Source organism: Theropithecus gelada, chromosome 2 (genome assembly GCF_003255815.1).
Source record: "Theropithecus gelada isolate Dixy chromosome 2, Tgel_1.0, whole genome shotgun sequence".
NCBI classification, from domain to species: Eukaryota; Metazoa; Chordata; class Mammalia; order Primates; family Cercopithecidae; genus Theropithecus; species Theropithecus gelada.
In genome coordinates, this window is record NC_037669.1 from 56078133 (window position 1) to 56149012 (window position 70880).

Genomic DNA, 70880 nt, shown 5'->3' on the forward strand with positions numbered 1-70880 from the left:
GATTTGGTTGTATACTTCTCTGCTGTTTGCAAAGCACTCTTCATGTGCATTAAGTTTGGTTTATACACACAGCCTCATGTGATCAGCACCTGGGGAAACTGAGTCTCGGAGAAGTTCAGTACCTTTGCCACGCCGACAGAACGTGGTAAAATCCAGATGCTAGCAAGCACTTACTGCTGCAGATTCAGAGCTCTCTCCAATAGGAAAGGACATTTTTCTCTCTTTCTCCACCCTCCATGGAACACAGGAATGAAAAAAAAGGCTGGGAAGTCCAAAATCACACAGGCTAGAAGGAATCCATGCAAGTTCCACCTATAAGCTGTGGCCGCCTGACACAGCATCCTGGCACGGCCTCAGGAACTTCCCAGGTCAGCCCACATGCCCTGATGTTCCTGCATCTGCACAGAACTATAAATGTAAGAAGGCCAAGTATGCCAGCAGCAGGCTGATTGCTGCAATGTGTTCTCAGTCTTTATGCCTGAGAGCATGTCACTGACCCCCTCCTGGATCTAGAAGCCCAAGCCGAGGCTGAGAAGTTATTTGGGGGCAGGCTACGGAGAGGGGTGATGTTAGGGAGGGAATAGGTTGGATGTGTTTACAACTCATTTCCACTCTGACTATAGAGCAAAGGCCACTTGGGCTTGGATCCCCGTTGAAATAAATGTGCCAGTACTGGAAAATTCCCAAGATGCTAAAACTCAGACCCAGTTCCCAGAGGTAGAAGCGGGTACAGGACAGGTCATTCTCTGGGCAAGATACCTTCCCCAAGATACCTCTCTTAAGGTTCTGCTCTTAAGAGAGGAAAACTGCCCATGGAGATGTTTATTTCTTCCCTCCTTTTCCCCTTCCTTTTATCCTTCTGTATTTAACAAATACCTGAAAGTTGCCTATTCTACAGTGACCTAGGCCTTTCGAAGTACAGGTATAGACAACATTGGCCCCACCTTTAAGATGCTTGGATACAAGAAAAAAACAACCCCATTATAAAGTGGGCAAAGGACATGAACAGATACTTCTCAAAAGAAGACATTTGTGTGGCCAACAAACATATGAAAGAAAGGTCAACATCACTGATCATTAGAGAAATGCAAATAAAAATCACAATAAGATACCATCTCATGCCAGTCAGAATAGTGATTATTAAGAAGCCAAGAAACAACAGGTGCTGTAAAGAATCTGGAGAAATAGGAACATTTTTACATTATTGGTGGGAATGCAAATTAGTTCAACCATTGTGGAAGATAGAGTGGCCATTCCTCAAAGACCTAGAACCAGAAAGACCATTTTACCCAGCAATCTCATGACTGGGTATATACCCAAAGGAATATAAATAATTCTATTGTAAAGATACCTGCACGTGTATGTTCACCATAGCACTATTCACGATAGCAAAGATATGGAATCGACCCATGGAATGCCCATCAATGATAGACTGGATAAAGAAAATATGGTATATATATGCCATGGAATACTATGCAGCCATAAAAAGGAACAAGATCATGTCCTTTGCAGGGACATGGATGGAGCTGGAAGCCATTATCCTCAGCAAACTAACACAGGAACAGAAAACCAAACACCACATGTTCTGACTTACAAGTGGGAGCTGAATGATGAGAACACAGACACAGGGAGGGGAACAACACACACTGGGGCCTGTCATGGGGGTGGAGGGAAGGAGAGCATCAGGAAAAATAGCTAATGTGTGCTGGGCTTAACACCTAGGTGATGGGTTGATAGGTGCAGCAAACCACCATGGCACACATTTACCTATGTAACAAACCCGTACATCCTGTACATGAACTCCAGAACTTAAAATAATAAAAAAAAAAGATGCCTGGATACTCAGATAAGGATATTTGTAAATCAGGAATTGCTGAATCTCTGTCTGCGATGGTTCATTTTATGTGTCAACTTGGCTGAGCCATGGTGCCCAGATATTTGGTCAAATATTCTGGGTGTTTCTGTGGGGGTGTTTTTGGATGAGATTAACATCTGGAGTAAAGATCACCCACCATAACGTTGGTAGGCTTATCCAATCAGTTGAAGGTCTATATGGAACAAAAGACTGACCTCCCTGAGCAAGGAGGAATTCCGCAGCAGAGGACCTTTGGACTTGACCTGCAAAATCAACTCTTCCCTGGGTCTCCAGCTGCCAGCTCACTCTGAAGATTTTGGACTTGCCAGCCTCCATAACACATGAACCAATTCCTTCTCTTTCTCTACATATATACATCCCAATGGTTCTGTTTCTTTGGAAGTTCTGTTCTTCTAATGTCATGTCTTTGGTCCATGCCTACAGCATCTCTTGCCTGGATCTGCAAGGCCTTCATAATGCCAGTATCTCCTTTCCCATCTTCCCTGTGGCTACCAGCATTCTGTCACCAAGTACAGATCTGAGTACGTTGTTTTGCTTGCAGTCCTTCCAGGTGCCCCACCTTCCCCATCAATGCCTTCTAACCTCAGTCATCTTTGCACTAGCACCTTTGCGATTTTTCTTATGTCAGACTTTCTCTTTGCTGACGTCAAAAGGAAAGAAACAGAACTGAGAACTGAATTTCCTCCCTATGTTATTCAGTATCACTGAATATTAAATTCACATTTAACACTATCAGAAAGTATTCTATCCCACATTTTGGGGAATGTTGGGTTACAGAATAAAACCCATTCTCCTTTACTTTACATGACCTTGAAGATCCTTTAGCATCAATAAGTACAGTTATCTCTTGGTATCCATGGGGGATTGGTTCAAGATACACAAATTCCTGATACAAAATGAAGCAGTATTTGCATATAACCTGTGCATATCCTCTCACATACTTTAAGTCATCTCAAGATTACTTGTAATACCTAATGCAATGTCACTCATCACTGCATTTGTGTGCATTCAGTGTTGTAGGTGGCACATGGCAAATTCAATTTTTGCTTTTTGGAACTTTGAGGATTTTTTTTTCCTGAATATTTTCAATCCATGATTGTTTGAATCCACTGAACCCACAGGTACAGGGATATACAGGGCCAACCGTATGTATTAAGTGTTGGCAATGTGCTAGGCACCAAGCAATTCATCTTTAGTCCTTCCTCCAAAACGCCAAAGTGATTCCCCTGTACCATTCTCTGAGAAGTACGCCTTTTTTCTTTGCTTCCTGGAGAACTCATTCTGGAGCTCTGAAATCCAGCTACCTCTTTATAAAATGGTCTCAAAGTATTACCTCAGCCCCCAGCAGTCCTCACTTCTGTAACAGCATTTATTGTTGTCACACTGCAAATATTAGGTTGATGCAAAACTAATTGCAGTTTTTGCCATTATTTTTAACAAAAAGAACCACAATTACTTTTGCACCAACCTAATATGTGTTTTTCTCCTTGGCTGAAGCTCAAAGGTGAAGGAGCATATCTTATTCATTGTTAGGAGTTTTCAAGGGGACCTCTCTGTTTCCTGCCTGATTTCTGCACACAATGAGAAATAAAACAAAAGACAGGAAATGGGGATCACACTATTATGATTTTTTGTTGTTGTTGTTGTTCTTGTTTTTTAGATTAAGACTAAATTAGATAATTTAGCTTTTGCGTGAGACTAAATAGCCCTGTTAGGTGAATCCAGAATTAGGCTGTCTCACCGGCTATGCAAGGACCACACAGGTAGGCAGGCTTCCCTACAAAGGGTAGAAGAGTCTGTCCTTGGCGAAGTGGCTCCGTAAACTTGCTCCCTAGAAAGCAGCTGTCTTCCAGGAGAAAGAAGAGCAGGCTTGGTTCTTCAGCCCAGTGTTTTCCTTCCCACATTTGCCAATCAGGGGCTCATAGGGAAACATCTCCCTTCATCCAGCCATGGGGTGGGGCAGGGGTGTTTTACCTGCTAGGATTAAACTCTTGGAGTGCACAGCTTATACCATTTCAGAAAACCAGAGGGACAGAACCTCAGACATTAGCTATCTTGACCAGTCCTCTCATTTTACATATGAGGAGACTGAGACCCAAAGAGAAGGGACTTGCCCAAGGTCACTTCATTCTCACCTGAGTGATCTGTAACTTTAATCTGTAATTTTCGAGGCAGATAAGTACTATTGAGTAATATTGATTAATATTGCCTGCCACCCCTTGGCAATGCTGCCAAAATTCCCAGCCCCATTCTGGAATGATTACTCAGCTAGAACCCTGGGATCCAGGTGCTGTTAGTTTGGCCCCTGGGATATCCTGGCATGGGCCTGTAATTGTGGATTGAGGAAACCCAGTCCTTGGCTAACTCAATTCTCTCCACATAATGAAAAGAGGGAGAAGTGAAATGTCAGGAGAAAATACACATTTAATGCATTTTAAGGAGCCTTGTTTACTTTTGAATCCTGGCCTTTTTTCTGACTTAATTCTTGGCCACTGTAAATTACTTCAAAAAATGATTTGAGAATAGAGAAGGGGCAGGGAGGCTGAGAAGCTGTCTTTAACATTTTATCTTCCTTTGGCATGATTTAGGATTTTAATTCTGAAGCACGACAAGGAGGAAGAAACGGCTCTTGGCCGCAGACAAGCAAAATCACTTTAAATGAAGATAGAGTGTTATGCTTCAGAATTTCCTCTAAAACTACCTAAAGAATAAAGCCTCTCCCAGCACTGCTTAGAATAGAGGCCATTTCTAATTTCTCATTAACGGGAATAGGAACAAAAGTATTCCAAAGCAAAGACTTACTTGAGTTCACTGCTAAAGCCACTACATCAAACTGGAGGTGTGGGGGGAGAGAAAAGGCTGAAAATTAACATCATTTTTGGAAAATAATCAGTTTAAATGCTTTTGTAACTTCATCACTATCTACCCGGGGAAAAACATTATTATTCAAGCCTCCTATGTGTCTCAGAGTCAGGAGCTTCCAAACCAAGAAAGGAAGAAACGGGCGGGTTATTTACGAGTTCCCTCCCTCTCGCAGTTTTAAACCACTGCAAAATAAACCCGTTTGTTAAGTCTCGGGGACCAACGCTGGGCGAACCAGCCCCGCTCCGCTGGGGTCTGCGCGGCTGGCCTCGTCCGCCCCCTAGCGGACCCGTGCGATAGTGCAGCCTCTGCCCCAGAGCACAGCGCGGCATCCAGACGCTGTCCGCGCGCTCATCCTCGGCGGCGCTCCTCGCTCACCTCCTGTACCCATCCGGCGACCAGCCAGGCTGCAGCGAGGGGATTACAACTGAGGCTCCAGAGTCAGAGACCTCAGCCTAGCATCACATTAGGTGCTGCCGGCAGGCCATCCCAACTCGGGCCGGGAGCGCACGCGTCACTGGGGCCGTCAGTCGCCGTTCAACTTTCCTGGGGGGAGTCAACTTTAGGTTCACCTGCGGACTCGGTGCAGGTAGCTGGGTGCTAAGCAGGGATGGACGGGATGGCTAGGGCCGGTGGAGCCATCGGGACCCGAGTGGAGGTGGTGGGATGCCTCGCACTCCTTGTTCCTGGAGGAGTGCGTGGTGTTCCGAGAGATTGTAAAGTGACTTCTCGGGATTGAGACCCAGAGTCCTTGATTATCTGGGTCCAAAGCGCAGGCCGGGGGTTCCTGAACCTTCGAGGCTGCCGGGCTGGGGAGGAGCTCCGCGGGAAGTGTCTCTGCCAGGGTCTGGGAACAGCGCTTGGGCATCCTGGGCTTTGAGGTAGGGGGTCCCCCAGGAGGGACTGCGGAACCGGGTTTCCACCGAAGCAGGTGCTGTGGAAGTTCAGGTAGTGACGGCTGAGCGTCTCAGAAAGTGGGGTTAGACGGGGATGGCCCTGAGCTGGGGTTTCCCAGGCAAGTGGCTCTTTGGGGATTTCCGGAGGAAGTACTTGAATTAACGTTTACTGGGAGAGGGGCTGGTATGGGGGTCCCGCGGGAGGTGGATATGCTGAGGGTCGGAGCGTGGGGCGGGTAGGTAGTTTGGAGATCCCTCGGGGAGGTGGTTTGGTTTTAGAGTCCCAGTCCCGGAGGAAAGTGGCTGATTTTGACCCTCCCATCTCCCCCAGTGGAAGCCGCTGAACATCCCAAGGAACTGGCACGCTGGGGGCTCTGGGCTTGTGGCTGCTAGAGGATTCCCGCTCATTTGCAGTGGCTCAGAGGAGGTACCTCCAACGGGGATTTCTGGGGTAGCGGCTGAGGAACCCGAGGCCGGCGGTTGTGCCCCGTGTTTCAGATGACTTGGGTTCCTGGGAATGGAACAAACACGCCCTATCCGCGTCGGAAGAGAAACGCGGCGGTCTCCTCACGGCCCTCCCGGTTTGTTTCAGGGTGGACCCAGCAGATCCGTCCGTGGAGTCTCCAGGAGGAGCCCCAGGCGCCCCTACACCCTCCGACACGCCGGATCCGGCCCCGCCGCGCCAAGCCGTAAAGGGCTCGAAGGCCAGGGCGCACCGCGGCCGCCAGGGTCATGGAGGGCGAGCTCGCAGCCAACTGGAGCACCGAGGCAGTCAACTCCAGCGCCGCGCCGCCGGGGGCCGAGGGCAACTGCACCGCCGGACCCCCGCGGCGCAACGAGGCCCTGGCGCGCGTGGAGGTGGCGGTGCTCTGTCTCATCCTGTTTCTGGCGCTGAGCGGGAATGCGTGTGTGCTGCTGGCGCTGCGCACCACGCGCCACAAGCACTCGCGCCTCTTCTTCTTCATGAAGCACCTGAGCATCGCCGACCTGGTGGTGGCAGTCTTCCAGGTGCTGCCGCAGTTGCTGTGGGACATCACCTTCCGCTTCTACGGGCCCGACCTGCTGTGCCGCCTGGTCAAGTACTTGCAGGTGGTGGGCATGTTCGCCTCCACCTACCTGCTGCTACTCATGTCCCTGGACCGCTGCCTGGCCATCTGCCAGCCGCTGCGCTCGCTGCGCCGCCGCACGGACCGCCTGGCAGTGCTCGCCACGTGGCTCGGCTGCCTGGTGGCCAGCGCGCCGCAGGTGCACATCTTCTCTCTGCGCGAGGTGGCTGACGGCGTCTTCGACTGCTGGGCCGTCTTCATCCAGCCCTGGGGACCCAAGGCCTACATCACGTGGATCACGCTAGCTGTCTACATCGTGCCGGTGATCGTGCTCGCTGCCTGCTATGGCCTTATCAGCTTCAAGATCTGGCAGAATTTGCGGCTCAAGACCGCTGCAGCTGCGGCGGCAGAGGCGCCAGAGGGCGCGGCGGCTGGCGATGGGGGGCGCATGGCCCTGGCACGTGTCAGCAGCGTCAAGCTCATCTCCAAGGCCAAGATCCGCACGGTCAAGATGACTTTCATCATCGTGCTGGCCTTCATCGTGTGCTGGACACCTTTCTTCTTCGTGCAGATGTGGAGCGTCTGGGATGCCAACGCGCCCAAGGAAGGTAGCCAGGGCTGGGAGACCCAGGAGGAGGGAGCCTGGTGGCTGGGGGACGCCCTTATCTTGCTGCCTCAGAATGTCCAGGGGTCTGTGGACTTCCTGGGGGGATAAGAGGGTTTGAAATCCCACAGAGTCACTGTTCCATCATCCCTTGGCCAAGTGACTTAGGGCAATTAACCTCCCTGAGCCTCCACTTTCTCATCTGTGAGGTGGCAATAAGGATAAAAGTACCAACTGTCACCAGGCATAGGGGCATGCCATGAGAAAATGCAGTTAAAATCTTTAGCACAGTCCTTGGGCTGCATATGGGCTGTATGGTTTACTGTGGTGGTGGAACAGGTTCAAGGGACTCCATCTGCTTTCCCACGTGGTTAGGAGGAGGTAGTTAGGAGGAGATGGCAGAGGTAAGTTTGGAACCCCTGGCCAGGCTCAAACTCCTTCAAGTTTAAGTTCACATTAAGCTGAACTTCCACTTTAAGTTCAAGAAATCCATTTGAAGCCAAGAAGTCTGGTTTGGACAAGGACAGCCTTGCAGGGGTGGGCGATTTGTCCAGCCAAGCCCCTAGTAGTTGAAGGGGGTGCTGGGGGGCAGAGGATTCCAAGGGAGAGGTGAAGACAAATCCCCGAACCCCTCATCGAGTGGAGGTGATGAGTCTCCATGCAGAGAGGTGAGTACTGCAAGAAGTGGTGGGCAGGCTTAGGGAGGAGAGTGCCCAGGACTGAGACTTCACTTCTACTACTTGGGGAAAAGAGAAGAAAGCCTGGAGGGGGACATTCAAGTTTGAGGGGGAGGCTGGGTGATTTCTGTAGGCGGGGAATGTGCCTTCCAGGTTGGAGGACTGCTGAGAACAAGGCTGAGGGTGGGGCAATTGTCCATTCTTGGCCTGTGCCAGAAAGCTAGGAGGAGGGCGTAGAAGAGGGCGACCTAGGGAGAAAGCTTGGAGGAACAGAGGCACCCTAGGGCTCTGGGGTTTGTGACTGGTGCTGGGTGGCTGTCCCCAAGGCACAGAGCACCAGGCAGCTTCCTATCACTCCCTACCCCACAACCCCTTTCCGGTAGCTCATGTGGAAAGAGCAGGAGGGGTGGTTGCTGGTGGTGAATGATTTATAAGTTTTTGTTTGAAGGTAATTCCATAACGCGTGCTGGATGCTGGGGACTTCAAATGTTTGTAAAGAAAGACCAAAGGATTTGCTTTCACCCTTTTTGCACTCCAGACACGGCAAATGTCCCATTCCTGTGTGCATTCACCACTGCGCCCAATAGTTTCAAACACATGCACCTGGGAAGTTGAAATTTCAGTGCCAGCTGCTTTCATTCAGTTTGGTAACTTTGCTTTGGTCCTTTCTGGAAATCACAGACTCCAGACTTTACGGAACCCTCCCAGTTAGCTCAGTGTTTGCTTTAGTGGCCAAGACACTGGTTATTCAATATTTACTGAACCTGTGTGGCCCCTGGTCACACCTTACAGAGAGGGTTCTAGAGCTCAGAGAGGGGAAGGCACTTGCACCAGGTCACACAGCAAGTCAGAGGAAGAGCTGGCATTTCCTGTGCCAGGATTCTTATGAAGGGCACGTGATGAGGGAGTGGGGTTGGAGGCAAAAGCCAGTAGTAGAAGTCTCTAAGTAAGGCCTTAGGCCACACCTGTTTCCTGGGCTGATCTGAAGAAACCAGATCCAGGTCTTGAGGAGCTCGAGCACCAACTGTCAAGGAAGTGAAACCAGCACCCCTTGGAGTAGATGCTGGAGAGATGTGGGGTCTAGTCCTCCTCCAGCCCTTACCAGCTTTGGGATGTTAGATGAGAGATCCCTTTATTCCCCTTGAGCCTTAGTGTCTTGCTTTTAGAATGAGGACATTTCAGCATTCAGTTAATTGATTCAACAGACATTCCGCTCCTCTCTCCTTGGGGTCCCCTCGCCTCTCCCATTATGTCTCGAGTCGCTGGTGATTTTTCTCCTTCCCTCTCCTCCCAGTTCCCTCCTCTATGGCTTCCTGCTGTTCAGCCCGTCACCTGTACTCCTCTTCTCACCGTGTGTCCTCCCTAAAGAAGGAGAGTGTGTGGGCAACACCCACATCACATGTACCACGAAGCGAAGTTTAGATCTTTTCTACACTTTAAAAGCATGTCAACAATTGATTTCTTTGTCTTAGAAACAAAAGAGAGAGAAAAAAACAGACGCATACAGATCCTGGCCAAAGTGGAGGTTATAGGCCTCTTGAGTGTTTGTGGTCCTCTGAGGATTTTCCTGGGGATGAGACCTTCAGTAGAGATGGGCTCCTGCTCAAGGCCAAGGGGCAGGGAAAGAAGAGGACTTTAAGTATTTCAGGTCCTACTTCCCTTTGCTCCTTTAGGAATTCACGGGGAAGGGTGGGTGTTGCATGAAAACCCCGGGGCTTCTCTTGGTCCTCCTTGGCATTTTGTCCCGGGTGCTGAGAAGAATCCAAACACAGACTGGCAGGGATTCATGACGCTGCTGCAGCTGGGACCTCCCCGCTACCCCAAGTACACAGCCAGGAGCAGGAGCCCAGTCCAGATGTGAGCGCCTCATCAAACACTGAGGTGACGACGTGGACTCTGGCCACCACCAGCCTGGCCACATCATGCCCAGGCCTCAGGGATGCAGGGGTCAGAGTGGCTGTGAGCTCAGTTAAAACACCAGCCTTGTGTCCACTTGGCCTTAATTTGGATAATTGCAAGTAGCAGATGGAAGTGGTGTCTACATCACTTTCGAGATACCTCTCAACCCAGAGGCCACCAGGAAGTGCTAAGGAAGGAATAAAAGAGAACCACACTCGAGCTACCTCGAGAGGTTGTTATCGGAAAAGTGGAATTAATGCACAGCCTCTCTTTCCTCTCCAAGAGGACAGAATTTAGAAGCAGAAATATCTAGACTGGGGCCCTTACTCCACTCGTCACCTGAGGAGCCAGTACTGGAGCCTGTGGCTAACAGTGTGACGTCATGCTTGCGGGTGGAGCAGGCTCACAGGGAGGCAGGAGAGGTGGGGCACACGTGGGTCTGTTCCTGCTTTATCATGAAAACCCCAGGGAGGTAGGGAAGCTTAGTCAATGGCCACCATCAAGGCTGCCAGAGTGGGTGGGATGTCACGCCTCTGGTGGCTGCAGATGTGGTGGCCCGGGGACCCCAAATCCCTCTCTCCTTCAGCGTTTGCTCTCTCTTTTCCATCTCTCCCTTGAGCGACTTCATTCCTTCCTACACCTTCACAAATACCAAGGGCTGCCTTTATGGGTTTAGAGCTCACCTTATTCCAAAAGTAATGTGTGGTGGTGGACAAAAATTTAGGTAACTCAACAAGATAAAAAAGATATGAGGAAACTGGGATAAAGCAGGCGGTAGGGAGAAGAAAAGGAAAATAAAAATATTACAATAATAGTAGCAATAATACTATTAATAATAATAAAGTCTCTCTGTGTATAGACAAGCTCTACACGTGGTTACTTTTTATAAGTACCAAAGAGGAAAACTTTGAGCTTAAATATTTCCGTGATTCGGAAGAAAGAGCCAATGGGAGCATCTGAGTAATTTAATGAGATCCATTTTTCAAAGCAGCCAGATGCTGTTGGGTGCTGACTTGATGAGGCTGGTGAGACTGGATGCCCCATGCAGGGTTTGATGAGCCCTTTATATATCTTCCAGAATTAAATTCCAAAGCCAAAGATTTGGCACCAGCCTTTTCCCTTGAACCCAGTGGCATTTGCTATGCTGCTGGTTGCAGGGGCTCTGACCCTGGGGCAGTTCTGAGGGAGGAGATGAGGATGAGGAGGGAGTTTGGTAGAGTGGGGCTGTTCGTATTTCTAGGGCTGGTTGATGTTGGCTGAGTGTGGTGGACAGGATATGGGGTCTCTGTCTCTAGTCTTCTCCTTCCAGCATCTCCGTGGTAAAATGCCCAGTCTGGTGTCCTTAAGCCAGTTGTTTTACCTGCTCTGAGCCTCTGCCTCCTCCTCCATGTAATAAGGATAGCATGGCTCACTGCGTGGGGTTGTGAGGATTAAATGGTGTTACCCATGGCCCCTTCCTGATAGACAAGGTGGGGATTCTTGCCTTGAGCCTGGGTGGAGGGAATGGGAGTGGACAGCAGGCGCAGGGAGGCTGGGAGGTGGGAGAGAAGCTTGTTAAGGCTGGAGAGGTGGACTGTTCCTTACTTGTTAAGCCCAAATCCAATGTGTGGCTGTTTTATGGCACAACCCCAGGGGATGCCTTTTACTCCAGGGGATGCCTGGTACAAGGCTGCACAGTCACTGATAGCTCAACCAGTGCTTGCCAAATACGTGGAAAATGGGAGCAGGGAGGTGAGTGAGACGGGGCAGGGATGGGCATGAAGAGCTGGACTCAGGAAGAATAGGGACTTTCTAAGTAGCCCTCCAAAACGGAACTGGCAACCTGGGAAAGAAAGGAGCGCCCCATCGCTGGGGGCGACCAAACATCTGTCAGGAGCGCTGGACCGGGAGGAAGGCTGACAGGCACAGGAGGCCTGGTTTGAACCGCTTCCCCATCTGTAGAATGAGCTTCCCAGCCCCTCCCTGTTTCCGTGGGACTGAGGACCATCTGGCATGTCCTGTCCACCTTTCCTTCTGTGAATGCTGTGCCTGAGGTGTGGGGGACCAAGGCCCTTGGAGGGGCTTGTTCTTGAGGTGACCCAGCGATGTGGAGAGCATGGTGGGCCGGCAGGAGGAGCTGGGACAGGATATTCACTCTGGACCATGAACCGTGCACGAGCTCGGCCCTTCTGGGTATAAATCACAGTGAGATGGACAGTTAACTTCAGACTCTTATATGATTCGGTAATTGTGTGTTCTTTTATGTTCTTAGCTAATGTTAATGTTTTCCCTTTGGGTTTCTGCCCTGAGGTGATTTCACTTTCCATTTTTCCTCCAAAGGTTTGATAAATAATAGCTAAAAAGACAAAAAACAAAAACCAAAAAACTCAAAGAAAAACAAACTCCAAACCAGCCTCTTGAGTGAGGCCCTGTTACATCATGTTTCCATTTGATGGCTGTCTGTGTGGGTTTCGGGAGGGGTGAGAAGGGGAAGAGGGGTTGTGGAGGGCCTTGGATCAGGAGGAGATTAGCAGGTGCCCTGGCTGCCTCACGCTGTCTGTGGAGGCTGGATCAGGTCTGTGGCCCGGGGCTGGCATGTCTGAGTGTGATCTGAGGCACTGGCTTACCTGCTGACCTTACCACCTTGCCCTAGCAACTTCTGAAAGCAAAGACAACCCCATGGGGCTCCCTCCCAGGGGCTGAAGCCAGACCGTATACACCAGACCCCACCTGCCAGAGCCCCCAGCCCCGGGAGACAGTGCTGGGAAGTAGCCAGTCCCCTTCTGGGACCTGGTCTTGTTGCCATCTGTGTCATTTGGGGCAATGTCTCTTGATGGCCTCTGGACCTCTGCCATTCCCATCTGAGCAATAGGGATAACAGTTCATGATGGAACTCGATACCCTCTCTGGGCCTCAGCTTTGGTGAAGGGAGGAGTGGGATTAGTTGGTAACAGCAGCCACCACTGACTGAGTGCCCACTCTGAGCAAGGCCTGTGCCCGGGTCATTTCTGCTCCTCACCCTAATGCAGCAAGGCAGGGGCCCATCATGGCTTTTCTACAGATGAAGAAACCGAGGCTTAGAGAGGTGTGACCTGCCCACGATCACCGCTGAGTAAGTGATGGAGCTGGGATTGGAACCCAGTCATCTCACTCTAGAGACTGACACACTGCATGACTACCCCAACTCCCTGCTGCCCTAGGCTAGCAGTTTTCCCGATGATCTACACCTTCACCTTGGGGATCTCCTGGATGCTCGTTAGATCGCTGGACCTGCCCCAGATCCATGGAAGTCGAGCCCTCCCCTGCTATCTGGCCCCAAGGTCCTGACATCTTGGGCTCTTCCTGCAACACCTATACACACACCCACCTAGGTACACATCTGCTGATGGCACTGCCCTCCCAGCACTCTGGGTTCAGTGCCATGCCGCTCGCATCCTCCCTGTGTCCACCAATTCCATCATCTTAGCTGCACCACATGCCTCCTGTGGGCAGTTTGCTTTCTCTTTCCATTATCACCTTCTTGGTTTAGAGTATGATTTTTCAACTTTGGCACTACTGACATTTTAGGCTGGATAATCTTTGGCGTATGTGTATGTGTGTTGGGGAGGAGCTGTTCTGTGCATGGTAGGATATTTAGCAGCATTCCTGTCCTCTATGTGCTACTTGCCACTAGCAACCTCCCTGCCAGCTGTGGCCACCAAAACTGTCTCCAGACATTGCCAAAAGTTCACTCAGGGGCAAAGTTATCCCTGGTTAGGAACTGCTGGCTTAGACCCACTGTTCTGCTTTTTAAACTAATACCCAACAAATGAATACTCTCTTGTTAGCACTGCCCTGGTCTCTGGCCAGCCTGCCTCGTGTACCCCCAGCCAGGCCTGATGATTTTTCACTTTCCACAAGTTCCTGTGGCCTTGCTGCCTTTGCACCTATGCTAATACTGTTCGTGCCATGGGAACACCCACCCCAGTTTCTTCCATGGATTCCCATCCTTTGAAGCCCAAGTCCAGTGTGTGGGCTACCTTGTGGCACAACTCCAGGGGATGCCTTTTACCTCATGGTCTATGAGCAGGGTGTTCCTAGGAACTGTGCAGTGCACAGCCTGAACGAGTGAGCTTGGCAGCCTCATCCAGTGCCCCTTTCAAGAAGCCATCCCTGTTTTCCCACTTTGGAGGAGCTTCTTCCTCTGAATGCTAACTCATTCATTCAAAAAAACAGTTACTGATGCCTTTGCAGGCTCCTGTCCACACAACCTCTGCTTTCATCTGTCAACCCCCAAGTGAAGAGAATTGACAAGGGGCCCTCCCAAGCCCTTGCCCTCCTGTGGCCAGATGCTAGCATGCATAAATGTGGGACAGTCTGGTCAAGGTTGGTCACAGAGTTCTGGGCACACCCACAGACCTCTGGGAGGGACACCCCCAGTTTCTGCGCGGTTAGTGTCAGGTAGAGCGGCAGCCCCACACACTTCAGGTATGGGGCTGAGCCTGCCCACAACTCAGGTTTCTAGGATTCAGAATCTCAGGTTTCCGAAGTTCAGAATAGGGCTTAGGTTGTAGAGAGGGTGGAACATCCTGCTGGTGCAAGCCAGCGCAGCCGATGGAGTGGGAGTTATTTTGGGCACAGGCCTAGCATTTTAGCAAATGGGCTGCAGTTTCAGTTGGCCCATGGTGGCAAGTCTACGGATACTGGGAACAAGAGTATTAAAAGGAAAGGGAAACAACTGTCTCACCTGGAGGAGACCGGAGGGCTGGTGGAAGGTTCTAGCTCTCGTTTAGAGGTACCCTAGACTGGGTCTTGCCTAAGGTATGGGTGGGAGGGAGGTGTAACCAGGTGGTCTCCTGTGTCCCAGCCCCAAGGCCCAAATCCTTACTCCTGATTCCTGCGCTGACGGGCAGCCTCTGCCAGTATCTCCTTTTGTGCTCAGCCGGGAGCTAAGGCTTCCTGCCCTTTAGCCAGATGCTTCGAGACTATGGGCCTCTGCCCTCCCAGCCCATATCTCCCACCCCAACAGCACTCTTGCTCATTCTGTTTCTCTCCCTTTCTCTCCACCTGACCATATCTGAGTGCGAACTTAATTTTCCCAGAGGGAATTGCATTTGCGTCCAGTCACCTTATTGGGAGGCCATATCCTGTGGTTGAGCAGGGAAATTATTTGTAGCCCTTCCAACATACCGGCAGCAGTGGCTGATTTATCAGGACCTCTTGCCTCTAATTTCATGCTTCAGTTCAATTCAGTTCCTTATTGAACTCTTCCTATTTTCTAGTAGCTGTTAGCAGCCTAAGGACAGAGCCACCAATAAGACACAGTCCCTGGCCAAAGAGTATCAAAAAATAATGACAATATGATGGGGTGATGCTGTTATAGAGGTATTTATTTACCAAGTACTGCAAATGCCCTGAGATGGCATTAGTTGATCTGTCTCCCTGGGAAGAAAGTAGGAGGGTTTCAGAGGGGAAGTATCATTTGAAAAGGGTTTTTGAGGGATGAGTAGGAGCTTACCATGCAAAGAAGCAGATGCACATTCCACGCTGAGATCAACAACGACGGACGGTTACTTTATTCATTTCTTCTTTCCTATCTATAAGATTTGAGCCAGTTGGAAGGAAGCTGCTCAAACTTTAATGTGCATTTTGTTAAAATGCAGATTCTGATTCAGTAGGTCTGCAGTGGGGCCCCAAGAGTTTGCAGTTTTGACGAGGAAACAAGTGATGCCTATCAGATGCCCTGTAGCCAGCCACTGGCTACACTTTGAGCAGCAAAGCTTTAATATATTATCTTTTACCAGCACTCACTGTTTGCCTTTACACATGTGGTCCAGTTTGGCTGGAGGGCCTTGTCATTCCTTGAAGGGTAGCGAAGGGCTGGTCGTTTGCAGGAAGGCCCTGGCTTGTCTTCTTCCAGAATGTGGTTATTCTCAGGCCCAGCCCAGTGAGTCCAGCACACCTACCAGATTGGAGCAGTGCTGTGGGAGAAACCCATTTTCAACTCTGTAGCCCGCCCGTTTGGCTCTTCACCCAGACCTTGTGCTACACAGGCTGATCACACATCTGTGATTTTTAGAAAAATCTTTTCTAAGAAGGCACCCTATAGTATATATTGTGACTCAATCTTTCTATAAGCATACATTCAAAAATCATTTTCTTAAGAAAGGGTCTTCCATAGTTTTGTTCCCAGATGCCCACACGGTCCTGTAGGAATAAGAGACTTACGTCTGAATTCCTGGTACTCTGGGGAGGCCCCGTAGCAAATGATTGGTTTCTCAAGTGCAGGCCTTTTGTAAAGTTGATGGGCTTGCTTTGACCCAGCCAATCTCGACTGTACGTCTTTGAGTCATGTGAAACGTGCCAGTAGCCTCAGGAACAGCACAGCCCAGAGAGGCCATGGCCAGCTGCCTCTGACTGTTCTGGGCTAATTTGGGGTTTCAGTGCTGGGGTGGAGAGAGTGCCGGGAAATCCGAACAGGGGAGTTCCTGGGGCTTGAGGAAAGCCAGGCTGGAAAGGATGGAATGTAGACCTCTGCCTCCCACCCCTCCATGAATCATGTTGCCACGTAGAAATGCAGAGTTGATTCTCCCAGGAGCAGAATTGCCCAGCAGGGGATATTGGCGTTTGGTGTGTGGCTGTTTCTGCTCATGTACCACGCTTGGCACATAAGAGACTGCACTTGAAAACCACCCCTAGTCCTCAGCCTTGTGCCCAGCAGCCCCTTCCCCAAATGCTTTACCCCCTGTTTAATATTCTGCTGGTCTTTTCAGTCTCTCTCATCCTGAGTCTGGAAATCACTTGAGGGCAGGGACTGCCCTTAGATCCCAGCACCTACTCAGTGCATTGCATGGAGTGGAGGCAGAATGAAAGGATGGATGTCTGACCTCTTCCTCCTCCGAGAAATGCCATAAGCATGAGACCAGCAGCCCCCGGGGAGTCCGGCTGCACAGCACCTCCTCTTCATCCTCCCTTCCCAGCAAGGATGGGAGAGAGGAAGTTTGCAGTCCTGGCATACTCAGGGCTCGATCGTGGGGCTAGATGTGATTTTTATGGCAGGCAAGTGGGAGAGACATGATTAGAACTGGCTCTTCCATCGAAGACCCTGAGATCCTGCTCCTGCCCACAGTTACAGCAACCTTCCCTTTTGGATTTCTAGGTCACTGGTAGAATAAGTTTTTCCAAAATTGACTGTTAGAGTTCCTTTCTTGTCAAGTAATTCAATCCGAGGGCTCTGGGGTTTGATTTTTTTTTTTTTTTTTTTTTTAGCTTTTGAGCAGTGTAGGGAAAATGGGCTGAGGATGATTTCTCTAATTGTTCTGGGATTGGGAGTCTCCAGGCTTGGATTGTAAAGAATTGCTGTAGTTGGTCATAGCTCACAAGCATTAATACTAATATTAATAACAATTACTTGAAAAAACACTTTGCCAGTCACAACGCCCTTTTACACTATCTTTAATTTTTTTTTTCATTTTCTCAATAGCCTTATGATTACTGCCTCCATACTACAGATAAGGAAACTGAGGCTCAGGCAGTAGATGTAGTTCAGAGAGTGATTAGGTGGGAGGGGGATCCAGGCCCCAGGGCTTTGTGTGCAGATCCTGAGTTCCTGGGTTCTCCTCCCTGCCTCTCAGCCAGTGTTTCTGTGGGCCAGGGGCTCCCACTGTGAACAGCTTCCTTTCCTGAGGGACCCCGGAGAAGGGTCAGGCCCATGAGGACTTGTAAGTCCTCCTCTCTGCGCTGACTTCATTGTGGTTGCTTTGTGCGGAAATGGGGAGGGAAGCCAGTCTCCCCGGTAGCTTGGGAGCGGCCATGGCCCTTCAGAGAAGCCCAGATGAAGGCATGGATCCTGGCCTTTGCACATTTGCACTAAGCAGTCATTGGGTGTGGCAGCTCCTTTTGGCCAAAGGCAATGCCCAGAGAGGAGCTCAGCTGTGAGCATTTGGCCGGCAGCTCTTGGGCAGCTGGAGGAATGGGTGCCCAGGGGGGACCACAGCATCCACAGCATCAAAAATGGGGAATGGGCAGTGCTTACTCTCAGTGGTGGACCACATTTGTTTTGGGAACAGGGAGGTTGCTCTCTGTCCCTCAAATGATAGCATTAGGCAAACTGCCTAACCACCTTCTATCTTGGCTTTGGGACAGACAGGATTCACTAACTGGAACCAACCTGGCCTGTGAGGATGCTAACCTGTTTTTAAAAGTAATCAGTCTTCATTAATGTGTGAACACAGGGTGACTTGCTGTGTGCCCTTGGGGAAGTGACTCTCCTTCTCTAAGTTTCACTTTCCTCATCTATAAAATGAGGGTAAGGCTACTTTGAAAACTGTACTCTTCTGGGCAGGCTCGAGCAGTGATTATGAGGGTCAACATTGTCACATCCTCACATGGAAAATGTGAAATGTAAGGACAATGTTTTCCATGCTTTGTTCTGTTCCAAGTCGTCTGTAATCCTGTGAAGCCTTTCTTGCCACCAGAAAGAGGAATGCTATGGCCTAAACAAGATAGAGTAAGTGCAGAAAGCAGGTTGAAGTGGAATCCGTAGTCACTCACCTGCTCAGTAACCATCAATGGCTCCCTATTGCCCATGCAGTCAAGTGGGCAGACTCTGCCTGGATTTAAGATCCTCCTGTCTGGTTCCAAACCATCTTTCCAACCTCTTCTCTTGTGAAACTCCCCCTTTCCCTTCTTGCCTCCTGGGAAGTCCCTGAATGATCTTGGCTGTTCTCAACCATGGGCCTTTATTCCTGCTGCCTCGCCCCTTTGAAATATGCTCCATAGTCCCTGCTTTGTGTTCCTAAATAGATCTCCCCGTGATAGTAGAGCTTTGAAGTGCTGTTCCTGGAAACTTAACGACTTGGGATGACTAGGATATTGACAAATTAAGAACAGCCAAATGTTCTTAGTGTTGGTGACTTGACATGAGCAGGTTCAGCTTAGAGAGGGCCCTTCATCCCCTGAGGACCCACTCGACGTCACTCGTGTCTGTGGCCACCAGGTGGGATCAGAGTTGCTGGTTAGATTTCTCCCACCCACACCGGCCTCTTGGAGGCAGAAGGATTGGTGGCTACTTAGGAATTCATTAACTCTTTTCTTCTTTGTTGTTGATGTTTCTGTAGTTTTTTAAAAAAACAGTAGGTTAAAAAATTGGAAAGATCCAAAGAGTAAAGAGTGAGACCAATGGCTTACATGAACAGGTAAGATTGTGCCAAATAACTGTGTCCAACTAGGCAAAACACGGTGTCTTTCTGTTAACTTCATTCCTGATGTTTCCTTCTATATCATTGCAAAGCTTTATATACCTATGTCCTTCCCTTTGTGGTTGGTAGTTTGTAAATGTTGACTTTTGCATGTTGCATGTTGATTTTTGCCTCTTTCATTATTTCTAAGACATTCTGTTTTTAGTCTTGTGGGTGAATTTTAATATTGTTGGTGAAATATTGCACCAGAGTTTCTAACTTAAATTCATCTTCTTATCCATCCAAATCAAAGCAAATTTCTTAACAAAATATTTTTTGTTAAAAGCAAGGAATTTAGTAATATTGGTCATTTTTCTTTCACTTTTCCTCTTTTCTATTCTTTATTATTCTAGTACTAAGAGTTAAATTTCCATTCTTTGCTTTCTAAAAACTCTCTTTTGCAAGAATTTTGTTTTCTGTCTGTCGTAGCTTGCTTTTGTTCCAACAGGTGCACCAATTAATTAGACCAGTGGTTCTTAACCTTGAGGGCGCATTAGAATTACAACATTCCTGAGCCCTACCTCCAGAGGGTAGTTCTGGGGTGGGGCCTGAGAATGTGCAGTTCCAGCAAGTTCCCATGTGATGTGTCGCTCTGGGTGGGGGAGCCCACTTTGAGAGCCACTCATGTAGACTTACCAACAACCAACCACCTTTCTTTCCTTGGTGCTTGAAGACTTTGCTGATAAACATCTCTGTTCTCTTCATCAGCGGCCACATCTAGATTTTGCACCTCTCTAGCATCCCCAGTGAAGAGTCCTTCCCTGGATTTAGCTCTTGAACTCTAGAGTTATTTGTCGAAAAATTTTGCAGAGCAGACAGAAAGAAGACTAGTGGATTTTCCGCACCTTCTTGCAGTTGCCTTCACACACAAGGAGGTGGCTGAACAGAATTCCTAGCTGTTTTCCTTGTAGGTTTCTGGAGATGTTGCCTGGCCTTGTCTGTCATCAGGAGATGTCTGATTGTTCAGATTTAAGGCCATTGAAAGAAGCCAGATTTTTATCCCTGTGCTCGGAAGTACCTAGAATTAGGAATTTTTTCTTCCTCCTTGAAGTTTCGGTTTGTGACAGGCAATGTTTTGAAGCTGATTTCTGATCATTAATTTCGACTGCAACTCCATGAGTCCTCAGTATAATAGCCTTTACAGAGTGCTTCAGATAATTTTCATGTCACTTTCTTTTTCCTGCATGAGTCTTATTGTCATGCTGAAGTAGTGCTCTTAGGCATAGCTTCATGGAGATGCTTTGATCATCTCCACAGTTGATCAGCTGTGAAGATGTCATACACTTTCTCGCTGCCACGCCTTTGCTGGTGCCATTCCTTCTGCCTGGAGCACATTTCTTCCCTGCTCTGCCTGGAAAAACCATAGGCATCTTCGGGAATCAGCTCACATGCCCCGTTTGTGGGGCCGGCTATGACTCTCACAGCGGCACCCGCTTCCTATGACTACCTAACTCACAAGATGTCCACATCATGGTGTTTCTCATTTTATTTGATTGATTTGTCCGGCCGATGGTCATGATAGCAGCCATCATTTATTTGGCACTCACTGTGTATCAGGCACTCTTTAATCCTAGCAGCAGTCCTCAGAGGTTTGGGCACTGTCCTTATGCCCACTTAAAGATTAGGAAACCGAAGCTTCTTAGGGACTTCAAGTAACTAGGCGCTGGTGAGGCTAGCATGAAAACTGGGTGTTGCAGCTTCTGGGTGCTGTGCTTGTAGACGCTGGAAGTTGTAGGCACTCAACACTGGTTGGGTGAGTGATGCATGAAAAGGTGGCTGTGATAGATAGAGGGAGGTAGGCAGTGGGAAAGCTGCTGGTGAGAGAAAGGCAGGGACAGTTTCAAGCCTGGGCTGAGCCTGGTGGGGAGGGTTTGGAGGACAGCCTGAGAGCATGTCCAGCACAAGGAGGAAGAAGGAAGACAAACTTTGCCTCTTTAGTACCTCATCTTGTGATTCGGGATGTAGTACTTGGACAAGCCTGCCACTCAGGAAATGGTGTTTAAGTCAGATAGGTCTGGAAGTGTCTCCAGTGTTAATTAATGCCCTGTTCTCCTTTCTCCTGCCCCCGCCCCCTCAGCCTCGGCCTTCATCATCGTCATGCTCCTGGCCAGCCTCAACAGCTGCTGCAACCCCTGGATCTACATGCTGTTCACGGGTCACCTCTTCCACGAACTCGTGCAGCGCTTCCTGTGCTGCTCCGCCAGCTACCTAAAGGGCAACCGCCTAGGAGAGACAAGTACCAGCAAAAAGAGCAACTCGTCTTCCTTTGTCCTGAGCCATCGCAGCTCCAGCCAGAGGAGCTGCTCCCAACCATCCACGGCGTGACCTACCAGCCTGGGCCAGGGCTGCCTCCTGAGGTTCGGGCTGTGCTGGCATAAGTGGTCTGCCCCTAGGTGATGGCGTATGTTTGTGTGTAAGGTATACCTATCAGTTTGTATCCCTCCACTCCTTGGGGTGGCTTCAGTGGGGTAGAGAGTGGTCTCCATGATGGGAGATGATAGGGGACTCAGCCATCAGGCAACCCCCTCACCTCCTACACGTACTTCTGCCACCCTGAACCCACTGCTACCCTGGGCAGTGGGTGGCTTATTTTTTCTCCTGGACTTGCAATTTCACGCCAGTATCTTTTTACTTCTTTATTCCAGGCTATTGTGAAAAGCAGGAAATATAGGATTGGTGACCAATTGGGTCAGGAAGTCCAGTGTTCTGGACTTGGGGTAAGGAGTGGGGTTGGGACTTCAGATGGGGAGGGTGGTGTTAAGATCCTCCTGACCTCAAAGTGTATTTGCCTTTAAGCGAACAAATGCTGGGGTCCTTGGGGACCAACTTGTCAGAGGGTAGCACTAGAAGGGGATTACCTTGTAAGACCATCTGGCACAGCGGACCAATTAGAACTTGGGTTAAAAATGTTTAAGAAGCTAATGTTTAAGAAGCGTTTGGGAAAGAAAAAGAAATAAATGCATCCAGATTGGAAAAGAAGAAGTAAAACTATTTGCAGATGACACCGTTTTGTATATAGAAAATCCTAGGAATTCACACACACACACACACACACACACACACACACAAACACACAGCTTATTAGAACTAATAAGCAAGTTCCTCACGGTTTCAAGATACAAGATCAATATACAAAAATGAATTGTATTTCTTTATACTAGCAACAAACAATATGAAAACAAAGTTAAATAATTCCATTTATAATAGCATCAGAAAGAAAAAAATAGGAATCAACTTAACAAAACAAGTGCAAGACTGAAAACTACAAAATTTGGAAGAAATTAAAGAAGGCTTAAATAAATGGAAAGACATCCTGTGTTCACGGATCAGACTTAGTATTGTTAAGATGGCAATATTATCCTAATGGACATACAGATTCAGTGCAATCCTTATGAAAATCATAGCTGGCTCTTTGCAGAAATTGATAAGCTAGTCCCAAAATTCATAAAGAAATGCAAGGGACCCAGAATAGCCAAATAAGCCTTGAAAAAGAACAAAGTTGGTGGAATCACACTTTCTGATTTCATAATTTATGATAAAGGCACAGTAATCAGCTCAGTGTGTTACTGGTTTAAGGATAGACATACAGAGTAGAATAAAGAGTACAGATATGAACACTTATACTTATGGTCAATTGATTTTTGACAAGGTTCCCAAGACAATTCAATAGAGAAAGAAGAGTTTTTTCAACAAATGGCACTGAGACAATGATATGCATGTGCCAAAGAATGAGGTTGGACCTTTACTCACACCATGTGCAAAAATCAACTCAAAATGCATCCAAGATCTAAATATAAGAACTGAAACTAGACAATCTTAGAAAGAAACATAGACTTAGATCTTAGTAACCTTGAATTAGGCAGTGGTTTCTTACATATGACACCAAAGACACAAGCAACCAATGGAAAAATAGGTAAATTGGACTTAATCAAGATTTGAAGCTTTTGTGATTCAAAAGGCCCTATCAAGAAAGTGAAAAGATAACCTGCAGAATGGTAGAAAATATTTGCAAGTCATATATATGATAAGGGACTTGTATCTGGAATATAGAAATAACTCTTATAACACAACAATGAGAAAAATAAATCAATTTTAAAAATGGGCTAATGATTTCAATAGACATTTCTCCAAAAAGATATGCAAATGGTTAATAAACACATGAAAAAATACTCAACATTATTATTCATTAGGGATATGCAAGTCAAAACCACAATGAGATTCCAGTTTACAATCACTAGGATGGCTACAATAAAAAGATGGACAACAACAAGTGTTGGTGAGGATGTAGAGAAACTGGTAGAAATTTAAATTGTTGGTGGGAACATAAATGGTGCACCTGCTTTGGAAAACAGTTTGGCAGTACCTCACAAAATTAAACATAGAGTGACCACATGACCCAGAAATGCCACTCCTAGGTATTTGCCCGAGAGAAATGAAAACACACATACACACAAAAACTTGTACACCAATGTTCATAGCAACATTATTTGTAATAGCCAAAAACTGGAAACAACCCAAATGTCTATCAGCTGATGAATGGGAAATAAAATGTGGTCTATCCATACAATGGAACATTATTAAACTCTAAAAAGAAATGAAGTACTGACACATGCCACAACGTGGATGAACCTTGAAAACATTATGCTAAGTGAAAGAAGCCAGTTGCAAAAGACCACATGTTGTCTGATTGCATTGAAATGCAATGTCTAAAATGGACAAATTTTTATGGACGAATATTTATATAGAGAGAATATAGATTAGTGTTTGCCAGGGCCTGGAGGCTGTGGGAGATGAGGCGTGACTACTAAGGGTTTGGGGTTTCTTTTTTGGGTGATGAAAATGTTCTGAAATTAGTGGTGATGGTGCACGATTTTGAAAATATACTAAAAGCCAATGAACTTTAAAAAAATAAAAATAAACAAAAAAATGTTCAGCAGATGAATTCAGAGAAGGCCAGCTTGACAGATGAATTCCTTGGAATCTCTTGCCTCTCGAGCTTTCATTTCTCTATGTGGCTCATGGCTTGAGAGGGATCTCGTGGTTTTCTCACTCGATTTTGCTGCAAGAGATGATGTCTCTATTTGGCAAAAAGTAACAGCAATGATAATATCCCTACTTTGTAAAGGCACAAGTGATGCCTTGTAGCTACAGGTTGTTATGTTTTATATAAAATAGAAATTCACTAGGGGTGTCAGAGGTTTTTCTTACTTAGTGAACATGTTCTCAAATGTCCTCTCAGCCTTGAGGTTAGGACATGAACACGTCTAAGAAATACTTTGTCACTAAATACAGGACACTATTGATCAGAGGTTTACTGTCAGGGACTGGCCAGCTCAGTGCATGGTGGGGCGCCTTTTAAGTTTCCAGACACATTGTTGTACTTACTGGGATACAGCAGGAGCACTCTCAAAGGCCACAGATCCATTCTCTCTCTTTATAACACTCTTCTTCCTCCATGCTGCAGTAGCCACATAGCCACACACATGCGCATACACACACAATAGAATGAGCTAGCATTGTCTAAATGTTCTGGGAGAAGAGAGACATGCACTGAAATGTCCATGTTCAAAGTCTAAGGATTTAGCACAAGGTCTTCAGTATTACCTGGAGATTGAAGATAGTATCATCTTTGAACTGCAAGGCACTGTTCAGTGTTGCTGGGACATGCATGAAGAGCGTCAGCACCAGCCAGTCCTTGCTCTTTGGGAAGCTAACAGGATGCTGTTCTGGGGCCTCTGTGCCCATGTACTGGAACACTCGTGTGCTCTGGGTACAAATGCAGCAGTAGTGGTGTCTGTTAGCATCCATGCCTCTTTGCCCACCAGCCAGAGATACCCGAGGTCTCTGCTGGTCCCAGGGAAGTTGCCATCCTAGGAGCCAACAGGGCCACTAGGTATAGACAGCAACTCACAGTAGATTTTCTGACCAGGAGCACAGCCTTCCTAGAAACCCTGGAGTTATGAGATTATAGGACATCAGAACCAAGTGGGATGCTTTGTCATTCTCTTCATGTGAAAGCTCTGGTGGGTACGCTGGGTCTCATTATGCACAGGAGTCTCTTTTATGGCAAATAAGTGACATTCAATTTCAGTAGTCCCATTGGATCTCCTTGAGAGCATTTTCACCATTTCTTAGTCTTTCCCCAAATAAAGCCTAGAAAAATAAGCACAGGGGTTCTGAACGCTACCTCAGGCTCAGTTGTTTTTGGCCTCCTCCCCAGACCTCATGCCTGAGGTCTCCCAGCCACCTTTCCCTACAGTTTCAGACTTGTTTACAACCATATGCATGGCTGGGGTTGCCAGGAAGTGGGAGCTGCAGATTGTCTTCTGCAATGTTTCATGGCTCTGATCATCAAAAGTGAATGTGGAAACTCTGAGTCTTATTTCTTTAGGCGCTGAAAAAAAAACCTGACACATACTTTGGTCCCCTTTTGGGTTGAGTCTATGTTTTGCCACTTCAGGAAATGTAAAGGGACAATGCAGGCTGTCTTTTAAGAAAATCCTGGTTTCAAAGTGTTTAACCCTTTTTGTATTCAATAGCAATGAAAAGCCACTTAAGGCAAAATGTGAACACCTTGATTTTGTTCTACTGTGGTGACCTGCTCTGGCACTTCTCTGTAACTGTGCCAGTTGGTGAATGGCATGGCTGATCATAAGGTGTCTGCTTCATTAGCTGCTTGATAGAGACTGCACTTAATAAACATTTGTTTCCATACATTGCTTTGTCCCCGTTCTTCCTCCCAAGAACGGCGACTGGAACACGTGGCTTGTAGAACCCAGATCCCTGCAGGACTTCAGAGCTATTGGCCTGATTATGGCACAGGTGCATGGACTGTGGCAGGGTGTGGAAGGGGACCCTGGTCCCATTCTCTGGAATCACAGGTGCACTCACTTGTCAGAGTTCTATGGGAAGATGCCCTAAGATTCAGGAACAAACATTTGTATGTTGTCCCCGAACCTGCTCTGAACCACAGTTGAACTCTGGGGATAATAGGATTCTAGACTGTTACCTTGAAGGAACACTAACACATATTTCTTAAAAGTGGATTTGGGAGCGATCTGCAGCATCACAAATGAGTTTGTGTTAAAATGCAGATTCCTGGGCCCCACTACTGAATCAAACTCTGGAGCTAGAGCTTTGGAACCTGCATTTTAAACAGGAGTCCCTGGTGGTCCCTATGTATCTTATGAGAGGGAATTCCATCCTCCTGCCTCAGGCCCGTTCTCATCATACCCTCAATGTGATTTTCTGCCTGCTACTTCTCAAGAGGATTCCTGCAGGGAGAAGAACTCCTTGGACACCCATGCATCTCAGATGTGTGTCCTGCCTCCAGTTCTGTGAACTTCGTGGGTAATTAAGCACCGACCATAGTCTGCCCTTAGAGAAAGAGAGTGAGCTTGAAAAATTGGAGTCATCGTCAAATCCAGTTATAACAAATACCAAGATGGCAAATTCTCTACATAACCCAAGATTCCAAGGCTGAAACGGATGGCCTCATGATTTCAAGACACATTTGAAAGGGCAGGCCCTTTGAGGAAGACATAAGTAACATCAGCCTTAATCCTTTTCAGCGGGGGGAGCCTAGGCCTGCTGAGCCCCCGACAATGTGGAAGAGCCCCAAGGGAGAGCAGAGGCGGCAGGCTGGAGCCACAGCGATAATGCTGGCTAGGTGGGCGCTTTTTGGCAAGGTTGCTGACTTCTCTGGACTGTAACTTTCTCATCTGCAGAAACAAGGGATGAATGATGAAGTGTTTGGGGGTGAAATATACTGATCTCTGCAACATATTTAAACATGCATAAAGACGAGATTTGTGGGATGGAGAGGGGTGGATAGATGGATAGGGACGTGAGAAAGTTGGCGTAGAAAAATGTTAATGGTACAGCCTAGATGGGTAGGTAGCTGTTCAACTTTTCTCTGTGTTTGAAATTTACATAAGATGTTAGGAGAAAACCAAAATAGGGTAAAATTTTGGAGCCAAAATGCACATTAGAGATCATTTTGTGGATGATGAATTGAGGCGGAGAAGGCAACCAGGAGCAGAAGCAGGACTGGAACCAAGGCTGCCTGCATCCTAGTTCCCAAGCTGTGTGCGGTCCACTTCACCACACCACCTCCCAAGACCACTGGGCTCATGGCCAGGCATGAATAATGTCTCCGAAAACCTGACAAGTGCTGTGGAACCTTAATTATATGAGACTTAAATGGGCGTTACATGAAAAGAAAAAAAAAAGGTCAGATAGAATTAGGGGATACTAGTCTAAAAAGACTTGCAGTAGCTGCCTCTTAGCAAATGATCTTCCCTCACGCCCGGGCATGGGGGCATCGTGGTGGGGTTGGGGGAGAGCGAAGGGCCACTGTGCTCCGTGGCTGGGCTGTCTTTTCTTTCTGGCTTCCTTACACTGTGTGCTCTACTGCAGGACTTGTCAGAGCCTTTAATGTGCCAATGCCTATTGAAAATCTGTGAGAGAAATATACATTTCCAAAAGAACTGGACCACAGATGCTAATACCCGTCCCCATCTTTTCTTTTTTAATGGTTAAGTTCTGTTCTGGATAGCATACTTGGAAAAGACAGCCCTAAAGAAGATAAGAGCAGTGTGTGTGTGTGTGTGTGTGTGTGTGTGTGTGTGTGTGTGTGTTTGAGGAGGAAGGAAGCGATACATGCTCTTTCTATTGCATTTTATTTCCACAGTGAGTCCACACACGCACAAATTAGACCTTGTGACTTTTTCACATCTCTTGAGGCCGAAGGTACTTTCATGTCAAATGGCAGTGCTGTGCACTTCAGGGGCTCAGTTAGCCAAAGGGGAGGTTCAGGGAGGCTTGAACCCAGGCCCTGCCCTCAGTGGTACCCTGGGAGGGCCACTGCCCCTGCCAGCCCAAGGGCCATTTTCCTCCATTGGTGCCTGTTATTGGGTTCAGGCAACAGGAGTCACTTGAACATGATCTCCCAAGGAACATGTACAATCCCAGCAAACAATAGAATCCGAAGAAGAAAAAGACTCTGTTCTGTTCCTTGGATTTGGCCAAGTGAAGAGACACCAACTTTCCCTGTATCTGTTTTTCAGGGCAGTGAAGTATATTTTTGGAGCTGGTCAGGACACAGACCAATCTTACAGGCATGAACAAAATGCAGCATTCCCCAAATGCAGCCAAAATCCTTTATTGGAGCCACCCTCCTAATGCCAGTGGTCACTGGTCACTTTCCTGAGTGCGCGTGGACAGGTTGGCCCCCGGTGGGAACCGCGTGCTGGTTTATGTTGTTACAGTACAAGTGAACGCAAAGACTTGCAGTAGCTGCCTCTTAGCAAATGATCTTCCCTCACGCCCAGGCATGGGGGCATCGTGGTGGGGCTGGGGGAGAGCGAAGGGCCACTGTGCTTCCGTGGCTGGGCTGTCTTTTCTTTCTGGCTTCCCTACACGGTGTGCTCCATCATGGGGTATAGAGCAGTCCCTAAAGAGAAAGAGCTCGCCAGCAGCCCCTGTGAAGAAGTTCCCCGGAGACCAGCCTGGCCCAACGCCCCTTGCCCTGCCACCCTCGTTGCCCCACCTGGCTTTAGACCTCCTTCCGCAGCACCACCTTGATGCTGCTGCAGACCTGGCCCAGGGCCACGAAGAGTGGGTTGCAGAAGGTGCGGATGCAGAGTGAGTAGATGTGGCTGATGCACTGGATCTCAATCAGGTAGCTCTTAATGCACGGCACCACCGCCCAGATGTGGCAGAAGGAGATGCAGGCGAACAGGAAGCCCCAGAGCAGGGCCAGCGGGACACCCAGCAGCGTGGACAACAGGCGGTAGCACCAGTACTTGGAGACGGTGAAGGTGGTGTAGCTCACCTTCCACACGCCGTCAAAGCTGTAGGTGCCCACAGGCTCTGCAATCACATCTTCGAAATCCACCTGCAGGGGCAGCAAGGGGAAGCCTCAACTCACAGAAGCCACTCGCTTCTCAAGCTTTTGGGTGTGTGCGTGCATATGTCAGAATCCCCTAGAGGTCAGGTTAACCTTGGCAGCTGGACCCTACCTGTATTAGGCTATTCTTGCGTTGCTCTAAAGACATAACTGAGGCTGGGTAATTGATAAAGAAAGGAGGTCTAATTGGCCCATGGGTCATGATCTGTGCCAGAAGCATGGTGCTGGCATCTGCTTAGCTTCTGGTGAGGCCTCACGGAGTTTTCAATCATGGCAAAAGAAGGGAGAGCAGGCGTCTCCCATGGTGAGAGTCGGAGCAAGAGAGAGAGCTGGGCGGGATGGAGGAGTACCACAGTTTGCAACAGCCAGATCTTACAAGAATTCTCTCACCATTGTGAGGACAACAGTAAGCCACGAGGGATCTGCCTCTGTGAGCCAATCACTTCCCACCCAGCACCACCTCCAACATTGGAGATTATGTTTCAACATGAGGTTTAGAGGGGACACAGATCCAGACCATATCATCACCCCAGGATTCTGACTCCCCAAGTCTGGAGTGGGGCCTAAGGCTCTGTATTTCTAACAAGCTCCCTGTTGAGCCCAAGCTGCTGTTGTTCCTGGGCACCACTGACCAACACAGCATGCTCGTTCAACCCCCTCAAGGTGAGTGACTTGCTTAAAGCCAACAGTGACTCAGTGGCAGTGCTACAGCCGCAGCTCTCAAATTCTATTGTTTTATGGTTTGAAGGGTGTCGGACAGTTGTATGCATCCTGCAGCGATTTACTGGCACCTGTGGATTGGACGGTGAACAGGCAGAGGTTCCTCACATCACTTACCTAACCTCTCTCGAGCCCTGCTGTGCATGAAGCACCTTCCTAGCTGCCTACGCATGGGTGATGTCACTTAGCATCACTAAGCCTGAGCTGTCTTGTCTGTAAGATGGAGTCAATGACAATCTTCCAGTGGTATCATGAGGGTGAAAGGATGTGAGGCTGTAAAATCCACTGGTCCATGGTGAAACCCCGTCTCTACTAAAAATACAAAAAAAAAAAAAAAAAAAATTAGCTGGGCGTGGTGGCGGGCACCTGTAGTCCCAGTTACTCAGGAGACTGAGGCAGGAGGATGGTGTCAACTCGGGAAGCAGAGCTTGCAGTGAGTTGAGATTGTGTCACTGCACTCCAGCCTGGGCAACAGAGATTCTGTCTGAAAAAAAACAAAACAAAACAAAAAAACTCCACTGGGCAATTAAACAGCAGTGAACCACCTTAGCTGCTCCATGGTTGTTACCAGTACAGCCTGCCAAGTGGGAGGTTGCAGAGATGTTTGCTAATGCCTGTAACTGTTCTGAGATGTTTTCTTTCTAGCAGTGCTCCTGGGCTATTTAAATAAAAAGGGAGTGAATGGAGGTACCGACTAATCAGATCAACAGGAGGGGCCTGTGTGGGGGTCTGCAGCCGAGGATCCAGCTTCAATCTTCCCCGCTAGTCCCTTTCCCACTTTGGTTATGGGGAGGGGATCCTCTCCTCTATTGCATCGCCATTATTAAAATTACTTTCATTATTAAAAAAATGGCCACATCACAGAGAATTAATAGAATAGAAAAAAGAAAAGAGTCTTGGGTTTGTATTTCTCTAATACTAAAGATATGATTGTTTGGGTATTTCTTTCCAGTACAATGTTTTCTGGGGAAGGGAGTGACTAGAATCATGTTGCTCAGACAGTGTTGGGCCCCCTTTTCTCATGTGACTTTAGCTTCTGAGCTCCTGCACCCCACCTCAGGTCCCTCATTCCCTGTGCTCTGAGGCTGGGGATCCCTGAGGATGAGGCCTCACTTGGGATGGTGTGTTAGCAGGCAGCACAGTTTACAGGGTGAGACTCTGGGCTGCAGGAGATATGAAAAAGCTGACCTGAGTTAGTAGGACCTCCCAAGACCTTCCTTGTATAATTCGGCCCCCAGATTTCTCTGCTGCAGGTTTCATCAGAGATGACTTAATCTGTTATGCAAGCCTGTGGATGGGAGGAGAGGAAGAAAATGGGCCTCATCTTCTCAGGAAGGATGTCAATTCTTCTTGGAGGGCTTCCAGGAGATGGTGGCTGGCTGGGAATTTGGGGGACTGAGGGATTGGAACAGGGATGGAAAAGTCATATTCACTCCCCATGCCTATGGAGGTTCTAGTCAAACCCCCAGGGCCTTGATCCTGCTGATTGAGATCATTTTTCTTCCATGTATTCATCCATACATCCATGCCCCACTGAGATGGTTTGGATGTTTGTCCCCTCCAAATCTCATGTTGAAATGTGATCCCTGGTGTTGAAGGTGGGGCCTGGTGGGAGGTGTTTGGGTCATGGGGGCGGACCCTTCACCATGGCTTGGTGCCCTCCCTGTGGTCATGAGTGAGTTCTTGCTGTGCTGGTTCACATGAGAGCTGGTTGTTTGAAAGAGCCCGGCATCTCTCTTGCTCCCTGTCTCTCCATGTGATACGCCAGCTCCCTCTTTGCCTTCTGTTATGATTGGAAGCTTCCTTAGGCCTCACCAGATGCAGATGCCTGCACCATGCTTCTTATACAGCCTGCAGAACCGTGAACAAAAATGAATCTCTTTTCTTTATAAATTACCCAGTCTTAGGTATTCCTTTATAGCAATGCGAAATGGACTGACACCCACCATCTATCCATCCACTCATTCATCTATCCATGTAGCCACCTATCGACCTGCTCATCTATCTTCCATCCATCCATCCATCCGTCCACATCCATCTATTCATCCGCCTACCTACACATCCAAATAAATACTGATTGATTCCCACTTCACCTAGGCACACTACCTCTTGAGCAGTGCTTAGCACAATACTTGGCACGTGGTGCTATTGTGATGGTAATATTGCTCAATGATGGTAATTATTCCTTCAGGTGCTCTGAAGTTTCCTTCGAAAATACATCTCAGAAATTCTTTTGACATCCTGGATTATTCTCCAGCCTAACTAGTTATAAATGTGTGTGTGTGTGTGTGTGTGTGTGTGTGTCTCAGTTCTGTGCTGATAAGACGGATGGAGTCCTCCTTTCCTTACAGTAATAGTTACAGTACTTACAGTAATAATCCTACTGCCAATGGCCTCTGTATGTGTCTTTTAATTATCTTTCTTCTTCTTCTTTTTTTGGTGTTTGCAGAAGCCATTGGTGCTAACATTTGAATTATTGCCAGGGATTGCCTTTGGGGGCTGTGTGTGGGGCAAGTGCTCTATTTTCTGTGAATCTCAGAAAACGTGCTCTCAGAGGGCTGGGCTGGGCTTGGAGGAGGCAGCTGTTCCCCTAGCTCAGATTTGAGCATTGAGAGAGCTTTGGCCACAGCATGCTAGTTTGGGGAGATATTTATAAGGCCCGGCTCAGGCAGCTCTAGGCAGTCGTGCCAGTGTAGCACAAGCACACAGTGACTTCATTTCTTAATTCCTTTCCAGAAGCAGAGAGGAGATGGCTTTTTCTTGGAGGGTGGTGGGCTGGGAGCCTGCATCTGCGGGCTGAGGCTCAGGACACTGTGTGCATTTGGAGAGAGGGGCTGGAGGGTGAGGAAGGGGGAACGATGATGCACATTCTGTCGGTGTCCCCTTCTCTGGCATATTTATTTTTGGAACAGCAAGAGACCCAGTTGATTAATTGAAACCAGCCAGTGCTCCGCAGTCTCTGAGAGGGCGGGGAAGTGCAGGATAGCAGGGCGGGGGATTGCTTGAGGATGCGGGGGAGGACAGCAATCACCCACGGTCAAAAATACCTCCCCCAGAGTCCTGCATGACTCAGTCCGTAGGCATCCAGGGCCTTGGACAATTCAAACAGGATATCTGTGGCTGGGGAAATAGCTCTTAGCAGGGGGATAGGTATATGGTCCCAGTATCCACTGGCCACTGAGTTACTGTGTGAGTTGGGGCATGGTATTTCCCTCTCTGAGATGCTAGGTTTTTTGTTTGTTTGCTTTCTTTTTTCAACTCTACACAGAGACGATTGGGCCAAGATCTGTAGTGACACGGAGTTAGCTTCAGAGTCAGCAAACCCAAGCGAGGGGCTTAGCTTTTGCCAGGTCCCAGCTTCCTCCCCTATTACCTTGTTACTTAAAAGGCATTTCACAATCAGTGTGCCCTGTCTCCCAACAAGGTAATTATAGAAGTTGAGAGTGCTTAGAAATATTCATAGAAATTTGATGCAGTAATTTTGTGTTTATTGAATCTAACAATACAAATTGGTGCTTATAACTGCACGGCTGTTTTCTTTTCACTTTTCCAGTGATTAATTTTTGTTATATTTTGCAAAAGTAGAGCTGTACAATGGATTAGAATAATAATATTAAAACTGGTCCTTCACTCAGTTTTAGAGGCACTGGCCTATAAAATAGGAAGTAAAATGAGGTGATAGCAGCAAAAACTGTAAAAATGACGAAGCTCTGCATCTTTTGTTATAATTGGTAGTAACAAAATAATAGAATTCTGTACAACCTGGGATAACCATGGTAACACACACAATGTATTTGGCCCTTTATGCATGCCAGTTTGGGGTCACATATCTTACATGTGTTATTTCACATGGCATATAAGGGACTGGCAGAGTGATGCTCAGGTCAGCCTGACAGCAGGGTCATTGAAGGGGCCAGATACCCCAGCAGGGCCTGAGGCACAGAACACAGCACAGGCTGGCTCTGATGGGAGGAAGAGGTGGCCAGGCATCATCTGGAACTTGCAGTCGAGAATATCTCTGACTCATCCTTCAAGAGGATGCTCTTGGAGTTGAGAGCGTCCTAGGTAGGACCATATACCTACCCCCATCCTAGTGCCCTCCAGCCCTTCTCTTCAGCTCCAGGTCTACCTTAGGGGACCTAGGGCACCTGGGCTGGGGTGCAACAGGACTTGGGTTTATGTAAAGGAGCTGGGAAGAGACTGAGATAACAGAGGGCTGCAAAGAGAGAGAGAAAGAGAAGAACCTGCCAGAAGAAGCTCCTCAGCAATCCACTAAGCCCTGATCTTTGCCTCACTGCCTGTCCCTTCCCATCCATTCTTCTGCCCTCTCAGTCTCTGCCTTTAAGAAATTTGGTGCATATTGGAATGGGGAACAATAGAAGCACCTTGGGTGGAGCTCTAGGCTTGGCTGTGCACGAGCTTTCAGTGGGTGGTTTGCTGGTCTCCAAAGATGGCCCTCCATTAGTCATGCTTCTCAGTGTTTGTCCTCAGGTAGTCTCAACCCATCTTGAGTCTGGGCTTGCCCTGTGACTCACTTTAACCACAAGAATGTGGCAGAAAAGATGTTGTGCCAGTTCTAGAACTAATCCTTCAGAAAGACCAGCAGCTTCTGCTTTTAGGAGCTTTGAGCCCCCATGTTAGAAGTCCACTTTTATACTTTGCTCCGGAGACTGGTAGAATTAGAAACGCACTGCTGAATGCTGCTTGAAAGACTAATGGAGAGGCCATGTGAATGAGGAGGCCTGAAACTACACAGAGATAGAGGGCCAGCCACCCCAGCACCACAGCTGAGCTGTGCCTCCCAGCCATCTCTGCCAGTATTCCAGGGCTATGAGTGAACCATCTTGGATGTTCCAGCTTGGTGGAGCCCCCAGGTGATTGCAGCCTCAGCCACCATCTGACTGTGGCTGCATGAGAGGCCCCCAGTGAGACCAGCAAGACTGCCAGACTGAGCCCTGCCAACCCACAGAACTGTGAGAAATCAAAAAATGGTTGTTTCCTTAAGCCATTGAGTTTTGGAATGATTTGTTACTCAGCAATTGATAACTGATACTGTCTGTCTTTAAGGAAAACAAGGGATAACTCTGGGCCCCAGGGGTCTTCTGTAGGATGAATGGGACTTGGTTGCTGACAAGCTGACAAGTTTGAGCATGAAACTCTTCTTTTTTTTTGAGAAGGAGTTTTGCTCTTGCTGTCCAGACTGGAATGCAGTGGTATGATCTCGACTCATGGCAACCTCCGCCTCCTGGGTTCAAGCAATTCTCTTGCCTCAGCCTCCTGAGTAGCTGGGATTACAGGTGCCCACCACTACATCTGGCTATTGGTTTGTATTTTTAGTAGAGATGGGTTTTCATCATGTTGGCCAGGTCAGGTTTTGAACTCCTGACCTCAGGTGATCCACCTGCTTTGGCCCCCTAAAGTGCTGAGATTACAGGCATGAACCACCGTGCCTGGCCTGAGCATGAAACTTTTATGCTCAAACATGAAATGCAAACATTCACCAGCTCAGCTGAATAACTTCTGGGGGCAAGGCCAAGGAATCTGCATTTTAATAAGTGCTCCCACCAGTGGACCCTGGGAAAGTGGATTGCATTTTGAAAAACTCTAGATCAGTTGATACCCAGGAGTACTCATAACACTAAGTTGTAATACCTCAGTGTGAATTAGTCTGATGTAGCCTTTCTTAGAGGTCATTGACAGAGGGCAAGACATTTCCAAAAGGAAGGAATTGCCAATATGGAATGACAGGTGGATTGGATGACCCTCCATTATTTAGTTTCAACCTGCCCTTCCTGCCTTCTCTCCCACAAATTCCCTTTCAGATGCTCTGTCCTAATCCTCTTCGATAGTTCATTATTCTCCTGCAGACAGAGCAGCGGTGAAGTGTTATCTGTTGTACCCACTATGACTAGCTGATGGTTCATGGCTTCCATGGAGCCGTGCTGTGATCCATTAGTCATGTCTGCCATGAACACTGGAAGGGGCAGTGGTAATGACAGTCTCTCACATTTGCCGACTCTGCCCAACATTCTTCCCAGTGTTGGGAAAGGCATTGCTTATTCCATTTCTTCATGGAAAACTTTGTTCCTCCATTTCACATTTTTAATTTTTCTCATTTTTATAATGCACCATGGATACCACCTCTCCACAAAGCTGGCTTCTGATTTTTCCCGATGAAAGTAATTCTTCCTCTCCTAACCTCCCATGACACTTAACCTGGCACTCATTTATAGTGTTCAGCACCTTCTCCTGTATGTTCTCATCTCATCTTCTCCCCAGGGCTGGATTCCTCTCCAGGAGAGGTACCAGGTCAGTTTCATCTTTGTGCGACAGGGTGTCCCTGATGGGCACAAATCTGGAACAAGAGTTTGTAGGGCTGGTGGGCATCTGGTTCCTCTGGGTGTTGTGTAGCCTGAGCCGAGGGGGCAAATGGGAGTTTGTTTTTCTGAAGAAGGCAGGCATTCTGTGGCAGATGTTGGTGGGGGGGGGGGTGGGGAGTAGTATCATGGAGGAGCTGGGATCCTGTCTATCTCCTTCCCCTGCTTGAAGGGCAACTTGGGAGAAGCTCGAGAGGGAGGAGTTGACTACAGAAGCTAGGGGACGTGCATGACTCTCAGGTTCAAGCATCACTGCTTTAGGACCCCGGGGGGCCTATGTGTGAGTCAAGAAAGGGAGATAGAGAGAGAAGAGAGAGAGGAGAGAAAGAAAGAGAGAGAAGAGAGAGGAGAGAGAGAGAGAGAGTGTTGTCAGTGAGGTGGCCCTAAGCCTTCTCAGAAATAACTTGGGGACGGCGTGGGGTGGCTCTGAGGTCCTGAGGTATACCTGTACTGGGGCTAGAACCTTTCCAACCTGGCTCTGAAGGTTGAGGCATCCTTGGGTGTACGCACTGGTGAGCTGAGAACCCTGAGGACCTTTGGCAGCATTCCCTTCCCCGCAGCCTGGAGGGCTTGCGTGCAGTGAGCCTGTCCTGCTCATCACCATGTCCTCTGGGATAGCACAGTGACTGTGCTGAGCAGGCATTCAGTAGCGATTTGTGGAATCAGTGTTGGTGAGGAGGCAAGTGGCAACAGGAATGGGGGTGTGCTCCCCCCAGTTCCTCAGCTCCAAAATCCATGACCTTCTACACTGCCCTGGGCCCCCAGCCTTGGAGACCACAATTGAAGTCTGTTGGGGTGTACGGGGCTTTTCCTCTGTCCTTGGCTGCCTGGGTTTAAGGGCAGGGCCAAAAAGGGGTGCCTCCCCTCTACTGGGGGTCAAATCCATGGATGTAGTATGTCTATCTCCTACTCTTCCTCCTTGGCTTTTTAAAATGTGAAACAGAAGTGGCTGGTGGCACCAGGGACTTGGGCCCAGAGAGAGCAAAGGTTTTCCTCAGAGTCACACAGCAAGTTACTGTCAGGTCTTGGACCAGAACTCGAGTCTCTGTAGCCAGGTCCTATTCCAGCCTTCTTTCTGTGTCACTCATCTTAGCCCATGAGGAACCTGCTACCACCTGTGAGGCCACCCTGCCACCTGCCACCTGGGGCACTGCCAGGGCCTCCTGCACCCTCCTCTCAGCCTCTGTCCGGTTTCTCCATCTCTCTCTGTCTTCCTCATTCCCTTTTCCTTCCCATCTCTCTTTTCCTCCATCAATGGCGAAATCCTGGCAATTGAGAGGCTGAACAGTCTGGCTTTATCCCTCCTAGCCACAGTCCCCTCTCTCCTTCTTTCTTTTCTTTATTCTTTAACAGATTGTAACATAGACCTGAAATCTATCTAAATCTGATATATATCTGAGTCTGCTTTATGATCCTTGTTCTGCAGTAAACTTTTTTCATTTCTCAGTCACTAAAAATAAAAGAAAGAAAAAGTCAAATAAATCCCTAAAGCAGAGAATGTCCAAAACATACCAAATAACCACCTCCTCTGGACAAAATTATGTGTGGCACCCTTGTTTAGCCTTTGCTATTTTTTCTAGGGCTCAGGGCCTCCAGGAGACGACAGCTCTCAGCCCCAGGAAGGCTGCGTAAAGCCGCTGCATCTGTGCTGCCGCCCCCGCTGCTCCCTCTGTGTCATAATCCAGGCCTGCGGCTTGCAGCTGGCTCCCTCCAGGGCTCCCTCTGTACTTACCACTCATTGTGGGTGTCCTTTAGAAACCATGTTCCCCCCTGGGGTCCTCTTTCCCATCCCCCTGCAGCCCACCAGGGTGTACCAGATGGTTACCTGGGCGTGACACAGGCTCCCGGCTTAGTTCTCTTGCGTCTAGATTGCAAGCTCTTTGAGACCCTTCTTTGACTCACACTGTCACATCCTTGCTGGGTGCCAGGGACTGTGTTAGACACTTTCAAACCCTTCATCTCATTCAATCCTCACATTATATTGTACAGTGCTGCTTTGAGATTCGTTTACCTGGTGGAGGTAAATGATATTATTCCTATTTTACAGGGGAAACTGAGGCTCAGAAAACCTGGTTGGCTTGTCCAGTGTTATCATTTTTAGGTAAAACGGACTGGATTTGAAATCAAGTCTATTAAAGTCAAATCCAGGACTATTCCTGCTAGATCACACTGATGGAAACCATAACTAATAATATTTTACATGTGCAATTTTATTTACATGTATACAGTGCTTTACGGTTTGTAAAATTTGTTTCCTAATTTTCCTTATTGCAACTTTCACACAGAGCTATATTATGTACTCTATCTCTATCACTCATAATGTATAGAAATATAATATCCAGTGTAATAAGAGCTGTTGTGGAGGAATGCCCTGAGTGAAGCAGGGGGACAGAAGTGGGAGCAACTAATTGCCTGGAGGAGTCAGGGAAGGCTTCCTGGAGGAGGTCGCATTGGAGTTGGGCCTTGAAGGCTGAGTGAGGCATTCACCACCTGGAAAAGAGGGGACATGCACTTCTGGCAATGGCACAGGAAGGTACTCTGGTGGGTGGGCTGGCAGGTGGGAGCAAACTAGGCAGAAGAAGCAGGTTGGGGCCAGATTGTGTTGGGTTTGGACAGCCACATGGACAGGCTAGGCTTCTCCAGCATGGGGGGTGCCCCACTGAAAGACCGCAATACAGGCCTGTGCTTTAGAACAAGTCCTCAGCCACATAGTCTGATCCAGTGACCAGGAGCTTTGAACACTTGAAATGTGGCTAGCGAAACTGACGAATTCTATATTTTGTTTAACTTTAATTAAAATGTAAACCCTGATTTCATTACTGAAACATTTTTACAGAATGTTTGAAACAGTACAGGCATGTGAATTGATTTTCACATGTACATTTTATGAAATGTAAATGCAGAACAAGCATGTTGGATGAAAATGTGAAGTCTGAACTGAAATACTCTATGGATGTTGGAAGCACACTGGATTTTAAACTTGAAGACTGTATAATAGTTCATTGATAATTGTTTTATATTGCTTATATGTTGAAATAATACTATTTTAAATATATAGGGTTAAGTAAGAAATATCATGAACATTAATTTCACCTGTTTGCTTTTGCATTTTAAAATGTGGCTGCTAGAAAATTTAAAATTCCTTGTGGTAACAGTATCCGTATTGGACAGCCCCGGCCTGAGATTCCAACACTTTCAGTAGAATCTGAGAGGCCCCAGACACTGGCCCTCTTAACAGCCCCTCCAGTGACCCTGATGCTGGTGGCCGGGGACCCTTCTTGGAGGAATTCTGCTTTAGAAAGTTCCCTCTGAGCCAGGTGCGGAGGCTTGTGCCTGTAATCCCAGCACTTTGGGAGGCAGGAGGATCACTTGAGCCCAAGAGTTTGATACCAGCTTGGTCAACATAATGAAACCCGGTCTCTACTAAAAATACAAAAATTAGCCGGGCATGGTGGCACTTGCCTGTGGTCCCAGCTACTCAGGAGGCTGAGGAGGGAGAATCGCTTGAGCTTGGGAGGTTGAGGCTGCAGTGAGCCGTGAGTGTGTGACTGCACTCCAGCCTAGGGGACAGAGCGAGACTGTCCCAAAAAGAAAAAAAGAAAGATCCCTCTGGGTACTGGGTGGAAGTTGGATTGAAGGTGTGGGCCTGGAGGCAGCAGGTCTGTTAGTGTCACCGGGAGGCGAGGAAAGAGGCCCAACTTCAGACATTGGAAGACTCCCTGAGGGCTGGACAACTCTGAGCATTCCTTTCCAGGGTCCCAGGTGCCCTCTGCCCTGTCCTGGCCACTAGACCTGGGGTGAGGAGGGAGCTGGGGGAGGGCTGGGCATGGCCCCCAGCCTTAGGGATAGATGTTGGGCAGTGCTCTGGGGGAGTGAGTGCACCTTGAGGGGCTGCCGGCCCTGCTGGAAGCTGTCCTCTGGGGATTAACCCTGCACCCACTAGAGAGACCGCAGAAATGCCCCCTGGCATGGAAAGGAGCCCAACTTGGCCGCCCGTTCCTATTCCTCCCAGGATGAGGGCCAGGAGTGAGTGGCAGGAGCGTCACAGTAGTAAGGAGGGATTTTCTTTGTGACTCGCTTCTCCCGCCCTGATTAGCACTTAGGTCATGGAGATGAGGCTAATTTTTTGGCTCTTGATTTTGCTAAAGGTCCTTGGGCGATTTACAAGCCTTTTTTGGGGGGCGGGGTGGAGTGGGGTGGGGTGATACAGAGACAACAGAGCAACAAGTCTCTTTTCAGGGAAGCTGTGTCTGCAGCAGAAACCCTCCCCTGCCAAGCGCCCACCTCTCACAAGCCTGACACCCTCTGCCCGCCGAGGCAGGCCCGCAGAGCCTACCTTGACTATGTCCTCGTTAATGTTTTTGGGGTCTCGGTTCACCAGGTCAATCTCCTTGCAGTGGATATCCTTGACGATCTGGGCCTCGAGGTCTGTGTGCTCTTCTGCCATCATCGCGGAGCTGGGGGGATCCACAGGAGGAGATCCGCACCGTGTGGCCGGCTGGGGCTGAAAATCCTTGGGGCAGAGAGACCAATTCAGTGTCCCCAGACTTATGTCCCTGCCAGCTAAATAGGCCCCACCCAGCATGCCGGCTGACAGCTGTCCCACATAACTTCAGCCTGCCTCTCGCTAAAGCCTCCTGTGGCAGGCCTCCAAGCTAAAATTAAGACTGGAGCTCTTCTGGAAGGCCGATCACTCCTTAAAGGGGGCTGCCTTGGGGCACTGGGCCTCAAGAGAGGGTGCAGAGGGCCTGGCATTTCCTATGCGTTGTGTGGCTGTGGCCAACTTGGCTGTCGCTCTGGGGCCCCTGGAATTTGCCCCACTGCTATCAGCATTTGGGCTCCTTTGGGGTGCACTGCCCATGGAGGGAAGAGGAGTTAGTCCCTCCTCTGCCTCTGGCTGGCTGTGTGACCTTTGGCACACTTCACCTCTCTGGGTCACTCTGTCCCCATCTATAAAATGGGGACAAGATAATAACAGTTAGGGCTCTCCTACCCTAGGAATGGCTTCAGGAGCTGGAAATGCGATGTCGTGGGGCTTCTCGTTGGATTGCCAGTGCCTGGCCCTGCTGCTTGGTGACCTGGAGCAGGTCTAAGCTTTGTGGGTTTCTGAGGTTTTCACCTGGAGCAGGAGTTGATGGACTGTGGTGTGGGGCCAGGCTGGGGATGAAACAGGGAGAGGAAGCTGCTGTGGGACTGCCCCTCATCTGCCATCTGGAGCCTGCACTGGGATATGCCCGGTGCGGGGAACATGAAGCTCATGTTCGTGCTACCCTTCACCCCGCCCTAGTGACAGCTTCCAGGATTTTCTTGGGCCCCAGACACTCCACATGCATGAGTGGGGTGCACCTCTCTTAGAGATCTGCTCGGTTTTTCTGTGCCCTCTTCTAGCTCAGCCATCCCCTGGGACCCAGCAGCATGAAGGATGGCAACTCTGAATCTGCAGGGGTCAGGGGCTGTGCTTCCATGTACCTGTCTATTCACTCCTTCATTCAGGATTTGCTAATAGCCGGGGATACACAGAGCAGCAAGGCTCTGTCTCTGCCTTGAAGTGCTCCCAGTCAAGGGCGGGGGGGAGACCAGTTGAAACGATAAGTGATTATAATACTGTGTGGTAAGTGCCACACATCAGAGATATTTTACAAAGAACTGGTCTTAGAAGTCCATAGGAGTCAGTGACTTTGAGGACATCAGGGAAGGCTTCCTGTGGGAGATGACTTTGCAGATATGTATTGAATGACAAGCAGGAGCTCACCACTTAGAACCCTTCAAGTTACAGGATTATGGGTATCGAAGAGTAGTATAGACAAGAATGTTGAAAAATGTGGAGTGACTGGAGCACAGGGTGCCTGGGTTTGAGACAGGAGATACAGCTCAGCTCAGGCCTAGGGGGTGCAGTATCCCAAATATCATACTAAGTAATGTGGATTTTATCTAGGGCTGCTGGAAAGCCATTGAAGGCTTCAAAGCAGGACCGGTGGCCTGCTGGAGGGTAGATTGGAGCTGAGTGAAGTTTGAGGTAGGAGGGGGAAAACCAGAGGTGATTAAGGCTTTATCAATAATTACACTTGGCTACTAATACCAAGGATGCAAAAATAATAGTGGCTTGAATAAGGTAGGAACTTTTTTCTCTCACTTAACACAAATTGTTCAGAAATACTATAGTGGCTCCATGATGTCATCAGACATCTGGACTCCCATCCTTCTGTTCTGCTAGCTTCAAAGCTACCTCATAGGCACAAGATGGCTGCTGCTCCTCCAGCCATCATCTCTGAGTCTGGATAAGAAGAAACAGGTAGGGGCAGGGACAAGAAATGACATCTGCCAACTGAGTCGGCTCTGTTAGAAAGCTTTCTTAGAAGTCCCACCCAGTTACTTCTGTTTATATCTCATTGGTCACTCCTGTCCTGGCAAACAATGATGGAACTATAGATTTTTAGCTGAGCACATTTTCAGCCCCACAGTGTTACTAGGGATAAATGGCAGGCAACTAGAAAACTGTCCCTAAGTCTCTTAGGATTAAGAGGTAACATTTTTTGTTGCTTTTCCATTCCTTGCCTGGGTCCCCAGGTCCCCCTGGTCCCAGGTATGTGAATATTCTGCAAAGAGATTGGAACACAAAAAGAACACTGTTGCTTGTATTCACGAGGGATGCCGCAGGGATCTAAGCCTGAGCTTAAGTTTTGTGTACTGTAGAACCAGATCTGTCTGGTGAAAGATGGACCAACTAATGGCAGTCTTGTTGCAAGGATGGAAGAGCCACCTGGAAGAATTCATCATCCTAAAGGGAAGTAATCATAACGACATAGTAATAATGATGATGGAAGGCCGTCTTTTCCAAAGATGACGAGACTGACACTCCTTCCACCAAAAGGAAGGGTCTGTGTTCCCTCCCTGGCTGGCTTCCTGGCTCTCTCCTCTCAGGGTTCTTGCTCTTGGACCTCAGTCGCCATGCCAGGAGGAAGCCCACACCAGCCCATGTGGGGAAACCACATGGAGAGGAGCTGAGGCTCCAGCTGTCAGCCAACATCAGTGTCAGGCATGAGGGCGAACAAAGTTTTGGATATTCCCAGTCCCCAGTCTTCAAGTCATCCCCAACCTTCCTGTCTTCCAGCTGAAGCCCCAGACACCATGAAACAGAGAAACTGTCTTCTCTGTGTCCTGTCTGAATATCTAAACCACAGAGTTCACGATCATAATCATTTTTTCATGTCACTGGATTTTGGGGGAGCTTGTTTCACAACCATAATCACTGAAACAATGAGCGCCAATGGCAATAGCAACTACTGTTTGTTGAGATTCATGACGTGCTTGGCTTCATTCTAAGGCACCTTAGTGTGTGTAAGGAGGCTCATTTGTTATCTGAAAGGGTCACTGCCCCTAGCTGGTGATCACTGCTGAGGGCCAAGGGAGTGGAGCAACTAACACACATTGTGGATTTCACAGGAAGTGTGCTTCAGCTGGACCAGAAGGATGAGTGGAATCAGAGAGGCAGAGAAGAAAGCGCCAGATGTCAGAGGCAGAGAAAGAGTCATCTCTCACTTTCTTATGACAATTGTATTTCCCAAAACCTCGCTGGTGAAAAGAGCACTTAAGCTGGGAACCATTAGTTGTTTCTTGGCCCCATCGCGAAGCAGCTCTGAGCCCCCTCTCTGAGTCTTGGGGCCCTTACTTGTCAAGTTTGGATGGTAAAACCTGCCTGTATTCCCCACGTATGAGTCTGTGCCCCTCCACACAGTGTGAAAACCTAATGGGGCACCAGAGGGGCTGTGTACTCACAGACAAAATGTTACGAAGAGAATGTACTGACAGATGAAACTTTCAAGTCAACCCTGGGGTGATGCAGCTAACAAGAGAAAGCAATCAAGGAGAGAGAGTGGCTTTCCAGAGCCCATTTTGTTTCTGGGGTTTTACAGAGGACTCTGCGTTCTTATTTTAAAGGATTTTTGTTGTTGTTATTATTTGGCTTGTCAGAGAAAAGAGAGAGAAAATAATTTTGAAAATGGGATGTGCAGGAAGTCAAATTTGTGGAGTGTGAACAGGGGAAGTAATAGGAAAGGGAAAGCTTACACAAGCTGACTTACTAAGAAAGTGATGGTACCATGGACTGAAAACTCAGTGAACTAGCAAGTCTAGGGCTACTGTTAACAAGCAAGACTCACGCAGATGTTCCCAAGGCTGGTAAGTCTAGAATGATCAGCAGGAAAGGAAGCTTTTTTGTTTTTCCTACAAGTTTTAGATCTGGGCTGAGAGCTTCTATTTTCTTCATGACTTGGCTTTTGGGGTCTGTATTTAGAAAACAAATCACAGTCTGCTCGAGCTGGAAGAGACACAGCTTTTCCATTTTACAGATGAAGAAACTGAGCGCCCAAAAATCTCAGTTAGTGGATTGGAGAGCTTGGGATTTTGAGACAGAAGAACTGCTATATGCCCATGAACAGGCCACTCCCTTCCAAACTTCCGTTTATTCACCTATATAATGAGCATAACAGACTATCTTTTCCTCTCATGAGGGAATTGGGAGATTTTTGGAATGGGTTCCAAAATAGACAGAGTGATCTCAGGATGCATCAATAAACACTCTAGAATAATGCAGGTGACTATCCTACCCAGCTGTGCACTGGTCAGACTACACTTGGAGCTCTATTGGGGTTCCATGCTTGAAGAGGGGTCTTGGGAAACTAAATCATATCTATAGAGGAAGGAAGCTCCTTTAAGAAAGAGCTTGAAACATGTCTTGTGAGAAACAGAACAATTTTGGGTTCTAAAGAGAAGACTCAGCGAGAGGGACAGAAGAACTTTCCTCAAATCTCTGAAGGCATAAGGGATGAGATTTATTCTGGGTGGTCCCAAGGACTGGTAAGTAAGTGGCAGACTTTGGCTTGACTCAACCCAGGGTCTGGGTCACAGTTGGCCCCGCTGATAATGATAGCTGATATAGTTCTCGGTAAGGGTACCAGGAAGGACTGCCTCGACGTTTTCCGGAGATGTAGTAGACGGCTTCAGAAAGGGGCTGGCTTCCTGGGTCCAGAAACGTTAAGGTAGAGGAGTAAAAGGGAACCAAGGACTCAAAAAGTAGAGGAACAGGGCAAACTGTAGGACCATTTAGTAAATCTTTCTGGCAGGACTGGCTACATAAGTTGAGGGGTCCAGAGAAAAACCAAAAATCAGCGCTTGTTAAAAAATGATTAAAAATTTCAACATGGTGAAATCAAGCTGTGGCATCTCCCCAGCATGGGGCCATATGGGTTGCACTGCCCTGGTTTCAGGCTCCGTGGGCCATATAGTCTCTGTCACAAGTACTCACCTCTGCCCTTATAGCTCAAAAGCTGCCACAGAAAATGCATAAATGAAGGGGTATGGTTGTGTCTCAGTAAAACTTTATTTACAAAAATAAGCGGCAGTCAGATCATAAAAACGAGATTTTGGCTCATGGTCTGTATGTAGTTTGCAGACCCTGTTTAGAGTCCCGGGTCATCGGAGCCACCTTGGGCTGGTGCTGTCCCGAGCCATGTCTGGACAGCCTCGGTTTCACATTCGAGCCAGCGCAGACTCGCTCTCCTTACCTTCTTCCCCCACCTGGGGGAAAATAGCTCTGACTTGAGTACCACATCTAACTGGGATTCCTTCCACCCTGACCTTGATTTTCCATCAGAGAATGAGAAGGAGTAAGTGAACCCCAAATTGCCATACTCCCCTCCAAGAGCAGTTGCCAGGACTGGGGAGACTGGCCCGTGCAAGAAAAGAGATGGAAATTTTTCCAGCCTCCAGGACCAACAGTGAAAACCCCCCATTCAGAGACCATTCTGGAGCAGGCTCCCGGGAAGGGGCATGTATTCTTGTGGGTGGGAGCAGCATTTGCTGTTTTCTTTCAGCAAGACCCAGGGTGGGCCTCAGTCTCTGAGAATTCCAGGTGCTTTGGCATTCAGAACATCTTTATGAATCCACAGAGTCCTGATGCTTGGGCAGGGTTCTCTGGGCTGGGTTTTCCGCACATCTCTTTGAGATCCGTGATGCATACCCCAGACCCAATGGATATTCCAGAGACTGGGTGCCCTGAAGATGAGCCCTTGGTTCTGTCTGAAACCTCATTCTGTAGAATTCATGAGGGGTAAGGGTGAGAGAGAAGTCATCACTCCTCCTTGTCTCTGTCTACTTAGTCTCCCAGAGGATCTTGGTTTCTGAGTCAAGAAGAGCTGGCTTCAATTTCATCTGACCTGAGCCTCAGAAGTGAGCCACATACGCTGTCCTAGAGATTCAGAGCACGCCCCACCTCATACACCACACTGCCTTTCTTGAAAACAGGTTGAACTCAACTCTTCTGCATTGAGGGAAGCTTTCCTGGGGCCATATTTTCATTCAACACATAGTGACTTTACGCTGATGTTTTTCCTAGGCTTGGTGGATGGGAAACGAAGATGAATAATGCATGATTTCAACAAACGCTTACTGGGTGTGCAGCATGTAGCAGATGCTGAGGATAAAACAGTGAAGAAGACTTGAACCCTAACCTGGCAGATTGCACAGTTCTGCTGGGGAGGCAGACAAGATAAAACAATGATGAACAGAGGGCCTGGCACACTGCCTGCTGGTGTAGGCAGGTGGCAAACACTGGGAGGAAGCCCTAGGATCACGGACGGACATGGCTCCTGCCTGGTAGGATTTCCCAGTCTTGCAAGGAATGAGGGAGGCCCTTGAGCACCCCCAGATCCCTGCAGCGTGTGCTGAAGTTCCAGTGAGTGGGCGGGCGGTGAACACTGCCCCAGAGCACTGGGCGTTGGCCTCTGGGGAACAGAGAGAGGGAGCTTGGGGAACAGACAGAGGAAGTTGGAGGGTCATTTTCTTGCAGGGAAATAATGATTGCCCTCCTCCCCTGCGATTTGTAGAGGAGGGTGACTTTTAGGAATAATGGTGTGTTAGGGGTTGAACTGTATTCCCGCAAAAGATGTAGAAGTCCTGACCTCCAGTACCTGTGAATAGAACCTTATTTGGAAATAGGATCTCTGCAGATGATCAGAGTTAAGATGAAGCTATTAAGTCATTGGGGTGGGCTGGAATTCAATAAGACTGGTAATATTAGATTCCAGCCAATATCATACTCTTATAAAATGGGGAAATTTGAATATACAGACACACACACACACACAAACAAACAAAGCAACAACAACAACAACAACAACAAAAAACGCAATGTGAAGATTAGAGTTCTGCTGCCACAAGCCAGGGAACTACCAGCAGCTCAGAGAGAGGCCTAGAACCGAGCCTACCCTGGCGCCTTCAGAGGCAACATGTCTGCCCACCTTGATCTCGGATGTCCAGCCTCCAGAACTGTAAGACAATACATTTCTACTATGTAAGCCCACAGTCGGTAGTCATGGCAACCCTAGCAAACTAATACATGCTAGAAGGACCCAAACTTCTAACTGTATTGGTTTCCTATTGCTCCTGTAATAACCATAAATGTATCTTAAAACAACACACATGTATTCTCTTACAGTTCTACAGGTCACAAGTCCTCAAATCAAGGCATTAGAGGGCTGCATTCCTGCTGGAGGTTCTAGGGGAGAATCGGTGGCCTTGCCTTTTCTAGCTTTCAGAGGTCACCTGTGTTCCTTCTTCCATCTCCAAAGGGCATCCTTTCAACCTCTGCTCCAAATCAGGAGCTGTGATCCAGGTTCTCGCCTCCTCTCTGCCTTTCCTGTTCCCCCTCAATCCCACACTTCTGGTCAGCCAGGGGTTCCTGTGCTTCTTGCCTGTTGGCTGTGAGTTCCTCGATTCCTTTCCAGCCCACAGCCACCGGCTCCGTGGAAATCCTGGGGCCCCATCTCTAGGGCAGTCCATCCAGATAGTGAAGACACTGCTGGCCCCCAGCTGAGTGGCACTTGCTGGTCAGCCAACATTCACCTGGCCCCCAAACTCACTTTTCCTCCCTCTCTCTCTATGTGAGTGTCATGTTTGCAGCTGAAAAGCAGATTGGGGGCTTCATTTATGGAGGAATTTCCAACTGCCAGCGCTCTCCGGGAATAGTGCAGAGTAGGTTCCTAGGGTAGTTCACTCGAAGAAGGCAGAATCCTGTAGATCTTAAGAGCTTGGGCTTCTGAGTCAATTGACCTGAGAGAATCTGCTAGTCACAAGGTATATGACCTTGAGCCTCATTTTTCTTGCCTGTAAAAGGGGAATGATAATAATAGGATGATGTGACAACCATGTCAGGGTCACAAACTGAAACGCCCTCAAGGTAAATGAATGAAGCAGGCCAGGTGGAATACATCTATAGCTTCATTGGTCATCTCTTTTTTGATAGACATGGGGATGATAAACACACCCCTTTCTTTTGAGCTGTAGGAAAACTGACAGGGCAATCATTACCATAAGAATCAGGGGCTGGGCATGGTGGCTCACATCTGTAATCCTAGCACTTTGGGAGGCTGAGGTGGGTGGATCACCTGAGGTCAGGAGTTCGAGGCCAGCCTGGCCAACATGGTGAAACCCCGTCTCTACTAAAAATACAAAAATTAGCCAGGCGTGGTGGCACACATCTGTAGTCCCAGCTACTTGGGAGGCTGAGGCAGGAGAATCACTTGAACCCAGGAGACGGAGGTTGCAGTGAGCCAAGATGGTGCCACTGTACTCCAGCCTGGGTGACAGAGCAAGACTCCAGCTCAAAAAAAAAAAAAAAAAAGAAAAAAAAAAAATCAGGGATGCCCAGCCTCAGTGTAGGGAGACGACAAGGAGAGGTGGGGACTGTGGAAAATTGGAGATCACATGCCCAGTTGACTCCAAGAGGAGTAGGGGCTGCAAGCCCAGGGATGGGGCAGAATGGCCCAGCCTGAGAGGGGACCCGCAGGGCAGAATGGCCCAGCCTGAGAGGGGACCCGCAGTCTGGGGCTGTGACCTTATGGGCTTTAAAAAATTTCAGTGTCCAGGCCACACCCCAGACCAGTGATATCAGAATGTCTGGGTTAGACCTGGGGCACCGGCAATTTTTAAAGCTCCCCTCCATTGATTTCCTAGTTTTAGAACCAGTGTCTGGCAGTGGGGAGGAGGCAGTCAGGCCATGGGGCTATCAGGTAATTGGGCCAGGGAGAGAGACGGAGGGAGAGAAGGAGTTGGTGGTGGGATTTAGGGATGGAGCACCATCTGTCTGCCCTGCAGTGCGACCCCTCGCCATCTTCATAAAAGCTTCCCAAGTTCAATGTGCCTGTTGTCATTGGATTCTGGAAAAGGGGCTGAGTTTAGCATCAAATGATGGGGGAGGGAGGCTGGAACAGCTACTGTGAATAAGAAGAGCAGCTGATTCAGCGGGAGGAGAAGGCTGATATTCTTGTGGCATTGCCTAGTTGTGGTGGGTCTTTCATGGGGGAAAACACAACCCTTTTCAAAATCTAGGCAAGAAAAGTTACACACTGTGCATCTATACAGTGTGGGGCTTGGAACCCCACACTGAATCCTGATGGATTGGAAATGAGAAAGACAGAGCCTTTGGGAGTTACAGAGTAAGTGACTGACATTAGGAGCAAATGTGCAGGGTTAGCTGCCCAGGACCTGAAATGAAATAAAGTATCTCAACCACCTCCAGCTTGGTCGACTCTAGCTTAAAGTTCAATGCTGCCTCAAAAGAGACGAAGATAACGGCATGTGTAGGAAATGACTGTCAGAAGTTTAACAGAATGTTTAAACAAATGTGATCTTGATCACCTCAAGGAAAAGCAGTGAGACATTCAATTGGATCGTTAAACAGAGGCAGTGAAGGACTGTTTAGGTCGCATGTATCTGATGAACTTGGCATCTCTGGCATGTCTGTCAAGTAAATAAAAATCACTCTCATAGAAACAAAACTTTTGTGGTTTGCTATTGGTCTTTATTTTGTGGTGTTCAGATATGTGAGGCTCTCCTTGTAGTATTTCAATACAACATGCTGTAGGGCTGGTGGGGTTGTAAGAGAAGTTTTAATTTGTGTCAGCTTGCATATTTACCTCCATTGTTTATTTGTGTGTGGTAATGTAGGAAGTATTCATTTTATTAGGAAAAATGCAATGTCTTTTTTTTTTTTTTTTTTTTTTTTGAGACAGGGTCTTGCTCTATCACCCAGGCTGGAGTGCAGTGGTGTAATCATGGCTCACAGTAGCCTTGACTTCCTGGGCTTGAATGATCCTCCCACCCCAGCCTCCCAAGTAGTTGGGACCATGGGTGCATAGCACCACACTCAGCTAATTTCTTTTTTTTTCTTTTTTCTTTTTTTTTTTTTTTTTAATCTTTTTGTAGAGATGAGGTCTTGCCAAGTTGCCCAGGTTGGTCTTGAACCCCTGGGCTCAAGTGATCTTCCTGCCTTGGACTCCCAATGTGCTGGGATTACAGATGGGAGCCACCATGCTTGGCTGCAATGTCATTTTAATAGACCTTAACTTTATCTTTGTTTAGTGGACCAGGTAGAGTGGTCCTGCTGTATGGTTTCCTGCAGCCAAGGAGGCTGGGGAAGGAGGTGGTAGGGTTGGGGAAAAGAAGCAGGAATTAGGAGTCTGGTTCTGCAGAGGTATGGAGGAGAAAGTGGCTCTGTGGTTGGCGCATGGAGACCAGTGGAAATGGAAGAAAGCTTGCAAACTGAGCGAGGAGGGTAGAGCCAGAATAAAGGAAGCAACATGGAGGGAGAAGCAGAGCCTCATAACCCGCCCCAGGCAGGCCTGCTGGAGTGTCATGGATTTAGCTAATGGGTTGGAACAAGACAATCTTTTCTTTAATAGAGCTAGGTTAACTGGGAATAATTGAGCCCATGGAATTTTCAAGGTTTCTGACCATATATTCTGAGGATTTCACTGTACCAACCCCTCCAGAGACCAAAAGGAGCTTCTGGAAGACACTGGCTCATAGGAAATGAGTAAGAACTAGGAATAAGTTGTTGTTATGAATGTAGTTTTTGGAACAGGGCCTGGCACCCAGTAGAGACTCTATACATACTGTTGAATGACTACATGAAGAGAAGGTCACACTGATTCATATATACAGTGAATAAATGAAGATAATTTCACACCGATTCATATCTGGAAAGAAAATTAGAGCAGAAGTGCTCAACCAAGAAATTCCGTGAATGAAGAATGTTGGAAAAAATTGTGCCTTGTTGTATGTGTTTGTGCGAGCTATTCAGGTTTGAACCCCTGGCATCTCTGCATTTGTTTCCCATGGAGAGAAGACAAGGATTGTGAATGCTGGTCTGGCTCCAATCAAGGTGAATGTCTGCTCCATGTTTGACAGCCAATCCACTTTGCATGTGCCGCCTCTTGGTTCTTCCAAAGCTGTTAGGGGTGGCTATTTCTATGCATATGTAATGACTCATGTCACAGCTGAGTCAAGAAGTCCTAGCAGCTCTCAGCTGGATTCTGAGTACTTTTGAATTGATATTTAAGGCCATGATATTTACATTAAACACAGAAAATCTTGAGATTTGTGTTTTTGAAAAGACGAGGTATAAATTGGGTCATATACATTTGGATTCATCCTGGCTCTTACTCAGTGTGACTTCAGGCAAGTTGCTTAATCTCACCATGTCTCAGTTTCCTCCTCTGTAAAATAGGGTGATTATGTTTCCCAAGTCACAGGATTAAGGGAGTGACCCCGTGAGTTAATGTATGTAAAGTACTTATAACAGTGATGAGGAGTCCAGGTATTAGTTACTGTTGGTATTAGTTGGTTCTTGCACTGCTATAAAGGAATACCTGAGACTGGGTAATTTATAAAGAAAAGAGGTTTAATTGGCCCATGGTTCTGCAGGCTGTACAGGAAGCATAACAGCAGCAGTTTCTGGGGAGGCCTCAGGGAACTTACAATCAAGGTGGAAGACAAAGGGGAATCAGACGTCTTACATGGCAGGAGCAGGAGGAAGAGAGAGAAGAAGGGGAGGGGCCGCACACTTTCAAACAAGCAGATATCATGAGAACTCACTCACTATCTCCACACAGCACCAAGGGGAAAATCTGCCCCACCCTCCCGATCCAATCACCTCCTACCAGGCCCTACCTCCAACATTGCAATGGGATTATATTTCCATGTGAGATCTGAGTGGGGGCACAGATTCAAACTGTATCGGTATTGTTGTTCTGGTTTTTGTTTTTGTTTTTTGAGACAGAGTCTCACTCTGTTGCCCAGGCTGGAAAACAGTAGCATGATATTGGCTTACTGCAGCCTCTACCTCCTGGGTTGAAGCAATACTCCCACATCAACCTCCTAAGTAACTGGGACTACAGGTATGCACCAACATGCCTGTCTAATTAATTTTTTTTTTTTTTTTTTTTTTTGAGAAACAGGGTCTCACTATGTTGCCCACTGACACTTGTCTTAAACTCCCAGGCTCAAGCAGTCTTCTCGCCTCAGCCTCTCAAAGTGCTGGGATCACAGGTGTGAGCCACCAATCCCAGCTACCATTGTTCTTAATCAATGGTAGTAATGCTTTTTTAAATGGAGGGAGAGGTAACATTTGTCAGTTATACGTTTGTTGAATGCATGGGCTCTGAGGATTAGACACCAGGCATGGTGCTAAACGCATTGTATCTGCTGTCACTGGATCTCCACCATGACTCTCAGAAGAAGGTGGGTGCCACTGAGGTTCAGAGAGGTGCAGTAATGTGCCTGGAACACAGCTACTAAGCAGTGGTGCTGGAATTTGATTGTAGTAAGGCCAAGGCTTTTCCTTAGGCCTCAGGGTGGTTCTGAAAGGGATCAGGATGACCTGTGGTTTACAACTGAGACGACCTTTGGATAGGGAGTGGGGATCAGCCTGTGGGAGTGGGGATCCATGTGCTGGATTCCTCTTGGTTGGAGGGGCCTCACTTGGAGTGTGAGATTGGGGATCATGGGTCTAATCAGGCAAGCAGTCTCTAGACTGTCACCTTGGTAAGTCAGTTCCTTCTGGTGGAGAGGGGGCAGCCCTTGGAGCTGCAATCAGGAGGACAGTTGCTTGGGTGAGGGCCAGGTGGGCAGAGCTGAAATCAATGTGGTCAGGAGCCCAGGAAGCAGAGCATCAAAGGAGCCCAGGGCATCAAAGCTGCCATGTATGGGACTAGGGCTGGGAAGAGAGCACAGTGGTGGAAGTAGCAGCAGTGACCACCAGTGTCTGGGGTCAAATTTAAAACAATCATAAAAAACACCAACCCCTGAAGCCCTCAGGTGTTGGTTGATGGTAAGATGTTTTTGAACCCAGGTGAGATTCCCTCGGCAGAGTCCTGGAAATTGGGATGCAGGTCCGGGTGGAGGGAGGGCTGGCATTCAGCAGAACCATGTAGTAGCAGAGAAACATGGTAGGTATCTTTTTCCCATTTCACAGATCAAGAAATAAAGGCCCAGAGAATTAAAGCAACCTGCTCAAGGTTGATCTGGTAGACAGTGGAAGAACTTGCTCATTAATTCAAGCACCACATGTTTTCCATCTTTTGAATTGGCCATTAATCCATTCAGCAGGATTGTAGGCTCAGAGTAATATGCGGATCTAAGCAGGATAGAGGGGTAGGGTAGAGGGGTAGGGATACGAATGTAGATGCAGGATTAAAATGCAAAATGCTGTTGTGATCTGAATTGCTTCTTCAGGAAGGCACCCTGGAGCTTCAACAGGGTTAGGGACCTGGAATCTGTGGCCAGGAGGCTGTGGGTCTGCATCTTCCACCCTCCCTCTCCAAGGGTGGACGAGGATAGGAGTGGATGTGGCTCCCTCTCAGAGAGGCGTGGGTTCGATGTTGGGCAGTGCTTCTCTGGGAAGACTGAGAAGTTCAGTAACAGTGCCTGGGATTGAGGGTGGGCTGAGGGAGGGGAGCATCTTGGGGGGATAGTGAGTGACCTGACGGCCTGATTCCCTGTTCCTGATATGCAAGGTTTCCCTGCCGAGGGCTTTCCTCGGACTGTGGAGCCTCTTTGGGGAATTATTGCCCTGTGGGAGAAGCCAGCAACCACTGATGTTGGGAATTGCTGTATTATAAATACATACACTCGAGCTCCCTCACCCTTGGAAGCCTGGGGAGATGTCTGAGGCATGTGCTTGGCACTGCCACCTAGAGGCCCTCAGCAGGATCACAGGCTAGTCACCCCCAGGGGCGTTTAGCTTGATCAGCCTTTATGGATACCTTCCTTTTCCTGTATCAATTCCCTACCCTCCGTCAGTCTTCCTTGCCCCTTTCATATAAGCTACTTGTTCTGGAACCCTTGTCCGAGAGTCTCCTCCTGGGATATCCAAATTAAGAAACTTTCTATTCTAGGACCTGGCCACTGATTCCCCGTTAAGTGCTCCGTTGGTACTTTTGTCCCCTCTTTGTGACAGCAGACTTGTTGGAATATACCCTCACTGTTGACTTGGGAACTTGGATTATTTCTTCCTGGGCAACCCTGCCACCAGGCCATCCCAGTTCCCTCTGGCAGCCCAGCACACAGGGCATTGGCCATGCATTTAGAACAGTGGTTTTCAACCAGGAGCAATCTGGGGACGTTTGGCAAAGGCTGGAGATACCTGATTGCCACAGGGGTGCTCCTGATACCTGGTAAATAGAGGCTGGGATGCTGCTGGACATCCTATTCTGCACAAGACAGCCCCCTACAGCAAAAGATTATCCAGCTCCACAGTCAATGGTGCAGAAATGGAGAAACCCTGTTTTAGACAGTGGAAGCCAGTAGCCCTGGCCTGATTCTTGGAAGTCCCGTGCTCTAGGACAGACCATCAACAACAGAAGCAGCCCTGGAGACTCACCCAATGATACCCAGCAAAGTAGCTGGGGATGGAGGAGACCCATTTCTTGCTGAGAATGTGCCAGTGTCTTTGAGGTGTTAAGGAATCAGTGGGGAGGAATCTCAGAGAAGTAGCACCACAACCAGATAAGTCTTAGCTGCCTGATTGTACAGGTGTGAGTGGCAAACTCAAGATATTACACGTTATGTAAAGGAAACAGCGCATTTTCATCCGCAATGGAAAAACAGAAGTGGCCTGATGGAGCAGCTGTGGCTATAGCAGCCATCACCAGTCCCAGGCTTGGCTGCTGTGGGAGGCTCCACTATTTGCATTTTTATGAATCTGGAGTTAAAGTGGCTGTGAAGATCAACCTGGACAACAGGCCAGAAGGGAGGGGGTACAGTGAGAGCCCGTAGAGCTAGAGAGGAGAGAGCGGTTTCTGCAGGAGCTGGGCTCTGATTTGGCTTTGTTTTCCCTCCCGCCACTGCCTTCAAGCTCCTTTCCACCCCTTGTTGACCTTCTGGGCAGAGCCTCCAGCCTTCAGTTCTCTTTGGAGAACTGGAACAGACTCAATTTCAGATTTAATTAAGAAAACCCACTGCAGGGCATCCAGCAGGAAGGGCCCCCAGGGGCTGGCTGGGGAGGTGGGGGTATGGTAAATATCTGGGTGCCAGCTGCTTGGGTGTGTCCATATGTGGGTATTCCTGCAGCTGTTCATGTGTTACACCAGCACTTCTCAAACGTTTGTGGGCTTGTGACTCACCCGAGGTTCTTGTTAAAATGCAGACGGTAGAGCCTGCATTTCTGCCAGGCTCTCCGGGGAGGCTCCATTTGGGATCACGCTTTGGACAGCAAAGTGTCACACTTCAATTAAAAAAAAAAAAAGGAAAGAAAGCCCAGCCCATTACAACTTTAATTTAATTTCATTTTCAGCACCAAGCATCTCTCTTCTTCTCAGGTGAGGCTGCCCCTGCTGGGGACTGGAGCGGGGAGGGCTGTGGTCTCCTCATTTAGGTTGCAGCTTTTTTTTTTTTCTTTTTTTAACTGCCACTGCATCCTGGAAGAGGCTGAAAGACCTTTTCACACAGCTAGTGCTGTCTGGGATTGTACTTTCTGGGTGGACAAAAGGCTGACACCCCAACCCAAGCTCCCCCTGGAGAACGCTCTATAGGGACCTCTATCCAACCCTCCCTAAATGTACTCTTGGTCTGATCGTTGGTCCTGGCCCAGGCTACACACCTCTGGGACTCCCAGAGCCTGGCAGGCTGCCCTCCACAGAGTACTGGTGCCTGGGAATAGGCACATACCGTGGGTGTCTTAGTCGGCTTGGGCTGCCATAACAAAATACCCTAGACTGCATGAGGTTAAACAACAGAAATTTTATTTCTCACTGTGCTGGAGACTGGAGGGCCAAGATCACCCAGGAGCTGGCCAGGTGATTTAAGGTGAGGGCTCCATTCCTGGCTTGCAAATAGCCACCTTCTCATTGTATCCTCAGGTGGCAGGGAGAACAAGTGAGCTCTCAGGTGCCTCTCATAAAGACATGAATTCTACTGGATCAGATTCCCAATTTTGTGGCTTTAATTTAAACACAGTCACATTGAGAGTTAGGACTCCAACATAAGAATTTGGGGGAGACGCAATTTAGCCCCTAGCATTGGGCCCGCCACACTAGCAGACTGCTCTCCTGGCTCTGCCGTTGTAGGCGGCTCCTGCCAGCCACCAGCCTTAGGTTTACCTTGCATGCTCCCCGTTCCCCGCCCCCCCCGCCGCAACTCCTGGACACTCATGTTAGACACCATCAAGAACTCCATGAACTTCGCTGACACTTACTGTGGCCTTTGGGAATCTGCAGCTCAGTAGAAATCCGGCAAGGGAGAGGACAGCTACGTCCACATCCTGCAAGCCCTCCCCACCAGCCTACCCAAACAGTTCTGCATCCTCTCACTTGGCTTGGGAGGCAGAGGAACGACCTCCTCTTCTCGCACCCATAGGGAAATGCCATGGTACTTGCTACCGCAGCAAATTCCCTCCAAAAATCTCTAGCCTTCCCTTACAGATGTAATGGCAGGTGATGGGTTTGACAGTTAAGTATCCCATTTGACTATCTTTTAAATAAATAAGCACTTACATAGCATTTGCTAAATGACAAAAGTTGTTCTAGGTGCTTTACAACTTATTTAATCATCATAGTACTCCTGTCTGATAGCTATGATTATTAACCGTATTTTACAGATGAGGAAACTGAAGCTCAGAGAAGTTAGGCAACTTGTGAAAGTCACACAGCTTGCACATGGCAGAGCGAGGATCTGAATCCCAGCAGCCAGGTCTCCAATCACTGCTCTCTATAGCCTCTCAGAGGCTGGGATGTAGGTGTTAGCACCTCTCTCACAAGAGAGGAAAATGAGGCTTAAGAGGGGAAATAATTTTGCTGAGTTTACACAGCTCCTAAGTGGCAGAGGCCAAATTCTACCTTGGGCTGATGACTCAAAATCTACCGCTCTTCTCCCCAGGGTTATATGTTAAACATCTCTTTCTCACCTACTTCCCCCACCATTTGTACTTTTGAAAACTTTCAAGCACAATCAGACATAGAGAACAGAACTACTTCCAAACAGACTGTAAAGTGCTTTCCTTAGGATAGAGGTCTCTGGGGATCTGGGAATGAATTTCCTGGATAGATTTCCAGAGGAACTACCCCTTCAGAGTCCTAGAACAAGGATGAGCAGGGATTTGTCCTGCACACACTTCTCTGGAGTTCTTGTCAGAGTGAGCATTTTCAGAAGCCTGGAGCACCCAGGCCGCCCGAGCCCCCATCTTTCCTGTGCCCCCTACTGCCTAGCCTCCTATTCTCACACCCCTGATACTCACACCCTCCATCCTTAGACTTGATTCTTGACAAAAGAACTCTGGCTTTCCAGAGTCTCAGATCCTATGGACAACTCTGAACCACGCTGTCCTCTGTGACAAACCCTCCTAACAGTAATAACAGCACCAACTGCTAACAAATAGCATTAAAGTCTCAGCTCACCAGATCTGTAATTCAGCTCCCTGCTTCTTTACTCTGTTGATCATTCTAAATTAAAATGAGACAGGCTGATTGCCAATTTAAACCCTCTAAAGCATTAGCCCATGACCATCTAAAGGTGTGACATCACCTGGCCCCTGGTAGAGGCTCTGTAAATATTTGTGGAACTAATGGGTAAATGGACTTATGAAGGACATTTGAACAGAGGATCCTGAAAGACGCCAAAGTCTTCCCTAGAAGAATTAATCTCCGGTGGTGGCATGACAGACACTGTGGTTCAGGGAGCTGGCGGAAGTTCAACAACCTCACCTCCCTGCCCCAGGCCCCTCTCCCATCTTGCAGGCTGAGGCAGTTTTTGAATGATATAATAGGTAGAAGTGCTTAGCTTTATGCTGGGCCATGACAGCTGCCACAGACGGCCACCTGCTTCCTTGGTTTATGGGCCTCCCTGCCCAAGGAGGTGCATGACATGTCCTCAGTCCCCTGACACCACAGCCAACACATCCAAAGCCCTTCCGCTAATTTATGGCTGAAATCCAGATGGCCAGCCCTCCCATCTGGCCATTGTGGGCCGTGTGTCCCAGCCTATTCCCACATGACACCCAATCCGTCACCTCAATTTCCACACCACCAACCCACTGGCACTGAGTACTCATCACTCTAATTACTGTCATTAGTTGTTGGTGGAGTCGCTAAAGAGGTTACTTCTCCAAACCCATGCCTTCCTCCCATCTGCTTGATCCTCTTTTCTCATTTTACTTCCCTTTGGGGAGCAGAAGGATGCATTTCCTCCTTGGTTTGCATGTGGAATTATTTTTCCCCTTCTGCCCCAAGTACATCTTTAACCTCAAGCATTTATCAAGACTTTCCAACCAGGCCTTCTCAAAGTGTGGTCCCCAGACTAGCAGCATGAGCATCTCCTGGAAGCCGGCCAGATATGCAAGTTCTCAGGCCTCACCCCAGACCTACTGACTTGGGAGCTCTGGAATGGGGCCCGGCATCTGTTTTAATGTCCTGCAGGGGATTCTGACTGATGTTCAAGTTTGAGAAGCTTTGGTCTAGACAGTAAGTATGCTTTCCCTTGGGAGATTTCTGGCGAATCAAAATGTCTTCTTGTTAAGAAAGTCTCAAGGGGAGTTGAGCTTTGGGGGAGGCAGCTCAGCTTCTTCTTATTCAGCCAACAGAGCATGGGCTTTGGAGTCATCCTGCCTGGATTCTGGTCTTGCTCTCTGCCTCTTACAGCCTGTGGAGCCCTGGGGAGGGTGGTTTACCTCTCTGGGGCTAATTTTCTTTCTCAAATAAGTCTTCATTTTATCTTTTCCCAGGACTCTTGTGCGTCTCAGCGGAGATCGAAGACATAGAGGTCCTTTATAAACCATAAACCTGGGGGTGGGGGTAGGGGTTACCGCATGGCTTTTAGGCACCTCCCAAAGCGGGGGCTCCAGTGGTGTCTCTCTCTCTTTTCTTCTGCACAATCTCTGGGTGTTGAAAGCCTGGGTCTTCTGTTGACCAAAAAAGGAGTTGGGGGTGGGGTGCAGGGCCTGTTGGGAAACTGGGTTTGAAGACAGTGAGAGGCATGCTGGTCATGGGCCAGAAGGCTCCCTCCACACCTGACCTCAGGCTCCTTGGGCAGCTGCCCTGACCCTGCAGGTCGCACCCTCTTGGGACCCTGAGCTGAAGGGAGAAGCAAAGAAGAGCGTAACGTGGCACTGTGCAGCATTCTTCCCATATATTAGCTCATTCATAACCCCGATTGCAGGAAAAGGAGACGGGAGAAATGAGAGGGGAGAGGGGAGGGAGGAGAGGGATAACACACTGCTCCAGATTGCTTGATGCAGAAACTGAGGCTGAAAATTACCCATTCTCCACTAGCCTAGCAAGGTACAGCACTTTTCATTATCCTGAGCTCCTTTTATTCTTGCACTCCTGCATATATAAATTTTCCATAATTATAATCCCAAACTCTATAGGCTTTTCTTTTTTGCACTAAGCATATTAAAAACTTCTCTAAGATGCTACATAATCTTCAAAATTACCATTTTAGATGGCTCCCAAATATTTCATTAGGTGAACATATTATAATTTGTTGAACTATTTTCATACTGTGGACATTTAGATTGTTTTTGTAACATTTTTTGGTGCTGTCAAATTACGTTGCAGTGCCAATGTCTTTGGGTATTTAGCTTTTAAATTCTTTTAGAAGAAATACTTTGAAGTGTGATCACTGTTCGGTTATAGGGTATCAGTCATTTTATGGTTCAAGAAACTTACTTTCCAAAATACCCTGCCACTAGCATTGTTCGAACTTACCAGCTTCCCTGCAACCTTGCCAACACTGGGCATTATTGTTATTCATTGTTTTTGCTAATTTAATAGCTATAATGTGTCACATCACTTGCATTTCTTTAGTATTTAGTGATGCTAAACATTTTTTCCTGTTATTTTCTTATTTTTATTCCCGTCTAGGGAAATGTTCACCTCCTGTCTTTTGCATATTGTCTTAACATTATGATTGTTTGGATAAGCTCTTTATATAGATATTAGCTCTTTGATTGGCTTGTTTGCTTATTTGTGGTAATATTCTTCCCTCAGCTCAACCTAGTTTTTAAACCAAGAGCTGTAATCACATAACTCCGTGTGCCTCTAACTTATGATGGTTGATAAACTCACGGCATTGCCAGAGGCTGAGCATTTGGAGTATTGGAAGTTTAATTTGCAGTGAAATCAATTGGCAGTCTGGACAGGGGTGGATTTCTGAGTGCCTGATGTCTTAAGTCCAGTGCCAACTGTGCAGTTTGGCATTCTCCCCTCCTATGCCCTGAGTTTCCCTTTTCTTCTCCTTTCCTCTAACTCTAGCTGAGGATGAATCCAAACAGGCATCCCTCAAATAAATAGCAAGCTCTGTTGCTGCCATTGGTCACTGTAAAAGAAATGACTGTTGGGATCTAACTTCCTTTACTACTTTTTGGGACACCCCTGGGTATTTTTTGGGTTCCCTGGGACCCAGGTAAAGCTGACTCTGTCTACTCATGACTGCCTATTTGGTCAAGGAGTCCACTGAGTCAGACAGTTACTCTTAGTGGGTGACTTTCAAATAATCACTCACTGATTTTTGTCTCTTGTCAGTTCATCAATTTCCTCTTCCAACTGTGCAAAAATACCACCCGGGCACCTCGTCTCCCCTCTGAGGTTGTGCTAGAATAGAAACAGCACTGGGCTTCAAGTTTATGGACCTGGGTACAAGTTCCTCTATCCTTTCTGGCTGTGTAAGCCCAGAGGGCCACTGATTTCTCTGGCCTTTGGCTGTCTCCCCTGAAGACTTTGGGTTATCACCTCTAAGTCACCAAATGTTCAAGCTGGAAGGACTTTCCACGCCCAATCCCACTGAAATCACACAACCACCCTGAAAATCGAATCCTGTTTATTATCCCTACTGTACAGTAAGGTGACTCAGTTTCAGCGAGGCTAAGAAAAGCAATCTGAACGGGAGTGTTAGTGCAAGTTTCCACCTCACATTTTACATGATGACTTTGATGTCAACATTCCCAGAGCAACTCACGGAACACAACCATTTTAGTTATTGATTACTGGCAACTTTGTAACTCCTACTAGCTTTAGTTTGCATCAGAAGCAAGGGGACTTTGTGAGCTCATATGCCCAGGAACAGACGGGGAATAGCTTGCAGGAACCAGGGCCCCAGAGACCAGAGCAGGGGTTTGGTGGTACCAGGATGCTCTCTGTCTCACTCCCCGTCTTCCTAGTTCTCTGCTAATCTCCAAAGGGCTCCATTTCTTCCTGCTGCCAACAGGCTATCTCTATGCAGCAGAAAAATGTTCTCTCAGGTCTTAGCTTCCAGTTCTTCTGACACCAAGGCAAGGCTCCTGTCCCAGATCACCACAAACATCATCTCAATACGCACTCAGGGACTCCTCCCAGAAACTTCCAGCAGCCCAGAGAGGACCCACCTGGAATATCACTGGGTGACTAAAACCCTGAACCATAAGTTAATCTATGCTAGAGTAACACAGTTTTTTTCTCAAAGAAATTTTAAGAAGATAGGTTCCTCGTGATGAGGATGAAATGTCCAACCCCCTCAGATGTACAGTGTCAATTAAAATGTCCAAGTCTTCTGCCCTGGCCTCCCTGCTCTGAGCCTTCTTTCCCCCCTTAAAGTTACCATCACACCCACAAAGTCTTTGAAGTAAAGAAGGTTTGGTCTACATCTCATCTTTTCATTCAGTTGCCTTGGTTGGCCAGCTCCATACTCGCTTTGGACCTCAGTTTTCTCATCCAACCAGTCTTCAGATGACGCACCGAAACAGAGACAGGGCGACATTCATGAATGACCTCTGTTAGGATCAAAGTAAAACTCACCTCAATGGGTCACACTGGATTTAACATAAACTATGTGAAAATCGCACCCAGTGTTTACAAGGACTACATCTCTTTGAAAAATAAAATCCAAAACTGTAAAACGAATATATCATATTGTAAAAATTGCTTGGCAAAATAAATAAATAAATAAAATAACTGCAGACTCTCTATTGTGATAGAGTAACCTGCCAGTGTCTGTTTTGTAGTCAAGTTTTCCTTTTGCTCTGTTTTAGAACAAAAGCTTCTCCAGCATCCATTTGTCACTGAGCAATCTTCCTGGATATTCCCGCAGGCGGGCTCGATGATTACGTACGATATGCAGAATTGTCTTGTTTTTGTGAGCCAGCGAGTCTAGTCTTTTCCCCTCTGTTGTGCTCAACTGCCCCCACAGCAATAACAGTTTCTAAAGCTCCCTGACATTTAACAAATGTAACCATTGAGACTGCCCATGAGGCAGGTAGGACAGGGACTCTAATCCTTACTTGGTGGCTGAGTGGACTGGGGTTTAGGGAGTTAAGAAGCTCATCCAAATCAGGAGGCAGGTAGAGTCCAAGACTGGCCGAGGAGCTGGGGTCCCTCATATTGCCCGGTCACTCCTGTCTGAGCTCCAGGCCACAGGGGCATCTGGTTGGTCAGCTTGAGCTCTCATGCCCTCCTCCCTCTGGTTGGTCAACTCGAGCTCCCAGACGCTCCTTTGGGACTGCCCCAGGCCATTGGCACCTCTGAACTTATGAGGCAGAGGAGGTGGGGAAAGAATCAGTGGCTGGGGACTTAGAGATGTGTTCCTCATCCTGCCTCTATGCTACTTTGTTGCGTGACCTCAGGGGCAGGTCACCTCACCCCTCAGAGGCTTGGACAGTTGAGATCCGGCTCAGTCTTGATCTAGATGAGGTTGTGCAGAGGATCACTTGTGGCCCTCAACCCTTTCGTCATTTCTTTCTGCCTTGTCCTCTTGAAGATGATGCCTCTGTTAGAACTGGCCTCAGCTTGCTGTGTGGTTTAGAATCTTTTAGATGCTTTATATAGTGTTTCCATTTCTTTTCTCATTGTCAGCCACCACTTCTTGTTACTATCATCTGCCTTCAAAATTTCTGTCCCCTCTTAATTCATTATATCTAATCTGTGGTGATTTGGAATATCAGATAACTAACCTTGTTAAAATTTTGTCTCAGATGTGAGTTATGGCCATGAATGAAGGCTTTGGTGATTGCGCTTGGTGATGACAATAACTTTGACTTTTTCAAAGCCTTCTTTTGGCTTTTTTCTACATGCTGAGTAATGAAGGATGAAATTCCCACATCACTTTTGACATTTGACCATAGTAGGTGAAGTGTGAAAAGCGTGGCTCTGGGGGTGGAAGTAATGGTAGATGAGATGGATCATTGCAGGTTGCCCTGTGCTCAGGGGCAGTGTGATGGGCAGGACATGCACGTCCCTGAAGGCTGATCCAGAATCTCTTCCATGGAGCACCAGGCCCAGGTGATTTCTCTTTTCATATTTGCAAACAGCTAAAAACCTTGACTCCATGGAGTCTCACTTCAAGCCTTGGACTTAGACAGCTGGCACTTGGTGGTGGATTACTAAGAAGTAATAGCCACTGTAGCTGAAGTCATAGATCATGAGTTGAATTGAAAGGGGACCAATGTGATTAACTCTAGGGCCAGGGACTTTAAAAGAGAGATCATCCAATCATCTGAGGCTCATGTGTATTTAAAAAATCCAAATTTAAATAATCTAAAAAAGATCACCATAGTTATTTATAATGGCAAAAAAATCAGAAATTAATTAAGGTGTACATATATCTGTAATAGAATGCCAAACAACAATCATACTATTTTAAAAGAATTTCTAATATTGTGGGAAACAGCTCATGATATGAAGTCAAGTGAAAATTGTTAATATAAGATGATGTCACATGTGGAAAGTTATTTGTATAGACAAAGGACAGGAAAGATACACTCAGTCATTATAACTTTGATGACTACAGGAGCCAGTGGTTAGTGACTTGGACCAGTTGTAATACAATGGGGAATGGTGGAGACTGAGGCAAATTGGAGAGAACATGCCCTCTGAGAAAAAGACTCCTGGCCAACTTTTGCTGTATATCGCTAGCTCTTCAAGTTTCTTAATGGAGGTTAGAAATCCTGATATGTATGTGAAATTCCCTAAATGTTGGTAATAGTTTACACTTTTAAAAGCACTGTATTGGCCAAATAAAAATTATGTGGTTTGGCTTTGGCCTTTGGTCTACCAATCTACTACCTTTGAAATACACAAAGATGGTGACACTAGCTGCCTCTGGGAAGTGTGCTTGCCGGAAAATCTAATTTTTCTTTATCAAAGCTTTAACAATCTTCTAGTTTTATAAGATTAATATATAGTATTTCCACTATCGAAGAAAAAAATGAATGACCCTAACCTCAGGTGATTGAGATGTGTGTGTGTGTGTGTGTGTGTGTGTGTGTGTGGTGTGTGGTGGGCATGTGAGTGCTGAGGGAAAGGTATCTAAGAATTCTGAGCACCTCCCAGAACTTTCTGGAGCCTCAGTTTCCTCATTCGTAAAGTGCAGAGAGCAATTTCTACTCTGCTTACCATACAAGATTGAGAAGCAAAGGAGATGGCTAACTTGAGAGGACTTTGCAAATAATGAGGTGCCACTGGGGATGAACATGAAGTAGGTGCCCCCAAAATATTTATCAGGTGAATGTGGGGACAGAGGAATGAGGAAGACTGGTCTCTGCAGTACTGAGAAGCACATGGCATTGGGAGCCAGATGCGTGTGTTCAAAACAGCCTGGCTCTGCCCCCCCGCTAGCTGTGACACCTTGGTGAGTAATCCTAAGTATAATTACAACATGTTTCATGGTCACTGTGTGCTAACACTGCGTTAAGCACTTTGTATGCATGATACCTTTCTGAGTTGAATTCTGCGGAAAATCACAGTACAGGTATTTATTTCAAAGTGTTGCTTTGAGGATTCATTCAGACAACCCAAATACTATGCTTGTGATGGAACTCGATAAACAGCACTTCCCTTTCAGTTCTGGGCCTGGTTTCATCATTGCTAGAACCTTGTCAATTTCACCTGCTCCCACTAATGCCCTGAAAATAAATGGCCCGTAGGTATGAGTGCAATAGATTACTTATTCAAAATATGTGATTTCCCCTTTCCAATACTTATTCAAAATATGTAACTTTTCCCCCTTTATTGGTTTCTTAAAGAAGGGATGCTCATTCCACCCACTGAGATGGCTTTCAAATGGAAAGTAGAATCCAGCACATATTCTGTCTTTGGAAAATTGCTCTAGGTGTATCCTCAGAACAATCCAGCCCCATCGTCACTTTCCGCAGCCACTGCTTGGCATCTGCAGAAGCTCTAAGAGGCTCCGTTATGGGTGTGGCAACTCATTTTTCCAGCAGCCTTGGGTGGGTAAGCACTTTCATATAAATGACCTTGTCAGATAACCAAAACGTCTCTAAATTACACAAATACACAAAATATATATATATATAATATATAAAATATATAATACATAATATATAATATATATAATATATAATACATAATATATTATATATAATATACATATATTAAATATATTATATACATATTTCAATAAACGGTTTGTGTAATTTATTTCTGTAGGGTGGAGGGTATTTTAAATGCCAAGCTCTAGTTTAGGGATTTTGTATACATTAGCTCTTTAACTCTCACAGCAACCATGTAAGATGGGGACTGACTTGTGTGAAACTGAGTTTAATTTTTTTTTGTGGTTGCTATGACCAAGTATCAGAAGCAATTATCCTGAGGACATCTTTTTGACCTCTCCCATGAGTGCTCGACACTGCCTCCTAGAGGGCCCCAGCAGGATCACAGGCCAGTCACACACAACGGCAGCTGGTTTGATCAGCCTTTATTGGCACCTTCCTTTTCCTGTACCAATTCCTAACCCTTGCCAGTTTTCTTTGCACTTTTCATACAAGGTACTTGTTCTTGAATCTTTGCCAAAGAGAAATCAGAATAAGGGCTCACAGATCTGCCTTTAGGTTCCCTTGAGCTGTGGGAGACATCAGACTGTAGGCTGCCACTGCCTGTGTCTAGGGAGATAAACAATCACAATTGTTTGGTTGGTGGTAAGGATGACCAGATTCTGGGGACCGCTGCCTCCAAGGCTATCAGTGACACTGTTTATCACCCTGAGAGCGCAACTTGACCTCTGCTGTGGCCTCCCTTCTTCTCTTGGGATGCTGTTTGCTGACTATGGCAGCAAATACCTCCTTCTCTTAAATCTCCAAGGTTCACATCAATTTTGGACCCGTGTTTATTGCAAAGAATGGGATGTAATTTCTTTGGGATGGGTTATGTCTAAAAATGATGAGCAATGCCGCCACACAGCCCTCTTGACTTGAAAGAAACTTGAGTCAAATGCAGTGTGGCAAGAACAAAGATATTGGTATATTACCACCTTCCCTGACACCTTGAAGGATCCTTTGTTACTTACTTTGGACTCTGGTGGTGAAGCTCCTGCTACAGTGTGGACTGGGGCATTTGCAGGAGCTGAGAAGGTTTACGGCTAGGGAAGCAGTCACAGATGAGTGAAATAAACACAGTACTTAGAGTGCTGGGGGTGTGTGCTGATGAATACGTGGGAAAGGAAATCCCTGCGAGGTAAGGGATATCGTGGAGATATAGAGGAAAGGGTCTTCAGCAGAGACTTCGAGAGCCTCAGAAATTGGGGGTGAAGAGGGTTCCAGCATGCTTCTGTGGGCATCCTCCAATCCTCCTCTATAGGATCCTGGAATCCCCTTTTAGAGCTTTTTAAAGAGACTTCTCTAAAAGCTTAATCAGTAAATATTTACCTTTGCTTTTCACAGTGACCCATTTTTTAAAACAATCAAGTAAACAAAAATAAAAGTGAAGAACCCAATCAATGTGTATATATAAAACTATGTGCCAGGCCGGGTGTGGTGGCTCACGCCTGTAATCCCAGCACTTTGGGAGGCCGAGGTGGGTGGATCACCTGAGGTCAGGAGTTTGAGACCAGCTTGGCCAACACGGTGAAACCCGGTCTCTACCAAAAATACAAAAACTAGCCAGGTGTAGTGGTGCGTGCCTGTAATCCCAGCTACTCAGGAGGCTGAGGCAGGAGAAGCACTTGAACCCAGGAAGTGGAGGTTGCAGTGAGCCAACATCACACCATTGCATTTCAGCCTGGGCAACAAGAGTGAAACTCCATCTCAAACAAAACAAAACAAAACAAAACAAAACAAAACAAAACAAAACAATAAAAAAAGTGTTCCTTTAGTATCTTTACAAGGAAAAAGAACCCTAAGGTTAACAACAACTGGTCACTTCAAAGGATGGGCCAGGGGTGGGGAGGAGAAAGTGAAGTTTTTTACACCTCCTGTAGGCTTTGACTTGTTACAATAAGCGTATATTACTTTTTAAATTTTGGAATAATTGTAGACTTACAGGTGAGTTGCACAGAGACTTCTCATAAACCTTATAGTCAATTTCCTCTAATGTTAACATGATACACTTATCAAAACCAATAAATTAATGCCAGGACAATACTGTTCAGTAAACTACAGACTGTGTTCAGATCTCACCAGTTTTTCCACTCATGTCCTTATTCTGTTCCCAAATCCCACGTTACATTGAGTCCCATGTCCCCCTGTTCTCCTCCAATCTGTGACAGTTCCTCAACCTGTACTTGTCCTTTTATGACCCTGACAGTCTTGAAGAGTACAGGTCAGGCATTTTATAGAATGCCCCTCAGTTTGGGTTTGTCTCATGTTTTCTCACGCTTTGACAGATTGAGGTTATGGATCTTGGGGAAGAATGCCGTGGTGGTGATGTGCTCTTCTCTGCTCAGAATATCGGGGGTACATGCTATTGGTACATCTGTTACTGGTGGTGTTAGCCTTGATCATGTGATTGAGTGGTGTCTGCTTTCCCCACTCAAAGTTGCTATTTCCCCTTTTGTAAATAATACATATTTTGGGGAAAGTTCTTTCTTCTTATCCCTTTTCTTCTTAATATCCTATATCTTGTTAAACTTTCGTCCACAAATTTTAGTATCTTTGGTGAATCTTGCAGCAATTATTGCTGTACTGCTCTGATAAAGTTTGTCTATTTTCCTTCTTCTGTCTCTATTTGTTCACTGGAATTCTTCTGTTCTCCCTCACTTTTTATTCAATCATTTTTTTTATGTTAGTATTGGCTTATGGTTATTTATTTTATTCTTTGGGTTATAAAAAATATTTTTGTTACTTATTTTATTGCTCAGTTTTGTTCCAATTTTGGCCACTGGGAGCTCTTTTAGGTTGGCTCCCGTGTCCTTTTGACATGATGTATTACTTTTACAGTTTAAAAAATACAACAAAGTACAAATAATTAAAATTGTTGTCCACCACTTTTTATTTTATTGTTTCATTTGAATAATAGAGTATGCTGAGACTAGCCAAGGAGCAAGTGAGATTCATTTGGGGTACATAAACAAATCTTTAAAAGATATCCTCCCTCCCTCCTTCCCTTCCTCCTTCCCTCCCTCCCTCCCTCCCTCCCTCCCTTCCTTCCTTCCTTCCTTCCTTCCTTCCTTCCTTCCTTCCTTCCTTCCTTCCTTCCTCCCTCCCTCCCTCCCTCCTTCCTTCCTTCCTTTTTCCCTTTCTTCTTTCCTCTCTTCCTTTTTCCTTCCCTTCCTCCCTTTCCTTCCCTCCCTCCCTCCCCCTCTCTTTCTCTCTCTATATGCACAATTCTTTTTGGCATATGAGGCTGAATGGTACTAAAATGTAGAATCAGGAATCTACCTAGGTTGTGAAAATAACATAAATAACATGTGAAACTGTTTCTTTTTTTAAAATCACAAAGAATAACAAGAACTTCATATTGTTAAAGAGACTCATGAAATCCCTGAACTTGAGTGCTGCCCAAACTTCACTTGGGGAGAAAATTACAAATAAATTCCAGAATATTGATTTGTCTGATTTTTCAGTGAAAGGCTGAAAAGATGACTGAGCTGAAAAAAATCAAATTTCAAGGTTTATTCATCCCTAATAAAGGAAAATTGTACTCACCGCTTGTTTATGCATGCTGCAGTGCAAAAGAAACTGTTCCGAAGTCCTGGAGAGCACTCCTTAAGTTGATGATGTCTTTGAAGCATAGTTGAAATTCTTTGAAGTAATGAGCTTCATGAGAAAAAAAAAAAAAGAAAGAATGGATGTCTGCTGATGCTATTTCATTAATGTTAGGTTCGCAGTAAACATTTAAGACAATAATCCAAGAGAGATGAATCATTTTGTGATGTCACATTCCTGCCAAGCATTGCAGTGAAAAACTCCCTAAGAGCATCTCAGCCTGGCTATCCAGATAGCCAGCCTGTGAAAAATAGTGTCTTAAAACATCAGCCTGTTTGCCTTTTTTGTGTGTAAAGATTTGAACGCTGATCTTAGAATACTCAGGTTCATTTCTTGCTACAGGGAAATTAACCTGACTGGAATTAATGAAGGCCACAGTTGTCATGTTTGTGGAATACCCAGGGAAAGAGCTTTACACGTTTTTAATAATGTTAACTCTCTACATAGCTGGGTGTGGCAGATCCTCTCAGTGCTTCACCTGGAGATCCTGGGTCTTTTAATTAGTAATTTAATTTTTTTAAAAAAATTAAAAATTAATTTTTGTAAGGAGATGGGATCTTGTTATGTTGCCCAGGATGGAGGGAAGGCCTGGGTCTTTTTACTGGTTGGATGCTTTCATCCACCTCCCTCTGTGGGTGGGTGCTAAGGGATTCTCAGGTGTAATAGGCTAAGATATTGTGAAATATTACTTGGTCTGCATTCCCATTTCCTGCCATACAACTCCTAAAGTCCTTGGGATCTCCAAAGTGCTGTCTTTTATGTGTCTTTTGTCTGATAGGTTCAGGGTAGGGCTGGTTACTAGAGTGGCCAAGGCAGGATCAGAGGGTTGGGACTTTTAGCCCCAGGAGGGGAGAGGGGCTGAAGGTCAAGTTGATCCCCAGTGGCCAATGGTTTAATCAATCATGCCTATGTAATGAAGCCTGCATAAGAAGAAAGGAGGACAAGGTTTGAGAGCTTTTGGATCTCTGGACATGTGGTGGTTCCTGGAGGGTGGCCCGCCCAGGTGTCAGAGGCTTTGGAACCAGAGTGACTCCATCAAATGGGTGAGACCGGGATTGGAGGGACTGGTTTTTCAACATACAGGTCACAAAGACCCTGCTGATAAAACTAAGTGCGTTAAAGAAGCCACCCAAAACCCGCCAAAACCAAGATGGTGACAAAAGTGACCTCTGGTTGTCCTCACTGTCTATTATATGCTAATTATAATGCATTAGCATGCTAAAAGACATGCCCACCAGCACCACGACAGTTTCTGAATGGCATGGCAATGTCCAGAAGTTACCCCATATAGTCTAAAAGGGGGAGGAACTCTCAGTTCCAGGAATACGCTGCCCCTTTCCTGGAAAACTCATGAATAATCCACTCCTTGTTTGGTATATAATCAAGAAATAACCATAAGTCTATTCAGTCCAGCAGCCCATGCTACTGCTCTGCCGATGGAGTAGCCACCCCTTTATCCCTTCACTTTCTTAAAAAACTTGCTTTCACTTTACTGTGTCGTCTTGCTCTTGAATCTCTGTGTGAAGGGGAGAACGTGCGTGGACTCCCAGCCTGAACTCCAATTTTGGGATTCACCCTGTG

General features: G+C 47.2%; 2 protein-coding genes across 7 annotated transcripts; one reads left to right on the forward strand and one right to left on the reverse strand.

Annotated features, from left to right (window-relative positions):
* The first annotated feature begins 4939 nt into the window (after positions 1–4939).
* OXTR (oxytocin receptor) lies at positions 4940–22045 on the forward strand. Of its 5 annotated transcripts, none has more exons than XM_025377661.1 (4): positions 4940–5327; positions 5966–6061; positions 6227–7288; positions 21135–22045. In XM_025377661.1, the coding sequence occupies exons 3-4, from the start codon at positions 6367–6369 to the stop codon at positions 21380–21382; spliced, it is 1170 nt and encodes a 389-aa protein (XP_025233446.1). In that variant the 5' UTR covers positions 4940–5327; positions 5966–6061; positions 6227–6366; the 3' UTR covers positions 21383–22045. The 5 variants fall into 5 exon arrangements, with proteins under 5 accessions (XP_025233446.1, XP_025233448.1, XP_025233447.1 ...); XM_025377663.1 differs by having other exon boundaries at positions 4942–5304; XM_025377664.1 differs by having other exon boundaries at positions 5326–5510.
* A 5674-nt stretch (positions 22046–27719) lies between these two features.
* CAV3 (caveolin 3) lies at positions 27720–40585 on the reverse strand. 2 transcript variants are annotated; one of them, XM_025377667.1, is made up of 3 exons: positions 40401–40585; positions 28608–28955; positions 27720–28511 (listed from the first exon to the last, which is right to left on the reverse strand). In XM_025377667.1, exons 1-2 carry the CDS (start codon positions 40512–40514, stop codon positions 28614–28616), a joined length of 456 nt encoding a protein of 151 aa, XP_025233452.1. In that variant the 5' UTR covers positions 40515–40585; the 3' UTR covers positions 27720–28511; positions 28608–28613. The 2 variants fall into 2 exon arrangements, with proteins under 2 accessions (XP_025233452.1, XP_025233451.1); XM_025377666.1 differs by having other exon boundaries at positions 27720–28955.
* Between the last annotated feature and the right edge of the window lie 30295 nt (positions 40586–70880).

Bases quoted from the DNA above. Each gene is read 5' to 3' on its own strand.
- OXTR (XM_025377661.1), top strand. From the start codon at position 6,367: ATGGAGGGCGAGCTCGCAGCCAACTGGAGCACCGAGGCAGTCAACTCC. The intron at 7,289-21,134 runs GTAGCCAGGGCT...CCGCCCCCTCAG, and splicing joins TGCCAACGCGCCCAAGGAAG to CCTCGGCCTTCATCATCGTC.
- CAV3 (XM_025377667.1), bottom strand. From the start codon at position 40,514: ATGATGGCAGAAGAGCACACAGACCTCGAGGCCCAGATCGTCAAGGAT. The intron at 28,956-40,400 runs GTAGGCTCTGCG...CTGCCCCTGCAG, and splicing joins TTAACGAGGACATAGTCAAG to GTGGATTTCGAAGATGTGAT.